This window comes from Poecilia mexicana, unplaced genomic scaffold, assembly GCF_051168715.1.
Source record: "Poecilia mexicana isolate PSO_F unplaced genomic scaffold, ASM5116871v1 scaffold_5, whole genome shotgun sequence".
Classification (NCBI taxonomy): Eukaryota; Metazoa; Chordata; class Actinopteri; order Cyprinodontiformes; family Poeciliidae; genus Poecilia; species Poecilia mexicana.
In genome coordinates, this window is record NW_028263374.1 from 5,924,012 (window position 1) to 5,984,959 (window position 60,948).

General features: G+C 42.0%; 2 protein-coding genes across 2 annotated transcripts in view; both read left to right on the forward strand.

Moving 5' to 3' along the window:
* LOC148159601 (cadherin-4-like) overlaps positions 1 to 2,031 on the forward strand; it is an 8,862-nt gene extending 6,831 nt beyond the window's left edge. The window contains exon 2 of the mRNA XM_088005407.1: positions 1,509 to 2,031. Coding sequence (XP_087861533.1) covers positions 1,509 to 1,751 — 243 coding nt within the window. The 3' untranslated portion in view covers positions 1,752 to 2,031. The remainder of the gene's footprint in view (positions 1 to 1,508) is intronic.
* A 28,943-nt stretch (positions 2,032 to 30,974) lies between these two features.
* LOC106923452 (cadherin-4-like) lies at positions 30,975 to 60,700 on the forward strand. Its single transcript, XM_014996480.2, has 9 exons — positions 30,975 to 31,861; positions 36,924 to 37,109; positions 37,186 to 37,439; positions 43,317 to 43,459; positions 51,796 to 52,032; positions 52,687 to 52,920; positions 53,013 to 53,152; positions 56,634 to 56,798; positions 59,153 to 60,700. The coding sequence occupies exons 1-9, from the start codon at positions 31,763 to 31,765 to the stop codon at positions 59,357 to 59,359; spliced, it is 1,665 nt and encodes a 554-aa protein (XP_014851966.2). The 5' UTR covers positions 30,975 to 31,762; the 3' UTR covers positions 59,360 to 60,700.
* The last annotated feature ends 248 nt before the right edge of the window (positions 60,701 to 60,948 follow it).

A 60,948-nucleotide genomic window follows, 5' to 3' on the forward strand; every position in this document is an offset into this window, starting at 1 on the left:
GGTGAGACGAAGTTTGACAGGACCATCGACTTTGGAGTGATTTGGTCTGTAGTTTTACTGCTGAACAAGATGACCTTGAAATCAAGTTAAAATGGTTAAAAGCAATTCTATCGCCCAATGATAATCTGTCTTCTGCCTTCTCCCAGTGCTAACTAGAAACAACCAATCAGAGCCAGGAGGAGGATCGTAGCGCTGTTAATCACGCTTGTGTACGCAGTTCTCATAACCATTTTCTTTCTGTTACACTTCCATCAACTTTCAGGCTTGGTAGTGTAGCCGCCATAATGGCAGATAAACAGTTTACCAAGAAACGTAAGCTGTTTCTCCATCATTTAGCGAGCATGATTGACAGCGCTAAGACCCGCCTCATGACTCTGATTGGTTGTTTTTGACCAGGGACCATTCATTTCTTCAGACGGCAACAGCATCACCAGGCAGAAGTGGTGGAAATTTTTTTTTTTTTTTCCCCACAGATTATCTGTCTCATATTACCTTGTTATCCCATGGTGACAGTTTGAACAAATGTGTAAAAAACCATTTATTTTATAAAAGTTACGCACTGCAACTTTAAGAAATTAAACCATCAATCGATGACTGAATTTTGTATTGACTTGGGCAGTCTTAGTCTTTGACGCAGGCACAACAGATGTTTGATCTGAAACATTTAAGTGTGATGAAGAAGCAGCGGCAGTCTGTTAATCACAGGGAACGCAGGCCGTTTGGTTCCAGGGCCATTACTGAGCTTCGTGTCGGGTCGGCAATCATTAACAGGAATAGGTGGGGAGTTTAAAGTACGCCGCAGCAATGGTGGAAATTAAGACACCCCACAGTAGATGATGATTGCTTTTGTCAGTGCCCCCCTGTTCTACACCCCCACACTGCCTCTTTGTGTTTCCAGCCCTCATTTACTTCCACAAGCCTCCTCTCTCTCTTCTCTCCTTCCCACCTCCTTCATCTTTTTCCGGCTCCACTTTTTGTTTGTCTGTCTCTGTCTCTTTTTTTCTTTCTTGTTTTTTTTTTTTTTTTTTTTGCTTTTTATCCTCACCCTCTTTTCCGTCTCTGTTCTCGCACTACACATTGTCAAGAAGCGGCTCATCAGACAAAGACATCCATCCAAATGGCTGGCTTTGTCAAAACAAACTGAGACAAACATTCCCCCCGAACAAAAAGAAGACGCAGCTTGAGCAGCAACACCTCTCTGATGTTTTCAGGCCTCTGGCTGTGCTAACAACAGAATAAGTGTTGTTTGTGCATCTGGAACATTTCACTATTTCCCCCCAACCCCCTTTGTGTCGTTTGCTCCCTGTGCCAAGACGCCAGCTGGATGCCACTGCATCAGTGGCACCTATGGATGTCTTGCCAGTTAAATGCAGCTGCCAATTAACAAAAGTCAAGGTTGCGTCTGTTGTTGCGCTCGGTCCAGTCCGGAGAACCCCGCGGTTGAGCCCGGAAGAGACGCTTCGCCCCGAACCCCTTACGACTCTCTCCTCTCGCTTTTTGTTTTTCAGCTGCGAGCCCACGCAGTGGACATGAATGGGAACAAGGTGGAGAACCCGATAGACCTGTACATCTACGTGATCGACATGAACGACAACAGACCCGAGTTTCAAAACCAGGTTTACAACGGCTCGGTGGCTGAAGGGTCCAAACCAGGTAAGACGGTTCAGCGGCTCTGCGAATGTGGAAAACTGTGGCTCAAACAAAGTCACGTCAGTGATAAATCAGTTTGTTTCAAGCAGCCTGAGCTGTGAACTGTCGAGTCATCGTTGTGGTCGAGCAGCAGCAGCAGCCATTTACGGTGCGGTTCGCGGTCACACAAAGGTTCTCATCGGGTTGCTAATGCCGCCAATACTTTTTGCTGCATTTCACAGTTTTGCCACAAGATGTCAGTAAATCTGAGAGCTTTCTCCTTAATGCTGCCTCTACTATAAATTCTGAATTAGACACTTGTAAAACTTCTCATTGCTGCCTTTATACAGTTTGTATGTATGTAGTGACAAACCTCCACGTATTTTATTGGGTTTAATATGATAGGCCAGCAAAAATTATTCTTAATGTGGAAGGAAAATGACACTTGTCTTTCAAAACAAAAGAAAAAAAATCTGAGAAGTAAAAAGCCACCACAAGTCGGCTCTTTGTAGATCCATCTCACTGTCTTTTGAGTCTTTTGGGGGATTTTTGCAAATACAGTCTGTAATCATTACTGCGTCGAGTTCTTCTTCATTGAATTTTGATAATGCACACATTTGATTTTTATTTGAATCATTGCATTGCAGTTCTGGCACATAGAGGAAAGGTGTTGGGATTGATCAGGAAGCCGACCGACACTTTAGCTTATTAAACTCAAACAAACTAGCTCTGTCAGCGTTTTACGTTCTTAAAGAAAAGTAAAAAATGTTCAGCTGAGGAAATTTAAATGGTCTGGTTTTAATTTCCTGAAAACACAGATTTTTTGTTTTCTTTTTTAATTATGGCAATTCATTTTCTTTGTTCATTTTTCTACCGCCTAATACGAAACAGGTTAAATTTGACCTTTTTTAGAACCAAAAAAAAAAAAAAAAAAAAATTAAATAACTTCTTGTTGTATTTTCTCTCTGGTTTCTGATTAGAAAATCCAATTATTACCAGAACATAAACGGATCTTTTTTGCTCACTAATTTTCTCTCACTCATTTTACACTCAGATTAAATTACATGCTAATTGGTAGGAGTACACATATTCACACCAAAAAGATTCCATGCACACTATTTATTCACATGTGCTGAATAAATAGTGTCGTTTTTGTACTGTAATCCATGCAAAATGCTGAGGAGCAGAACTAACCATGCAAAGCAGCTTTTAGAACAACAACAAAACAAAACGGAAAGGTTTGACAGCTTGTTGACAAAACACATTTTCACAATTAAATAAGAAATGCAATTAAAATCACACTTGAATAAATTTGTACGCTAAAGAAACCATTAAAAAATAATATAAACTCATGAGATACTTTTATATTTTATGGTCAGTGGAAACGCAGCCGGTGATCGACAATAGCTGCGTAGTTTCACAAAGTGGAATTACGGAAATACATTTGTTCATTGGAATCACATCAATTAAAAAAAAAAAACAGAAACATTTTGTAATAAAAAGTGTTTGCGCTGGGATGAGGTGGTTTTTCGGCTGCATCGAAAAAAATGTATTTTGCATCACAGAAGTCATGTGATGAACAACCGAATGCTACTACTGGTGGAAAAGACGACAAAGACAACAGGAAGTGGTAGGAGGATGATGTTTTCTAATGACTTGAATGAATTATTTATATGTGATTTTTTTGGGGGGGAGGGGGGTTTATTTATTGGAAAACCGTAATTGTGAACTTGACATTAGAAAACAGCACTTCTAATTTGAAACAAATGTTGACGTCCACATCCTTTAACTTTAGCTCATGTACCTTATGTGAAAACTGACCAATCATAATTAAAGCAACAAAGTCATTATACTGGTTAAACACCCTTTAAATTCAACGAGATACACATGAACCTTTAACTAGTCTTTTTCATTTCAACTCAAATGAAGCCTCAGTAAGATTGTCACTTCAACATGCCTCCATAAAACTTGAATATTTTATTCCAGCTGTATATTACATGCTCGTGTCGTTTTCAATCCAGTTTGAGCACAAGAAGCCAGAAAAGTCCCGAATCAATCACAGAGACGGGATCTATATGAAACCTGAGCGCATTGATGATGATTCTGCCTTTTTATTGAGTTACTGAGAACAAAGCACAGGCTCGGCGCTCCGCCGCGCCGTGGAACAGGAGGCAGCGCTGCTTTCACTCATGTGAGAACTCCGACTTGACTCTGTTTCTAATTGTCTGAGTCACACGGAGCCATAAAGCACCTTTAAATGCCAGAAAGTAATAATTTAATATTAAAACCATTAAAATTAATGCATGAAAAAAATAATCACTCCGACTAACACTTCTGTGTGGTTTCAAGCTGTTCTCTGCCGAGGATTACTAATGCAATAATCCATCTGGAGCCGACTTTATGAGTTGCTAAAAGGTTTTAATGGATTAGTTATATTTAATTAATAGCACGAATTGCAGGGAGAAAAAGTTGCTTTAATGCTTGAACTCTTGTTACTCAAGGATTCCCGCCTGTTATGGACCCCATCCACCCCCCGCCCCCACCTGCAGGACAAATGCGATCGCGTCATCCCGTCGGAAAGCCTCGCGCAAGGAATTTCTGCGACGTCAGACGAAGCCAACTTCCCGGGACGTCTGCGCCTCGGACCCCCCGGGGTTCCCGGACCCCCCGGGGTTCCCGCACGCGTCGTTGTCAGAATCCGTTATCGGAGCGTTGCGGCTCCTCCCTCAGAGTCGGGGAGCTGGGGGCTCCTGTGGTCAGCAGCGAGACTTGGGAGACGTGAGCGGAATACGCTCGAGTGTTTCTCACGTCTCGACAGGAAAAGAGCCCTTGTTCTAACAATCAGACCCCCCGGGGGAGCCCGTGTTTATCTTCGTAGCGATCAGATATTGTTCTGCTGCGAAGTTTAATCTCGGGGGGGATTTGTAAACAATATAGGAAGGCGTGTTGTGGATGTGTGAGCAATGGATGAGCAAGTGTGCGGTTGCGTGTGCTCGTCTTCTACCCAGCGGAGCGTGGGTCTATCTACAGAGCTCCTAATTAGCGGGGCCAACCAGACATCCCAAAAGCTCCCTCCTTTTGTTTTCCAATCGGAGGCTCTCTGCGTGCCTTAAGAAGCACGAGAGCAGACGACAAAAGGAGTTTTGTGTCGAGCAGAGTGAAATCGGCGGCTCTTATTAGCGAGAAACGCATCCCGCTATGAGCGGAGTAATTGCTCTTCCCTCTCATTGAGCAGCCTCTGCCATGTACTATTTGTTTGCGGAGCGCACTTTGTTAGGTGTTGTGAGTGCCGCGTCAAAAAGAGAATAGCATAAGTGAGGAGTTCAGCCCTTTTTGTCTCCCTTTTTCTTTTTTTTTTACACCGCCATTGTTCCCTGAACTGCTGAATTTTAATTAAAGAAAGGAAGAAAGAGAAAGACAATGTGTTTGCCTAATTGCCTTTTTAGCTGAAGAAAACAAGAAGTGATAGTGATTCATCTCCAGTTGAGTCTCAAGGAGGCGTACTTTTATTTTTTATTTATTTATTTATTTATTTATTTATTTCTAGGCTGTTTGATCCTTTAATATGTCCCCTGCAAGTTAAAGATTTTACTCACCATAAACGTTCCTGGTTTGTACCTGGAGTTAATTGCCTCAGATTTATGCTGGAGCTGGTTTTCATAGCCTGAGGCTCTGATTCATCCCTGCAGTTAAAGAACCCGGCCACATCTGAGACACGAGCCGAAGTACATTAATAATTTTAGATTTGACTCTTTTTTTTTTTTTTTTTTAACTCTTCCTTCCTTGACAGAGAATCGACTGCACATCTAAACCGTTGGAAAAATCTAACAAAGAAGACTGGAAGATTGTGAGACGTCCTGAGGTTTAGGGGTTCAGCTTTGTTTGCGTTAATCGAACAGGAAAGTCCGGTTCGTTTGGGGAGTTGTCGAACTCTGACGCGGACTAAAAAAACACACGATGCAGTGAACTCTGGCAGTATCAATGCTTATGTGGATGCCGAGGCCGCTCCAGAAGCAGGAAGCTAGCTATAACGCAGGGAATTCTGGGTAAATACAAAAAAAAAAAAAAAAAAAAACGCAAGAGCCTGGCGCTAGTGGGACAAATGCCTCCTGGTCTTTTATCAAAGACCAAAGATAAATCCTCAAACCACTGAAATCTGATTTTTGGTTACATTTTGTGCAGAAGGAAGGAAGGAAGCTGCACTCAGCGTCTTCTTCTGAGGTTTTTGTGTCATTTGATACAGAGCAGAGGGACGAGTGAACAGCAGCAGCTGCAACAAATGTTTCACTTTTGGCCTCCCATAGAATGGAGTCTACAAGTGTTAAAAAAAAAAACAGGGATTTATGGCTCCTCTTGATGGGTGGACAGATTATCTATTACCTCTCTCGCCATAAATCAATTAATTGCCTGATAAATTGAAACGAGATCAGTAATTTCCATTTTGATGATTAATAGTTTCTTCCTTTTCTCTGTCTTTGTACCAGAAACTGGATGATGTAAGTCTTCAGTCTGGTAAATTGGTCTCAACTAGACATTGTCTTGAAGGTCATTTCAGAGACTTCGTAATTCATTTAATTTGTTGTTGCTGTTATTTGCTTTGTTTATTTTAGATATCTAAAATGTAATCTGGGTCCAGAGTTAAATATTCATCAGAAGTTTGTTCATCTCTGACTATGTCTGTTTGCATCATAAGACCATAAAAATTTTGTGACTTGAAAATCATCTCAAAACAACAATGTTATCGTTTATCGCAAAACTTTATCGTCCTGCAAAATTTGTTATCTTGATAGTAATTTAAATATCAGCTGTAATCCTAATATTTGATTGGCTCATTGACAACTCCTCTTTCTTTATATATAAATTATGTATCTATATTTGATGCAGTTTAACTGGTATTATTAAAGATTGACAAATGGCATCAATTCATTTACTAAACTATATCGCCTTTTCTTCCTTGCTGACACATTATGAATTTAGAAGTCATGCTTTACTTCCAGTCCTGCTCACCGTTATTGGCACCCGCGAAGTTAAAGTACATAACATGGAATATTTATTGAAGGAAATATTCACAGCTTGTGTTTCATCCAAAACTGCAAATAATAAAGAATAAAAAGACAAACATTATGAGGAAAAATCAGAAAAACATGTTTACCGTGTCAACGTTTCCATTTATGTCTGAAGATGTTCACTCAGCTAAACGACGTTGTTCTCCTCCAGGTGAGAGTATCACGACTCAGTGTTTAAAATCAGCCACCTGTTTCAAACCTATATAATTCATTCTGCCAAAAAATATTAGGAAAATTTGTCATTAATTCAGTCATAAGGTGACATAAACCTTATAGAGTCAGTGTAAGCTAAAATAATGCTTTATTTATTTTTTTTATTTAAAAACTGTAAAATAGGAAATAAACACCAACTTCTTTGTTTTTTTATGTTTTTATTTATTTAACATTTTCTTAGTGGATCATGTCCTTTATTAATGGTAATTAAACAAGAAACAGGCAGCAGAGATCATGAAGTTGTCATGTAGAAGCTGAAGTGACTTAACTTTGTATGAAAGATAAACATAGTAATATAAAGTAGAATATGTGTTATGATGAGGGTTGTTTATCTGATTAAAGGTACTTTTTGAAAGAAAAGAAACCTTCAGGTAGGTGTGAACAAACCTCACATTTCTGTATCACGAGCAAAAAATATATTTAATTGGAGAAAAGCATGCAATGTGTGAAAAAAGCACAACCTGCAGTCGTTTAGGGATTATCTGTAGCGTCGATCTTACAGACCATATTTTCCTAAGTGTGTGTTTTAGCAGAAATCCAGAGTGTCTGGAAAAAATAAAACAGAAACCCAAATTCTGTTTTGAAACAACTCTGCCACGACGCAAAAGAAAAACATATTTGGTTTTGATTTATATTTAATTAATTTTATGACTTCCCTTTCTAAACTGACTATTACAAGTTAAATCATTTGGCACAAATGTTTATAGCCGACATTTATCCTTCTATTTTCACTATTTTTAGACTTTTCCCGCACACGGTCACCAAATCACAATAACAACACTGGTCAACACTGACTGCTTTAAATTACACAATTATTTTCCAAGACCCAAATTTTTACTTTTCATCTTCTAAAATAAGAGAAGAGCTGCATATAATCCTAAAGTAAAGCTGGAACCAATTAGATTTTTTTTATTTTTTTTGCTCCACATGTTTAGAAGTTTTACAACTTTCTTCCTTGTGTTTAAGATGATTAATGACATGAAAGACAACAAATAACAACGCAGCCTCTGATCCCTAAAAAGATCCACGGCATTTTTTCTTCTACTGTACATAAATGTCACTCACAGTAAACACGTTGAGCCGTGTGTGTATCGATTTCAGCATCTGAAGACCCCGGATATCAAAGGTTCAGTGCAGCATTACGACTCATTCTCACATCCAGCACCGTGAGAACGCCATCAAAGGGGAAACGTCCAGCGGATCGCGCTTATCGACATGACCAGACGTTCCACAGGCGGCGATGGGATCGCACCATCAGGACGGACCGGTTTGAAACCGCGCCACTTGGCATTTTCTGCCACCGGACCCTCACACCCCCCGCCGCTAAGCAACAAATAAACATGACTAATAAAAATCAGCTTTTCACTGCGTTTCGCTGCTAACGAGGGATAAATGAAAACTGTGTCTAAAACTAAGAGGATTAGCTTTGTGAACAAGCTGAAGAACCAGGAGTGTTGGTCTGCTGTTAATGTTAATTGGTTTCAACTACCGAACACCAACACACAGCAGGAACAAGTTCACGCACTCTGTGAAATTCAGTGCTCTGCCACACAGGGTGACCCAAACGAGTCTTTGAAATCGTGTGACGTGGCCTCAGATACGGATTTGTGTGGACTTCTCTAGAGATAACGCTGCGTTTGAGGCGCCGAGCATCTGGGCCCGTGACGTTCCGTCGCTCTTACCTCCCACTTCCAACACGAGTCTGAGAGAAGGTTGGAGCATCTCTCTCAAAAGTAAGAGCAGCAGATCAAAAACCAAGCGGCTCCCGCTTGATTCCCAAGAGGGGGTTCAGAGGGAGTGCATCTCTGCTTCTCTCTCCCGACACTTCCAGTGAGATTTAGCGGACTTTTTATCTCAGCCTGGCCTGGGGGGAAGGGTTAATTAAAGGCTGCTTTCGGCGTGGAGAGGCGAAGTGATGGGTGTAAACAGCAGACGTGGAAGCACCGGGGTGTTTTCTAAATAATTCCTGCTATTAGTCTGACTTACAGTCAAGTCAAGTCAGTTTATTTAGTGCACAGTGCAAATTCACAATAGACGTCATCTCAAGGCGCTACGCAAAACCAAGGGATTTAATTTATGAACGTCGGTTTAGTCTAATCAGATAAAAGACGAGAAAAAGATCCTGAGTATTCACAGCAATAATTACTTATAATGCAGAATTGGAAATTAACAGAGTGAGGAAAAGTAGTCCGTCATACCGAAGCCACTGTTACTGTAAGGTTTTCAACTTGGAAACTAACTTGATAACTAAATGATGTTTGTTTTAATAAACTTATAGAAACTCTAAAATCCATCTGCAAGCCTGCAGTTTGAGAGGCACGTGGGGAACAATTGAGTTTCCAACACGAGATGAAGCTTGATAATCAGAGAACTCCTGTGCAGACGCAGTGCTAACACACAACCCGAATAATTTGCTCACAAGTGGACTACGCTAGCAGGATGAACGGTCGCACTGGACTGAGGAGAAATCCCATTCAGACACAGAGATCCTAATTAGGACACTTGAGGCCTTTTAAAACCAGAGTTCCTACGCGATCTGGACGAGATAAGGATTTGGTTTCATTATTTTCAAAGTCTGGATAAGGACGCAAAATTATGTGGAGTATTGAATTTCAGACATTATTCTGTCACGTTGTTTAAGCCCACTTGTCTGTCATTGCAGATCCCTCACAGCAAAGTTTTCTACTGTAGATTTTGTGTAAATGTAGATTTGTGCTGCTTGTTGCTTCCAAAACTGAGAGGCATCCATTAGGTAACTATCTACCTAACTCCTTTTGTAGAAACACAACTTCCACAAGAGACATTTTCTAAAGGAAGACACAGAAATTTCTATTTATTTATTTATTTATTTGCTACAAAAACCATGATGTAAGCAGCATGTCAAGACCCGGTAAGCAAAAAAAAAAAACAAAACAAAAAAAACACGATTTCGCCATCCTGTCTGTTTCTTTCACAAACACAACACGAACCTCGGAGTTGTTGAGACGGAGCAGGACATGATTATTATTTCCCATGTCTGGCACTATGTGGGCTGCGCTCCGACGGGAAGAAAATCAGTGAAAACCACAGCTGCCGGTGCCGAGGCCAGAACAATACTTCATCCCGTGTTTTACAGACGGCGCGCTGCCCGGGCGATCCGGCGTGAAAAGCCAACTCCAGCTGTAGTCGGGCAAGAGGCCAACGCAGAGAGGAAAAGAGAGCCATGTTCACTCACTGCTAAAGTCAAATTCTGAATCGCAAGGTAACCTAACCTTACGATTTGGAGCGCTGAATGAAGCAGGGACGGTGGGGGCTGGAGAGCAAGCTGAACAGAGAACGTTTGAAACATCTTAAAGCGGCAGTGTTATGTAAAATCAACTTTTTATTGTAATTTTATTCCCTCATAAAAAACATACCCGGAGTCTCGCCTAGCGATAAAGCTCCTCCTCGGAGCTGCGGTTTCCGCCTCACAGACCAGCCGTCCTCCCACTCCCCCACTCGGCTCCTTCAGACTAGCCAGCGGCAATTAGCAAACACCTGGTGGGACTGAGAATCTGCTCAGCTCATATTCTCAATGCAAAGCTGGTAAAAACGTTGGTAAAGGGTTAATAGTGGAGCCATGTTGTGACGACTTCCTGAAGGCGGAGTTTCAGAAAGAGCAGGAGTTTTTAAAGAGACAGAGGCGCACATTTATTTTAAGTTATATTAGATACACGCAGCAAATTTTTTTAACAACTTGATACTTGATTGATTGGTTACTTGATTGTGCTATAAAATGACACTATGTCTGGAAAATACAGAGTACTGCTGATTTAACGGTACCTATTTTATTTGCCTGCATAGTTTTGAAACCTTAATGGAGCTGCAGTTTTGGTGTTTAGACTGAAAAGGATAAAGCAGTTTGAATCCACCGTGAAGCCAACGACAAATCAAGCCAAATCTGCTGCCACCCCTGACAAACGTGTGAATTTTTTAAATCACCGTTGGCACATTTATCAGTGCCGCTGCTCTCCATACCTTATTGTTAGACGCATTTTGCCTCTAGGTCGGAGTTTGAACCTCCTCTTTAACTCTTCATGTGGCTTCAGTAAGCAGAAACATGAATCTTTAAACATCCCAGCAACCACAGAGGGGAGACATATATTTAAAATCTGCCTGTGTTTCAAAACGTTCACGATGAACTGGACTCATTTATCGTTCGTAGAGAAGAGAAACAGACTCACGGAGTCAGAGTTCCTCCATCGTTCAACATTATAAGCTAAATGTGTTTATATCGGTGACTGAATGTACGTTAATGGTTAATGGTTGCTGTAATTAAAGGTTATATTGGATTTCTGGGGGGTGTTTTTGGTGTCTTTATAATGGTTGCCAACTTATTTTTCCATGTATGTAATTTCCAGGTAGAAGATGAATGCACGGTATTTGAAATATGATATCCATCAAAGTACAGCTACTAAGCACTCCATTGGGAAATGTGCAATGATACTGTGGCTTTTATGATTGGATATTTTGTGTAGCTCTACCGTTTAAACAGCCTGCTCATTTTATAAATTGTCAGGATAATGGCGTGTTTTTAATACAAAAGACTGTGACGTTATCTTTGAGAGAGGAGCTTGAGGTCGTGTCGACCCGGTTGACACAGGCTGAGCTGAACTTTCTTTTCAGCAGGTTGCAGAACTTCTGGAGCTTTGAGATTCAAGGTAGAGGGGAATTATGCCCAAACGTCCTTGGATTTATTGTGTACGCTGCATCTCTCTTTTTTTTTATGTTGAATAAAGGCTTCTTTTTTTTTTTAATCATTCAGCTTTTGAGTCTCATTCAGAACGGAAACTACAAACTGAAAAGCATTGATGTGTCTGGGTTTTGTTTGAAGATGCGCGCCGACACTGAACTCTGAATCACCGTTAAGCTTTTAGAGGTGCAACAATTAATCGGTCAGACCTGATTGTGGATTGGTGGGTCAAGTGCTGACAAAAAAAAAAAAACTGGATTTTTCTATTAATCAAAAGCATCGGAGCTAAAGAACTGCATCTACTTATGAAGTTCTCTTTTGAATTTCTTAACAAATCAGACAAGGTTATGGATTTTTGTTTTTAACACAGAAATGGCAATGACATAATTATTTTTTATTATTTTGATTTTTTTGGATTCAAAAACAACTGATCATGCTGCACATGTTCCCTCTCAGTAACTTTCTGCTTATTTCGGAGTAATTATGTGACTTCTTCAAGACTCTCGGAGCCTTGAAATTTCATTCCCAGACGGCAAATTGATCTTTATATTTTGAAAAAATAAATAAATAAATACATAAATGAAACATAGTGACACCATGTTGTAGGGCTGAGCAATAAATCCACAAGAATATTCCTCACATTAGACACGTGATCAGTATTAATAGAAAATAGGTCAGAATATTGAATAACTTCACTGATCCAGAACTGCACAGCATTCTGGGGGATGTAGGAAGAGGAAAGACTTCAGCCGTTCAACCTCCCCCGGCTAGCTGACCAACATGGTTAGCATCATTGCATCACTTTTTCCACCTTTTGTCATAACTCCTCAAAAATAAAAAAAACCCAAAAACATCATGGAGAGAAAACTGTGAACAGGAAGTGCCATGTCTCCAGTTTGGCAGTATTTCAAATATTTAAAACCAAAAACTGATAATAAATGATTATCAGTATGGACTGATATGAATCGCTTACGTTGTGATACGGTTTTCGGCCATCTTGTCCAGACGTGTGGTGACACAGCAAAAAAACACTGGATCCCTCAGCCTTGATCCCAATTCAACGTGCACTGTCCAGAGAACATCTGCAGGAGCACACGGCATGCATTGAAGAGGAAACGAGACCTGATGATTATTCCCTTCCTTACCGCACATTCAGAGAATACGTGTTGTTCAGCACAAATCTGCATCCTGTCGTAGAGATTTACATCACTTGCCCAGCAGGTTAGCTCTTAACGAAATTCTGAAACCGACGTAGAACGTCTCGCAGACCAAGAATATTGATCGTGTTTGTTTGTCGGCCAGCCGACCGCGTTAGACGGGCTCCGTGTTTATTTGCACGCTGAACGGGCCGCTGAGACGCAGTCACAAGTGGTCACTCAGGATTCCTCTTGGCGACGCGTTTCAGCAGCTCGTGTGAGCAGATATATTTAGAGGTGTCCACTTGCTGCCGGATCACTCAGGAAAAGTAATAATAGCCACTGAAAAGACGAGAGATCTCGTCTCCGCTCTCCTGCCTCTCAAAAGGTCTCATCAGGGTTGGATGAATTTTTATTGCACATTTGCCAGAGTATAAATTATGTTTGTTTTTGTTTTGTTTTTTTCTGTGTGTGTGTGTGTGTGTGTGTGTGTGTGTGTGTGTGTGTGTGTGTGTGTGTGTTTATTTTCTTCCTCTTGCCAAAATTAATTTTATTTTTACTGCGTAGCCCCTTCATCTGGTCCGTCTTGTTATTTTGTATTGACAACCTGTCAGAAACTTATATGCTCTAATCCACTTGATTAGGTAAAAAAAAAAAATGTTTTTGTCTAATTGAGGACCTATTCTGTGGCAATATTCTTTTCATGCCGCTGCTGAAAAATCGTGGAATTGTCCAGGTTAATTTTATATTGTACGACTGGCTTTTTCTCTGACAACATTCCCTGCCAGTGGGGATGGCAGCTAGCTGTAAATAGTCTGATGCCCCAGAGCCTTTAACAGATTCTGGGTATAATGTTGACTGTTTTTCTTCCCCTCCCTGATCCCCCCACCCCCGTTTTGAACCAGCCTCCTGTCAGGAGCCGGTTCATCCACCCTGACAGCACCTCGTTGAGATTCAGGCAGTATATGCGCATCTGCGAGCCTCTGCTGCCTGCAGTTACCCATAACATGTTTTTTTTGTGTTTTTTTTTAACCTAGACAGACCCGCAGACAGAAATGTTGATGTGTATTTTATCTAATTCTCAAACTTCAGGGAAGTTTGAGAAGAAGTCGTTCCAGATGGTGACACGTTTTCTCCCTGTCCAGAACTTACTTTGCTGTATAGCTATTATTTAAAAAAAATAAAGCCCAAAATCATTGTCGTTTAATGATCCGGGAGGGATGGATTCGCCATTGACTTTGATTTCAGTGGATTTATGGGCCGGCTTAGGTCAATGAAAGTAAACGGAAACAGCAGGATATCACAGGCTGTCTGTGGATCCTTAAAAAGTCTTAAATGCATGTATCTCAAATTTGAGCCTTACAAAGTCTTAAATTCATAAAAAACTAAATGTAGGTTTTCCTTAAATATGTTGTGATGAACCGAGCAGTAAAAGGAGAGTCAGGCACAGATTTAAATTTAAAAAGAATTGTTTTTTTTTTTTACTGAACCCAAAACAGAAACTTGGGTAAATAATGAAAACTTGGGTAAATATTGGGCTCATAAAAGAGGTCAAAGTGACAGAAATCAACTCAGACTGGTTCAAACAAGCAGAGCTCTCTAAATGAGACAAAGGGGAAACGGACTGGTCAGGCCACACAGAAGATACAAAGGGGGAAACACACAGAGCCAACATGCGAAACTCCTGTTCCTCCCTCTTAAAGCTCAGTTGTGGTTTGGACCAATATCCACCTGAAGGCCTGGAGCAGGCGGCACTGAGGAAACTCAAGACACACAAAGCTTAAATCAAGTAAAACACTGTAAACTAAAATATGCACACTCATTCCAGAATACAGGGTTTTACGATGCGTTGCATTCTAAACAAAAACCAGTTCTATCTTTAAAGAAACGAAATGTAAGCGTGGTGAGAGTGACTGTGAACTAGTGTGTGTGATTAAATGTTACAACATCACACATGTTTAATCTGAAGTCTTAAAATGTCTTCTGACAGGACCGTTTCATCTCGTTCTTCTATGTAGTTTGTTTTCTCTTTGTACTTTTCTGTCAGGCAAACATTTGATCAGCTGCTGATATAGTTTTGCTCACTAACAGGCCAGAAATATTGATACAGCGTGAGATGGATTCATGCTTTTTGTTGTTTACATCATATTACGAACTACAGAGTTCTCCAAATAGGCAGCATTTATCCAGTTCTGCCTAATGTTGATGGGACTGTGCATATTTTAGCCTCAGTTTCACTGTGCAGTACCGGTGGTCAGGGTTAGTTAGTTAAATTCTCTAACTTTCGATGTGGACGTGTGTTAAAAGCCCTATGGATCATCAGGTTCTGGAAGACCAACGTTCATGTTCACAGCCACTTAAATCCTCTTTTTTACCCCATTATAATGTTGAGTGCCATCTTTTTGCCGCATATAGATAGCTAAATGTGATGAGCTGCTGCCATTTTATTGACCGGTTTGCTAGTTTTTTTACACCTGAATAGCTGAATGTGATGAATCGGTCGGTGGGTGCGTTCCTGCCTATTGTTCAACCGCCCATCTTTTGGTCCAGAACAGAAGTCGACATGTTCCTTTTGAGAGATATGCTTCCGACAAAAAGTAAAAAATCCCAAAAGGATTATTTGCACCAGTCTCACCTCTGCCTTGTTGCAGAGGAACTCATCAGGCTCTCAGGTGTGGAAAAGCGATGTCCTCCTTATCACTTTCACCGGGATGTTTCGGGTTTTAGCCGTTCCTTCTGCCTTTCCTTACCTCTCAACCTTTACCTCGTTTCCCTCCTATTCCTTGGAACACGGTCATTCTTTTTGCTCCAAGAGAAACCTTTTATCTTCTCCCCACTGATGAGAAGCATTATCCACTCATGCTCTCGTTCCCATGCCCTCTCACTCCCTGACTTCCCCTTGCACTTCTCCTTTTAATGGTCCTTATAAACCCTCTCCATACTATGACCTTTCTTCACTTTCTTTCCCCCTCTATGCAATTTCCTCCACTTCTTTTTTCTTCTTTTTTTTTGTCTTACAACCAGTCTATCTCCCAATTCGTTCTCTCTTTCTATTTATATCCACTTTCTTCTACGTCTTCTCCGTAATTCGGGGGCAGATGTTGACTCAGACTGATTAGAATTTCGACGGCGGCGAGACTTCGCCGGCGATCAGAAGTCGCGTGGGCAAAACGGCCAACAATGTACGAACGGCGACAAATTTTCTGGTCCAGCAGTTTTGGTGGAAAAGCAATTAGGATTTGGAATTAGTGCTCAAATTGAATCGGAATTAAGCAGGCTCAGTTTACCCTTATATGCGCGGCGTTCGCCTCCTGTGGACCTGAGAGTGGCTTATTATCGCATCCCAGCATCCTCTTTGTCGAAACGAAGGGCAGCGGCACCAACATGTGGTCCGGCTCATCCCGCCTCCTCACACACACACACACACACACGCTCACGTTTCCCCACGCTAACCCACAGGTCTGGAAGAGGTTCATTATATATCGACACAGCCCCGTGTTCTGTAATTGTTTTCCTTTTTTCCCTCCTTCCCCTCGGACCTCCTTCCTTTTCGTGCTCGCTGGTCAAAGTGACAAATCCTGCTTTGAAACTTAATGAAGTTTGAAATAGAATTTGAGGCCACAATTATCCTGTCCGCACAGGCTGTCGCAGGGAATGATGGTGCCACCGAAACCCAATTACAGGAAGTGAGACCCCAGCTAAGCGCTCAGACCCGCAGGGAGCCGCGGAGTCTGTGACGAGTCCGCCGGCTGCTCTGCATCTTTTCCCGCCGGTTGATTTGAAAGGTCGTGGAGTGAGACGGGACTTGTGCGTTCCGGTGTGATTTTTTTTTTTTTTTTTTTTTTTTTTTGGTGATTGACTTTGATTGCTATTGATGTGACGCAGTCAACTTAATCAGCCCCGATGGGTTCAGCTGATTTTTGTGTGCCTTACTTCAGGGGGTGTCGAACTCATTTTTATTTTGGGCCAGATCAAAGTTGTGAATGTCCTCAAAGGGCCGTTTGTGGTGAAATATGTTGATATAATCCATTAACAAACCTCTAAAACGCGAATAAATAGTCGCCTCTGCACTCGATGAGTACTTCTTAAAGTTAAATAATACCGAACATCATTTCACGTTAATGTGATTTGGCAGAATAGATATAAAAGATTGTTGCCACTGGGGAAAAAAAATTAATTTGGCTTTACTTTTGAGAAAAATAGTCACAAATCTGACTTTTTTCCCAGAATTTTCACTTTTTTTCTCACAATTCTTACTTTTGAGTCAGAATAATTCTGGTAAATTCTCAAAAAAATAAAAATAATTCTGAGGAAAAAAATCAAAACCGCAAGAAAAAGATTCAGAACTTTTTTCCTCTGTTGTCCCAATCCTCTTCCGTTGAAAACTGTGATTGATAAAATATTATTAAAGCATACACCACTTATTTCCAAGGTTCTATTTATGTGTCCTTCTGGGCCACATCAAACATTACAGCGGGCTGCAGGTGGCCCGCGGGCCTTGAGTTTTCACACACGTGCCTTACTTAAAGATGAAATGAGTTTCAGAATTTCTAAGAAAAACGCAGAAATTCTAAAATTAACGTATAACGTACAACTTTCTTCCTTCTCCTTTGGTCACTTTTAAAACACATTGCAAACGTAGAAACAGCCCATTGGACTTTTTCCGTGTTTTTAAGTGCAGCTGCAAACATTAACACTAATTGGCAGAATTTACGGGAACATGTCGTCATTTTAACGCTGAAAATCTGTTAATAACAATCCCAAAAGTACAACTCATATTTGTAATCAGTGTTCTAAAACTATAAATATGCATTTACATTCAGAACTTACCTAATTATGCATTAGACTTTATCTACCTAAGGGGAGGCATTAATCAGAGACGCAGACAGGAGGCCCACGCGAACTCCGGAGGAACGCTCCGGTCCTCAACACAGCTGCTGTTGTTGTGAAAGCAAATCTAAAGCTGCTGTTGAAAGAAAGCCAAAAGTAACTTTGTTTGTAGTCTTGCAGTAAAAGAAGACGCTGTAGTCAGATGAGGACACTGTTTTGGCCTGGAGTCGTGCACAACAGCCTGAATGCCTCATCGTTAGAGACGCGTTCACAGCGAAGGCATCAAGCTGTGGGGATGAAGGTTTTCTTCAGCAGGGACAGAGAAGTGGGTTAAAGTTGATGAGAAGATGGATGAAGTCAAATTACAAACATTTGAATAAATAGCCATTCACTCATGAAGTAAAGCATTGTTCAAACACTGTATCATTTTCCTCCCTTTTCACATTTACCCACCATTTTCTAGGTCTGCAACATAAAATCCCAGTAAAAATCCAACGTAGGTTGTAATTCTGAATATTTCTGAAGCTAAAGGTGTTTTTCTTATATGTGTGTGTGTGTGTGTGTGTGGGGGGGGGGGCTGTGTGCGTGTGTGTGTGTGTGTTGTTGTTTTTTATCATTTCTTTTTACTTTCCGGCCTTCCTTTTGTATTTAATCTGCCTCTCCACTTCCCTCTCCTCCTCCTGTGAACTGACACTCCTTTCCCTCTCAGCAGCAGCAGCAGCCTGTAAATGGCCGCCTGATGGAAAGTGACATTTTCACAGAACCCTGTGAGAGAGGCGAGGTGATCTCTCCTCTTTCCAGCACAAAGTGCTCCTAATTGCCTGGTTGCATTTGCGAGCCCAGCTGACAAACTCGTGCAAATCAATAATTCTGCTCTGGGACTCGGACCCCTCCTCCCCCCGCTTCACCCTGCTACATACTAAGATGACACAAACAAGCACACGCATGCATGCAAATGCTTAGACGTGTCTGGAAATGCATTTAGATGTACATAGATCCAGTCGGCACACGCAGAGAAACGGTGGCAAACATTCTCTGTGTCTCTCTGCCGCCTGCCTTAAATGACAGAGTTTATCTGTGATGCTAAGACAAATGGGGAGAGAGTATCAAAGCATTAGCGCAGTGCTGCCGAGGGCTGAAATAATGGATGGGGGGGAAAACGCTGGGAGACCCAGTGCTGCTCATTTCTTAAATGGCCTCTGCAGAGGTGGAAACTTTCCGCTCCTAGCTTGAAATGTACAGAGGACAAATAAGCAGCGCAGCTTAAAACAGGAGCTTATTTAATAGGCTTTGTGTTTGCGCTCTGTTCTGGAACCAGCTCCGTCTCTCTTAAAAAGTCACTATCCGGAACGGAAAATGTCACAGCAATTTGGGAACTCTGATGGACCCGTTTCAAGACGCTCGAAACGAGTCACCTCTTTTGATATTTTCGACAAATTCATTAATAATAGTAACGAGCTTACAAAGCCGCGTTTTGTTTAGTTTGAAATGCAGGCGTGCAAAAACGAGCGAGAGGAACATTGCGCTTTTTTTTTTTCTAATTGCAGTTTTTATCTGGCAAGCGTGAAGCGGCCGGGGTGAAGAGCGATACCGCCAATTTCTTTTTGGGCAACTCTTTGACTGGCCTAACTCCGTCTTCAGACATTTCATTTTGTCCTGTTACGTCCACAGAACTTCAGGGGGATTTTTATGTGTGACCAATACAAAGTTGAACACTGAAAAAGACGTCAAACAAAAGAGGCCCGAGAATGGACTCTTGAGGAACCCCACACTTCATGTCTTTCTGCGCCCCGAGGTCAAATTTGCTCATGACAATGTAACAAAACAACCTCAAGCCTTATAAATATGTTACGAATTTGTAACATATTTAGCACAGACACTGAGTATTACCCAGGCAGAAGTGACTTTTACCGATGCAGGGCTGAAGTCCGACTTGTTGCCAACAAAACAAAGACTGAGGCAGGCGCTCTCCTCCGATTTATTTGCACCTTTATTTAACCAGGAAGACCCTCTGAGACCAGCGAAGGATTCGCCATCATGATGGCGGAAACGCGACTCAAGGTTGTGGCGTGAATATTAAAAACAAACCCACTCGAACAAACTGATTTCTAAACCAAAACGGCTTCAAGAGTTCATTAAGCTTGGACTACTTTACATAAACGAGTAGACAAAAATAAATCTATTTGTGTAAAGCTGATGGAGCCACACCACAGGAAGTGGCTCTACAAAGTATTAATTCAGCTGGTTGAACACAAACGCTGCCCACGGTTTAACGACTCTAACTTTCTCTTTACGCTTTTAATTAGGTTTAACAATTGTGCGCTGCTTTATGTCGGTCTATTACCAAAAAAAAGTCCTGAGAAGTGCATCTGTAAGGGGCTGCGGTCCGTTACGCGCCGCCTCCCGTGTCTCACTCGCCTCTCTTTTCCCCTCCAGGCTCGTCTGTGATGCAAGTGACAGCCACGGATTCGGACGACTCCACCACGGCCAACGGCATGGTGCGCTACCGGATCCTCTCGCAGACCCCCCACAGTCCCATCCCCAACATGTTTACCATCAACAGCGAAACGGGAGACATCGTTACCGTGGCCGCCGGACTGGACAGGGAGGTCAGTAATCACTGTGGTGTGGTGTTTTTTTTTTTTGCTGTCCTAATTAGTTTGTTGCTTCACCGGCCAAAAACATCAAACTTTTCCAAAAGTTCACAGAAACTGTTAGTTCCCACAGTTTTTATACTGGTCAAATGTGCTGCTATGACATATACATGTAATGAGCCTAGAGTTCCTTTTATTTTATTTTTTTTTAAAGATTTATTTAACTCCTACATTTAAGTTTAGCTGAAAACTATCGATAAGGAAAACAAATAAAGCCATTAACGGCATTCCCTCTGTTAACAGCGGATATTTTATTGAGTTCTTATCTCCAAACAAAAATGAGCCGAGGAATATTTAATGTCGGCCTCGGTGCGGAGCGGGGGAGCCGAGATAATGGCCACGTAAATCCAGCACCTCTCTGCTTGCGGGGTCGCGAGAGGGTTCGTTTTATCGTTCTCCTTTGTCTCATCCGCGACTCATGTGCTGCTTTCTGTAGTCGCTCACCAACCCACACGCCGCCGCCGAGCTCGTCGTCCCCGCTCCATCTTCCACCGTGGGCTGCTAATGAGGGAGGTCACAGAGGTCAACTTTTGTTTATCCCAAAGCCGGGTCCGGTTGCCTCTTCGTCCTCTCTCTCTCTCTCTCTCTCTCTCTCTCTCTCTCTGTTTCTCCACACTCTGTGGAAGAACCTGGGTGGATTTTCTGTGGCTTTAGGTCGTGGGAATGAAAACTGGAGGGTGTTAAATTCATGCGCTGTCCAGTACCAGGATTGTCCCGTCCTTGTAACTTACTTGGCTGATTTTAGTGGACACGTAAACGCAGAGTGTCATAACGTTTATTTTCTAAAAACTCCCGTTTGTATCTCTTCATGTTAAAACCTGGCCCGGGAACTCCTTTTTTTTTTATTTCGTTGTTGTTGTTGATGGAATAATTATTATCTGCAGTGGGGAAAAAAGAAAAAACAAAGTCGGTTTTATAACAAGATAAACAATACATCAATCCCTCTCCCCTATCTAAATTTTTATACGGAGCTGGCATGGCTTTACAGAATGGCACATTTGTGCGACAATATAAATGAATCTAGTGAGCGCCTGCCAGGGCTTTGTCCCTGTTTCCAGCCTGGCTCGGGCCGAAGCCCAAGCAAAGCTGATGTGAGCGAGGAAAAAGCTCATTAATCTGGACACATCGAGCCGCGGCGCCGTACCCACCTGCCTGTGATCCTCACTCTAAAACTGGGACACACCTGGGAGTTCATCCACCTGCTGTGAAGGTCGTCGACATGAGCGAACGCTCCCCGCTCACGTGCTCTTTAAGTGCACCGAGCCGGAAGCGGGGCCGGGGGGCTGATGGTGGGGGGAGGGGAGGTCTCTGAGCAGCTAAAGTAGCGTGTGTCATGCAAAGACATGAACATTCCCCACTCACTGCGTTGACAGGGAACACATGGTTAACGCCTGTGTAGTACATATATTTATATTCTGTATCCTGTCACACTCCTGCTAATCCTGCAGTGCCACGCTGGCGTCTAATTAGCATATTCATGGGCTAACTAAGAGGAGAAGCAGGTTCTCTCTCGCGTTGAGGAGGAAATCAGGGGGTAGATGAAGGGTAAGATTGGTGTCACTTACCTCTGACTTTGAAATATACCAATTATTCTTCCTTGCTCTGCACGTCGCATCCTTCACACCTCACGGGGAACAAGCTAACCAAACAACGCGTGTCGATTAATTCCTGCGAGTGGAGCTGTTGTCAGTCAGTTGCTATGACAACGAGTCTGTTTTATAATTCAGTTTTTTATTGTTTTTTTCTGCGTTATTTTGCCTTTGCTGTGACGCACAGCACTAAATTAATAATACCTACATTTTATTTTGTTGATGGAACTTTTCCATCACAGCAGCGTAGTTATGGGTGACAAATAAAAGAGTAAATCCACTATAACCAAGTCAATTTATTCAGATTTTGTCATCTTACAAGCTCAATTTTTTTTATGCTTTCATTTTGTCAATTTAAGGTTTATCGATGAGAAGTAATACATTTGAAAATATGATTAAATGAAGTTATTGTGTGCAATTTAGTGATAAAATCACATTTCTTTATGTGTCTGATGTGCTAAAGAAGCTTGTTACAAATGGGCTTTTTAAGAGCAGTGTTTGTGTTTGTGGGGTAATAATTGCTGTGCCATGCAGTCAGAACAATAGAGTTACCTAAAAAATAATCTGTAAATAGTTCTTATCATCACTTTTCTTGTTATCACAATAGCATCTCAAATTATCATGATAAAACTTTCAGTCCTCACCTACCAGGCCCATCGTTTGTTGTGCTTGAGAGTTGAGCTGAGATGGGGGGAAAAAATCAAATCAGCGTTTTAGATTTGGTCAATTTTATTTGTGTTTTTTTTTTTTTGTTTTTCTCCTCCTTCCTAACTCTGCACTAAAAGCAAATTTACTTGTTAGCCTGGAACATAAATGACAGTCTTCAAATGAAGTACAACTCTGATGCAGCAGGTAGCAGAGTCCAGCATGTCAAAGAGCCACAGCTGGCATGGACTCTCTCCCATTGTGGCCCTTTTCCATGCCAGCAGTTCGTCTGGCAGGCAGGGCTGTTGTCTTTCATTACCCCCGGCTGTCTCAATCTCTCATGAGCCCTGGCTTGGAACATGTCTGGTGGTTGTCGGTGGGGTGGGTAGTGGGGAGGGGATCATGCTGTCCCCCCAGGGCAGGTGCCAGCTCCACACTGGACCGCCTCACCGACGATTAGGACATCTTCTGAGCAGCCTCAAGGACGCGAGCGACCTGCAGCCTGGCTCCACTAGGATGTGCAGAGCCCAACCAGGGGATACAGGCAAGAGAACCTGCATCCTAAATGGGCCCGGGGCTGCACTGTCTCTGAGATGCTGAGTTATGTTAATTTGCCTTGTTTAGCCGGAGCTCCAGAGGCCAGACGGCAAAAAATCATCAGAGGATTACAAGCCGGTTGCTGAATGAAAAGTATTGATGCATGTAGGTGGATGTTGACTGCTTGTAAGCGAGCATTTAATCAAGAAAATATCCACTCAATATCCACTTTATTATGCGCGCCGTGTGCGCCGAGTTAGCATTGAGCTGCGCCGCGGATCGCCTTCAGAAGAAGCCAAGCTGCTTAATTTATGCTCCTCTGTTAAATAAATCGATGCCAGTGCTCTCGCTAAAATTTCTTGCTTTTTGAGCACCGCTTTGTTTTATCGTACCGCTCTGAAATTTATTGCTTTACAATACAAGTTGGAAATTTGGTGGTTATGATGTGCATAAACTCTTGCTCTGTTGTGGTAGAGCAATCCCACAGTGAGATTTTTTTTGTTTTGTTTTAATCAAATATAAAATCTGCATCAAAAAGTGGCATCTTGGTAACAATGCTAACTGGGCCATTGTGCATGTCGTATTCCAAAATAAGTTTCTTGCATCCTAATTCATATGTCCTTACAAACAGAATTTGTTTTAACAATGAGCATGTTGACACAGATTTAAGAGAGAGAGAAAAAAGCCAAATGACTTATTAACATCTCTGCTGTTTGACCACAGAGGGTTAACCAAAAACAAATCAAGCTAAAATGAGATTAGCAATAACAGTCAGGAATTTAAATCACTGTCTCTATCGGTTTTGTGGAGGCTTTGTTATCTAGGAAATAACTTGTTAGAACGAAATGAATCTCTTTCATGCCTTTCACGTTGAGGTTTCTTTAATATTTCTCTGGCTAAAACTAAATAAATGGGAAGAAATTGTCTCCTTGCTGCAGGCTATTGGTAAAAATATGCTAATATATGTTTAGCTGGTGCCATTTTATACCTGAATGGATTATATTTAAGTGCTTTCAAAGAGCTTGAAACTTGTGAAAAAAAAAGAACTAACTAAAGACTTTTAAAAAGTCCAAAACTACTTTAATAGATACGAAATGATTTTGTTAATTTATATATACGTTCCTCAAAGCTTTGAGGTAATGTTTAGATAAATCCCGGCAGACTTTGCGATAACTTTGTATCTGCTTTGAGTCTGTCTGGTTTATCTAGCGAACAAATGCATAAAATAAGGAGGAGGTTATTTTCTAATGGCATTATAAAAACAGAAGCAAACTCCTTATGCTGTCTAAAAACACCTTTAGTTACAAACCGATGGACCGAGACGCTCCCCTAAACTAGCACTAACTTATGCTAGCTTCTTAATGGCTAATGTTACAGTTTTTAGCCAAGCCGGTTTCTAATATCAAGTAAAACGATTAACACCGTTCACTGACATTAGTATTGAGCACCATCATCCTTTGTTAGGTAGTAATATTTTGGTTCAAACTAAGTATGTCGTTTTCTTAATTCTGAATTAAAAAGAATTTTTAAAAATGTCTAGCATTTTTGTTATCATAATTAAAGAATTAGGATAACATTAATATACAACGGCATAAAATATTGCCTGTAAGTACTGTCTTAATGACCACGTATCTGGTCAAAGAGAAAACAGTGAATGTAACTATAGCACCAGTTTGTGCTAACGTTTTAGCAAAACGGCTAATGTCATTTAAAGTGAACACAAACTTTCTCTAGTGTAAAATAATTGCACCTTTTTTTTTACATTAGCATTATTGTACAACACTATAATCTCAGGAACCTGTTTGAAATACTGTCATGATTTAGTTTTTACCATCTTTCTGTGTATTATCAGACTCTTCAGCTTTATTAGGAATCCTTAATTATGCTCTGAACTCAGTTTTTCACCTTCCTGTTTTTTTGTGACCGTTTCAACACAGGATTGTCTCCTTTGTGTCTGGTTTTGGTGAGGAGTCATGACCCGCTGCAGTGCAAGCGTTTATTTGCACGCTCGCTTCGGCTATTTTCATCTGTTGTTGTTAGCAACAGTCCGTTCAATACTGGATGTTAATCCTGGCCTGTGCATTGTGTTGTAATGCACAGGTGAACAGTCAATTAAACCTCCTCGCTCTGTATTCTTTCTTTCTTTCTATTTTTTTTCCCCCAACGGTGAATCACAGCTTCTTTTATCCGCTGCGTGAGCCGTTTGCGTAGATGTGGAGGCGTATCTAATCAAGTGGACTCAGGTTTACCTTCATATCTGAGTCAGTGTCTCTACAAAAGAGATGGAGAGCCTTCAGAGAGCAGCGCGCTGCCTTCAGCGCGTCTCCACGCTGCACGTTTTATTCAAGCCATCATTGCTTGTGTCCTTAACCCAGCATGGCGGACGTCTCCATGCAGGGACGACAACGGGACAGACACACTTCCCTGGATTTACAGTTCTTCCTCATTTTTTTTTTTTTGCTGCTTAGAAGGGAACGATGAATGTGTTTTTATTTTTTACTTTTGTTTTTTTTTATTTTATTAAAGAATTATGTGTGCATATTTATTAACTCTCACTACTCTGATACCCCTAAATGAAATCCAGCAAAAGCAAGTTTCAGACTAGTTATAGGGAAGTTTAAAGCCGGATCAGATCTAAACAATCTCCTAAGTTTTTACCGTCTCTATGACTACCATTTAATCTATCCACTGAAAATGCAAAGATATCTACACAAACTGACAGGGCGACATGATGACACTTGTCTTCAGCTGGGACAGGGAAGCTCAAAGTTTTAATGGGAAGATATGTGGAGCTAATATCTGTTAGCACCAGCCAACTTCCTTACTCCGGTTTCGGAAGAAAACCTCTTGGAAACGGTTTGAATCTTTCACTTTCAGCAGGACAAATATCCCAACCCTGTAAGATCCATGTTCAAATAACTTTATCCTCAATTCCTTTGTTTTTACCTCCATGCAATATTTTAATTAACCGCGTAGAAGAGAACCAAATATTGTAGGTCCTGAAAAGGGTCTTAAATGTTTCCTAACTTTATTTGCCGAGTGCTTTAGGTGGGTCTGTCCAAATCAGTTTTTGAATAAAAAGCTTACTGGATGCTTTAGACCCGACTTACTGCGACATAACAAAAGTGAAAAGCATGACTAATAAAATAAAAGTATTTAAACAGGTTTAAATTTGTCATTGGAAGTGTTATCCCTGTGGTTAACATAGACTAAGAGTTGCAGTGTGCTGGTTTAGATCGAAGCCTGTTCATGTGTTAGAATGGCCCTGTCAAAGTCCAGAGCTTAATCCAATTCAGAATCTGAGGGAAGACTTAAAAATGTGCTCTTCACAGTTTGGTTGAGTTTAAGTTATTTGACAAAGATTGATATAAAATCCTATTAAAATAAATAGAAGTTTGTGGTTCTAACATTTCAGAATTTTTGTAAGGCAAAATATTTTGAAGTCTTACTGTGTAAAGTAAAAAGAAACACACAAAAAAAACAAGTGCACCTTTTTTCAGAAAAATCTTCACGCCCAGGCTTGTTTTATGGTTATTAAAATGTGATTAAATGGGTTTAAATTGTGAACACTGCTTTAAGCGATCACAGCGAGGCTGGGGGCGACGGGGTCAGCGACTCACTGGAGTGGACAGAGGGAAGGGAAGGAGCCGGGACTGTTTGACACAGATTACTAGTGACAAGCCAATGAGCGTGGTCGGTGGGCGCCCAGCAAGCCAGATCACAACTCAGCCGAGTCGAGACAGCAGCAAGCCTCACTCATCTGGCCTCCACTCCCCGAGTGGTTCTGTACAGAACCGCACGACGTTGAGATAATTCACTCACCTGTCCACGTCTTGCTGCCACGGAGCCACACTTCACCAGCTCACATCAGCATTAAATCAGGAGTATGTAACTTTTAGAAAGCTCCTCTCCTCTGCCTTCTCCTGGTGCCAACTGTAGAAATACGCTGATTGGTCAGAAGCAACCAATCAGAGCCAGAAGGAGGAGGGACTGAGCGCTGTCAGTCAAGCAAAGCTACGCTGCAGCTGGTTCATTTACAGCTGGCTAAATGTTCTGGCTAGTTAGCATAGCCACCGATGACGGCGGATAAACGGTTTTCTTCATTAGCACATTTAGCAATGCTTACATGAGCATGATTGACAACGCTAAGACCTTCCTCCAGGCTCTGATTGGTTGATTTTGACCAAGGGTGCATTTCTTCATGGGCAAAAGGAGATGAAGTAAATTTATTTATTTATTTTTATCTCATAACAAACTGTCACGACATTGCGCCAGTTTTATAAAATTTGTAAAAGACATTTTTTTGTTGTTGTTTTTCATAAAAGTTGCACACTGTAGCTTTAAGTCCCGCTCTGTTTTGGTTAACACAGTCTCATCTTTCGTTTGCGTATTAAGACCGCCCCACTCGTTCCACCTCACCTGACAGCTGCTCTGTTGGGCAATTTGAGGAGTCAACGTTGGAAACTTTAAGCCATTTCCCAGTATTTGTGTTCCGTCTGCTGGACAGCGGGCTGCCTAATTTGGGCCGTGCGATGGAAAAAAAAAAAAGAAAAAAAAAGCAATGGAGGCCTTTATGGTCGGCAGATGTGCGGATGTTTCTCCGGTCTCCGATGGCTCCATGCTCGTGCAGATTGAGTTTGGTGTGGCCTGTCGGCCTGTTTGGTTGCGAGACAAGCAGCTGCATCTTCTGCCAGTGCTGGACTTTAATCTGAGGGGGAGATTTTTTTTTTTTTTTTCCTTTTCAGCACTTCTGCTGTTCTCATTAGAGGGTTCCTGCTTGGACAGGAGAGTGCTCCCGCGGCGCACGCGCTCGCTGCACATAAACACACGCCGGCCGAGTGCTTTTACATGTCTGAGTCCCACCTGTTCCCACTCACCGCAGGGTTAATGGATGCATATGTGTGCAATCGGAGGGCCGTAAACTTGTAACTACTCTCAGATGGGTGATATAACCCTGCAGGATGGCACGGACCCCCCCGTCGTCCAACCCCCCACCGAGCGTTAGCACCACCTACCGGCTCAGCTTCTCTTCCCCTGACCTGAGGAATGTGACGCATCCGTCAAAAAGCTCCAGCCTGTTAGCTTCTCATAACCATCTGCTGCTATTTCAAGACCGATGCATGCGACTGGATCTCAATGAGTCTGCAGTGAGACGCATTCAGTCAGAGGGGGGGGATGTCTGTTTACCGAGGCCCTGGATGAGGCGAGATGGTATTGATATTTCATTATGAATCTAATAAAGGGCAGCCAGTATTGAGTTTTCATTAATAGCGCTGGTTTGGTGCAAATTAACACGTCGGCGCACTTCATAACGACTCGGAGAGACGCGGAACGGCCACGGCCGAACGCGGGATTTGACCGGACTTATCTCCCAATCAGCCGCTTCCTTCTAGTCTTAAAAAGAAAGAGGGAGAGAGGAAAAGAGAGAGGCTGAGAAATGACATGATCAGCCAAGATGTGATAAAAATAAAAATAAAAAAACATGGGAGGAGATCGAAAGAAGCTCAGAATGTGTTACCAAAGAGCACGATAAACCAGAGGGAGAAGAAAGAAGGGGAAAAGAAAAAGACTAAACATGGGAAGCGTTATCTCCCGAATGTGTGGCTCACCACGCCTCTGTTCAGCCTCGTTCCTGTTCCTTTAAGAAATCACAAGTGCCACTGGACTTCGAGTCATTAGAGAGCGCAGATGAATGTGCTGAAGCCAGCGCCGCAACAAACAGACGTTTAGACCGTCGCTGTAAGATTCATTGTGGATGTTTGAACAAGGGAGGCAGGTCCCACAGAGTGAATGGTTGGGCCGTCCTCGATTTCCATTCTCTCTCTCTCTTTCTCTTCTCTGGCAGAATGAAGCCATATGGATTTATAGGAATAAAAAGAACCCACAAAGCAGGGAGGCTTATATACAGCCAGGGTGGAAGCACACACACACACACACACACACACACACACACACACTGACTGAGAGGGTGGTTGGATCTGAGTACAGCGTGAACTTTCAGTACCACGGACAGAGCCAGTCTGCAGGGACGCTCTGCCTTTATGTTGTCTCTTCCTTTTGATTCAGCCACATTTAAACAGAGTTCAGCATGTCGTGTTTCTTCATGCTGGGGCTCCGCCGTGCTGCCGCTGAACGCCCCGGCGTACGGTCTACCGTTAGCTAATTCTGGCATCAACACAGATTATGTATAATGCTGCCTATCACAACCCCATCTTCAGGCACGCTGCAGTTCTCATTTGGAACAATAGATGTCACTATAAAGGACAAAACGCCTCGACTGAAAGAGTTGCGGCAGAAGAAGAAAATAGAACGTCAAATTGTTCTTATTAGAATTAATTATTTCTTATTAGAATGAACAATAGCTTTGTTGTTTCTATATGAATATGAACTTGTTTTCTTTGCATTATTTGAGGTCTGAGAGCACTATATCTTTGTCATTATTTTGACCGTTTCTCATTTTCTGCAAATAAATAAAGTTTTGCTTGGAATTTCAGAGACATGTCAGTAGTTCATAGAAGAAAAGAACAAAGTTCATTTTACTCAAACATAAACCTATAAAGAGTAAAATCAGAGAAACTGGTCAGTTTAAGGGCTCTCTTTTTTTTTCTTTTTTTTTTCCAGAGCTGTATTTGGTAGCATCTCTGTATTATAAATTGAAGGAACAAAACAAAGAGCAAAAACAGCAAAGCTCTGAAATGATTAACTTTGTTACTACTTGACTAATTAATAGTTAATGGCCATGTTGAGTTTACTGGACTCCACAAAAGCCCCAGTGGAAAGGCCTTCGGTTTTTTTCTAAGATTCAGCCTTAAGGGAAAAGAGATAGACTGACCAACCCAAACACATTCCTCAGGGTTTCTTCCTCTTCCTCTTCCTCGATTTGAAGTCTCATTTCAGTCGTCACCAAATTATTCAACTTTCTTAACTTCTCGGTTCGAGAAATGTGATCAATTTTGATACGTTCAACCAGCGGCTGGAACGCTTACGTGAGGCCGGTCAAACCCTGAAGTCTTGTTCTCCCTCACTCTGATGATGGGGAGACGCTGTCTGCGCGGAGGAGAGCTGTTCTGTGTACGGCTGTAATGATGTTTTTGAGAATGACCTGAGGGCAACAGCTACAGCAGGTGAAAGATCACGTCTGAGACGATGTCTGTGTTCACCACAGTTGTTAAAGTCAGCTGTGCAGAAGGAAGACTTTGCCCTTCTGCTGCTGCTATGAGTACTGCTAATTTGTGACGCCAGAAGAAGAGGCTGCAGTCCTGTTGGGTCGTTCTGGTATCCGGTCATCTGTTCATTGACTTTAACTGTCTGCTGATGCTGGTTCTGGTGGTTGGCTGTGTGGGGGCTTAGCTGCCTTTCTCCAGGTACATCCTGACCCGTCACATGAACCGGCCGTGCGCGTCTTTGTTTTTGTAACTTTCTGCAAAATCAATTCCAAAAGCGATTGTTGACGCAACTCATATCAGTTACTGGCACAATAAACTCTGTAATTACATAAAGTCACGCTGCTCAGTAGAGACGCACCAATCCACTTTTTTCACTTGCGATGCTCATACAGATACCCGATGTTTAGTATCGGCTGATACCAAATTTACTTTAAAACTTTGTTGTTGTTGTTGCTTTGTTTTTTTTTATGGAGATAGAAATGTATTGAATTACAAATGTATTTGATAACTCTGCACCAGTGCAGCACACTTAAATACACCAATATCTTCACAAGCTTGATCAAAAGTATAAAATGAACACAACTTCAATTTGTTCAGTCAGTGCAGTTAGGAATGTAAGATAAAATAAATAAATAATAAGGAAACTGAAACTGATAACAAAGAACTGCAACAGACCTTCGTTCAAATGGTTCAGAAAGTGCAACTAGGAATTTAAAAAACTAATCTAAAATAAATAATCGAGTACAGATTCTCTGTAGTGACATCTTCTGCTTCAAATGAGAACTGCAGTGAGTTTAACGTGACACATGGTTGACATCGATACCTGAAGGAAAGAATCCATTTATGAAAAGCAGGATGTGAAAAACTGGCTGTTATACAAACATTCACTTCTTGAAAGGGATTTAGCTGTTGTTTCCTTTTCCTTTTTTTTTTAATTATTATAAATTATGTCATGCGCTGTCATCTCTATCAATAGATGCCAGAAACGGCTGACGTGAGTCTGACATTACCCTGCGTCCCTCAGTGCGGCTCTGCTCTATCACCGCTGCTCCTCCTCACAGTCACTGGACTAAATAAAGCCCTTTCACCTCCTTCCATTAGCCAAAGCTTTTCCTGTGCATCTTAAAGTGGCGGCACCTTCATTAGAGTGAGTGATGACCCGGGTCTGCTCCCGCAGCAGAACGCCGAGACTTTTCGACAGTAACGAATGGGCCTGTTAACCAGCTCATTGTTGCCTCTCTTAAACTTTGTGTGTCTGTTTGTCTTTGTTTATTGTGCCATTTACTGTGAGGAATCAAGCGGGCGAGGTCGCTCCATTTACACAGTTGTTCCAGTGAGCAGCCGGTTCATGAACGAAAGGATTATCTCGCGTGCCAATTCCAGGCCGGGAGTCGCGCTGGATCCGCAGATCAACAGTTCATTTGTCTTTTGGAGATCAGCGTCTCGTGGACGATTTTTACTTTTTCCCCTTTTTGTACCCCGCTGTCTGTTTGTTTGTTGCCGGATCAGCCGATTGTTGAGCACGATCTCTCCGTTTCTGTCCACAGAAAGTGTCGCAGTACACCATTATCGTCCAGGCCACGGACATGGAGGGCAACCTGAACTTTGGGCTCTCCAACACGGCCACGGCGCTCATATCCATCACCGACATCAACGACAACCCGCCAGAACTGACAGTCAGGACGGTAAGTCAAAATATGTGAGAAAAGATTGACTTTTAGAATGTTTTTTTTTTTTTTTTGCCTTGCTTTTGTTTTCACTATTCAACAATTATTCTGTTTGTTTGGCCTAAACGCTGCCTCGGGCCTTCTGGGTTCTCAGCAGGTCACCGGATGGATTCTGACGCTTTTTTCTCGACAGAAACTTTTCCATCTAGTGATTGTTATGCTAGCTTGAAGAGCAAAGCAGCTGGATAAATTTAACAGCTGGTACAGAAAGACGAGCAAAGAACATGACATTTCAACAAATTATTTTAACTGACAGTGTGTGATCAAGAAAACGGATTTAGGACGGCACACGACGTCCGCTGTGAATGGAAAATTAAAAAAAGATTAAATTTCCACCAAAAAACTGAGCTTGAAGTCAGAAATTTGCTAGCAAAGAGATTAATCTCAGAATTTTTCAGGAAAAAAACTTTGACATTCCTGAGTTTAAAATGTCTAAAATGATCCACTAATGGAAATTTTTTTTCTTTCTTGGTTTGTAAGTAAAAAGGGGGAAAAATAATCCACTTTTGAGACTCCGAAGTTTCCAAGTTTTTCTCTTAAGAATTTCTGAGACTAATCTCAGAATTTCTGAATATTTTGCAGGCGGAAATTAACTTCTTTTTTTTTCATTTAAGTAAAATTCGTGATTTAAAAAAATTATTACATTTCTTTATTTTTGCATTTTTTTGTCTCATATTTCCTCCAACTGGAAATAATTTCTATAAAACCGATGCTGCCGAATCATTTCTTGTCATATATACTTTTTTTAAATTTGTCAAATTAATTCATAATTCACAACCTTCTGTTTCACCAGATATGAAATGACAGAGCAGCAGTTTTACCTTATCCACTCCTCAAAACCGGAAAGACAAAAGTACACGTGTCATTCTACAGATGTGTGTTGATCTTCAGATCGGCTCTCCGTGGCAACCGTTTGGTTATGAGAATCTCGTACACACATTGTACCAGAGGTGGAAACAGACTCGGTGGGTGTCGTGTCTACAGTTGCCTCCAAACTCTTAAATTCTGTATGCAGATATATTTTGTGTTCTCGGCATAAAAACAGCAAACTTAGCTGTTTCTGGGAGAGGCCAATTAAATGTGGGAATGCACTGAAAAACCTGGATGGGTGATGTGGAAAAGCAGGCTGAGAACAAATACTTGCAACTCAGGAACACTGCAACACGCAACATATGGGGGGAAACTAAAAGGTGCTGATGAAGTTGGGCTTTTTTCCTCCGTCCGTCCTTCCGCCTGCTTGCTCAGCCTCTGCCCTGTTTGTCTGCAGGCGTCTGGCCTCCGTCCGTCCCCGACACGTCTGCTTTTCCTCCAGCAGCGCAGCACCTTGCAGCTGCTTCGAGAATTACTAGAAGACGGCGATTGGTTCTGATGACGAAGCAGCATTCAGAGGCCAGGCTTTCTCGGAGCACAAATGTTTGCGTGGAGGCTTTTGAACGGGAGCATCTGTCGCTTTCCCTCTTTATTTTATTTTTTTTCTCCCCGCTCTTTGTTACTTTCCAGGTGATGAAGTAGAATTAAATGCTGACAGGTCCGTTAGAGCTACTGTACTCTTGTGGGCGCCCATCGTGAGCTGGATGTCAGAGATTTCAAACAGAAGCACCGCAGTGCTTACTGCAAAGCGAGCGAGTGTGTGTGTGTGTGTGTGCGTGTGTGTGTGTGTGTGTGTGTGTGTGTGTGTGTGTGTGTGTGTGTTTGCGTGTGTGTGTGTGTGTGTCAGGGTCAGACACTCGGATCCCCGCCTGCATTTTGCCGGCATGTTGTGTACCAGTACAGCTAAAGGCTAGTGGAAGGAAAGGGATGTGTGATTTTTTTTTTTTTTTTTTTTTTTTTAATGCAGGGTAACTAACCACAGGCCTTCACCTGACTATTGAACAGAGCTCATCTACTTGTAGTTTCGGTGTAAATCCAGCTTTCCTGTGAAAGTCTCAGAGGTTTGTTGGAGAATAATACCGAACAAATGGCATTTCAGAAACAAGGAACGCAGTCGACGGTTCAGGGATGAATTTGAGGAGATGGGTAAGAATAGATCAGAGCGGAGTACTTCCATTATCCGTCCCGCCGTGTGGAAATTAAATGAATCAGCAGCAGAGTGGCGGGAAAATGGAAAGCGCACAAACACCCGTGAAAAGCCTCAAATGCAAAAAAGCAAACTACAAACTGTAAATAATAATCATTGTCAAGGTTTAAGAACGGACTAAAGCGCAGGGCCGTGTACGAAAATGTGCAGTAGAATCTACAGGTCACGAAACGCGTTGGCCGAGTAATGAAAGAATCCAGAAACGAACAGTAAAAAAAAAAAAAACAAGAAGAGTTTAAACGCTGAGTCAGAGTTGGATAAATGACGAGAGCACCAGAGCAACTAATCGGAGGTGATAAGGAACAGCTGCGACTGAACACAAGTGGGGAAACCTGAGGGAGAGAGACTGATTAACGCGAAAGGAGCCGAACAAAGAGCCGGAGAAACTGGAGTCCAAATGGAAAACACAAATGTTTATGGAAGAGAACAAAATCCCACAGAACAGAACAGACTGCAACAACAAACTGAGAAACTAAACGCAGGGGAGTAAATTCATGAGGCAGCGCCCTTCTGACAACGATGAACATGGAAATGATTTTTAGAACTTAAAATAAAACAAGGAAAATAAACAATAAGAAAAGCTACACTGTTCTGATTCTAAGTAACTCACATATCCAATAGGATAAAGAAAAACAAAAAAAAACTAGTTTGTGCTTTTGTGCAAAAAGAAGTATTTTCTTTTTCTTTTTCTTTTTCTTTTGGGGGAGAGAAAGTATATGCATGTTATTTAGGCAAAATTCCTGGACTGCTTGTAAACCAAGCTAATATATTACTTCTAATTTGACAAAAAAAAAAAAAAAAAGAAAGATAAAGGCAAACAGCATTGGTCTGAAAGTGCTGTTATTACTTGTTTGTCGTGTTATGAATGGTGATGATCACAATGTTTTTTAGCCAATCTGATCTAATCAAACGCACAAAACGAAGCACAAGGGTTGAAAATGTGAAAATCCAATAAAATCTAAAAAAAAAAAAACAAGTTATCAAAAAACTGCTGAAAATGAGGAATCTGAACGAGATGCTACTGGACTTTTCCAGCCCAATCTCCAACTTTTCATTCATCAGTAAGATTATTGATCTAACTGCTCTGACAGCTAAACGCTGTCCTAACTACGACCAAACGCGTCTCTCAGTCCGGTTTCAGTGCTCACCTCAGTACCGAGACCTGCCCTTTCAGAGACACATAATGACAATAATAAAGTCAGGCTTCTGTCACCTGAAGAACATTTCCCATCGCCACGGCGATCCAAACGTTTCTGGCTTCATCAACACCCAAAGTTCACAGAGAGGGTCAAAGGTTCTGGTGAGGTGAAATGAAATGAGGACTCCAGCAACATTTGAAGCTTTGGGGAACATCTTTAGCGGCAGACCGTGGCGTTTTGGCTGGCAGGCTTCATCATGGTCGTTGCAAATCATCAAAAAGCTGCCAGATAAGATTCACAGCAGCAATTTAAAACTGAATTTAAATTTTTAAAACAGACTGTAAACGATGAATTGAATGTTTCCTCACTGATTTATTTGAAAATAAAAACCACTGACTGAGGATGAAATATTGTCACCTTCCTATAATAATGGCCTAAGTCATATTTTTATTTGTCAAAAGTATGTATTTCTAATTTTTACATAAATCATCTGTTTGTAAAAAAAAAAAAAAAAAGGGTGGGGATTTTATGTATTTATTTATTGCCAAAATCACTTTAGGTAAAAAATTTCTTAGGTCATTATTTTAGAAAGGTGACAATATTACAGACAGCAAAACTATTACATGTAAGGTATGTACATATTCAGTGCTAATCTGAAATACATTGTCAAAATAAAAAGTTTAAGTTTTTTATGAAGCAAACAGTGCAGCAGGGTTTTTTTCCCCCTAATTTTCTTCTCTCCCTACATTAAAAATTGCCACCATCTTTTAGCAGGCACTCTTTAAAAGAACGCATTTTGTGTTTGCATCTACCTTACTAAAATGCGGGCCATGTGTGTGTCAGCCCCAAAGTGTTTGAAGTTTGAGAACCTGAGTGGTTGTGCACAAGTTTAGCCATCCCCGAATGCCTTTGTGAATTTGTCCTTCTGTCTCTAATAAAACCTGGCGTTGTCTGATGTCTGTCCTCAAAAGGCCGATCTTCTGCACGTTTTCCGAATCAAACAGTTCGGTTTGTGAAGGCTGAGCCGAAGGACTAAATTAACCAGGAGAATGGGAGGCGAGTTAAATCAGAAGAGGAGGAGAGGAAAAGAAGTCATGTTCCAACATGGCTTTAGTCACTAATTCTAAATAAAATCAGTTCAAATGTCCAATGGGAAAAACTCGATTGAGAGTTTAGACTTCACGCGTCTCCCTTTGAGTGCCCGTCCCTTCACATCTAGATAAATGCTTCCCACTGTGCTGTAAATTCCTCTTCGGGCTCTCCAGCTGTCACAGAGCTTCCTCCACAAGCCAGTTTATAGGAGAGTTGTCTAAGATTGCAATATAATGAAGATCATTAGCCAGAGATTATTCCTACTGATGTCTTAATCACAGCACTTATCTAATTACTTATTAAGACCTGGATTTGCTTCATGCACAAAATCCAAATTAAATGGGTAAACACTTAATTGAAAAATCCATTTGTTCAATTAAAGAGTTGCATCTGAGCAGATATGGTGCAGAATAAAGCGCCGCATTAGCATAATGGAAGATATCATTTTGTATTATCCACATTTGGACAAATGCGCCGGGTTTTCCTCTTTTTTTCCCTCTTGTTTTCTAATATCCGATTTGTGCTGCGACCGCTTCGGGTCCGTGCTTCTGTGGGCAGCAATTATGCAAAATCCTCTAAAGATGAATGACAGCGCAAGCGAATGCGTCAAAAGTCAATAAGTCAGATTATTAGCAAACAGTCAAACTTCTATGCCGACATCATCTTAATGTTTTTCTTTCCTGCCCGTCCATTCCCTTCCTCCTCTGTGCAGTTTTCCGGTGAAGTGCCAGAGAACAAGGTGAACGTCGTGGTAACCAACCTGACGGTGGTGGACCGGGATCAGCCCCACAGCCCCAACTGGAACGCGGTCTATCGAATCGTCAGCGGCGATCCGTCGGGACACTTCACCATCCGCACAAATCCCATCACGAACGAGGGGATGCTCACGGTGGTCAAGGTAAAACCAAAGCTGCATGCAGTCCCGATTTGTCCCGTCGCCATCGACCGTCTCACACCATGCCGTCACTTTGCAGCCAGTGGATTTCGAGATGAACCGCGCCTTCATGCTGACGGTGGTGGTGTCCAATCAGGCCCACCTGGCGAGCGGCATCCAGTCCTCGCTTCAGTCCACGGCGGGGGTCACCATCTCTGTCCAGGATGTGAACGAGCCGCCCGTCTTCCCCGTCAACCCTAAGACGATCCGTTTCGAGGAGGGCGTGCCGGCGGGGACCACGCTCACGGTGTTCGCAGCTCAGGACCCCGACCACTTCATCCACCAGATCGTCAGGTACGGGTCGGAAAAATAAAAATAAAAATCTTTGCACGTTTTGAATTTCCGGTTTTGATCTCTCCGCGGACATTCGAAACACTTTTTTTCCAGCCGTCTTGCAGTGAGCGGCAACTTCTTTTAGAAGCATATGACATGTCAAAGACAGAAAGAAAACAAAACAAGGTGACATGTTAAATTGTCTTTTTTCCTTCTATTTTACCAGGATAAAAATAACCAATTGAGATTAAAAACCTCATTTTCAATCGAATCCTCCTGACCAAGAAGCAGCAACACAAAAAGTTACACAGCTAAAAGAAAATGACAGGCTATGTCGCTGAATCGGCCTCAAGAACTTTTAGTTTGGATGTTAAAGCACTAATTCAGTCAATCTCAAAGTTTCTTGCAGTAAGTTCCAAAAAGATGGAACAGAGTGGACTTACCCAATTCTGTCCGAGCAAAAGAGGCAGAAACAAGTGCCAAGTTGTGTGAAAAAAAAAACAAACAAAAAAAACTATGAGGGTAAATATTTCTCTCTGCAACTGTAGCAGAAATGTAGGTCAGCTTGAGTCCAAGTAAAGCCTTGTATAAAACTATTTCACCAATGGGAGCTGCTTCAGGCTGATAGTGCAGATCACATTGTTGGCATCCTGTATTTGCTGTTGAGACTAGCAATATCTTCGCAAAGAAACTTTACTGTAATACCATCAGCCTTCCTGTTTTCTGTTGAAGTCTTGCTTTCGCTCACTCTCCTGCAGCCTGAATCAACTGCATATGTCTCCATGTCAGAGCTCCACAATGCCAGGAAAACATGTAATTGTTCAATTTTGGTTGAACATTACATTAGTTGTGTTTGACCCAGATGTCTTGGTCACTCCAAGACAGCCGACAGGTACATTTTTGTTATCGTTGCCGACTTCTCTTGTCCATTATGACGTGGATCACTGCCTTTCTCAGTCAGGTTGACCTGATCTCAGAGGGGTTTTATCTGGTGAAATGAAGGTCTAATAATAAAATAAATCATTTCCAGAATGAATTGAAAAGCATTCAAAGACCAAACAGAAATCCGGTCCTTAAAAAGGGGTCCATATTGAGCCAGACCATGTCACTAGAACAAAGAAAAGTCTCTCAAACTGGAAGCGAGTGCACCTCTTTGTAAGCACTAGTGTAGAAGCTAATGTCCTGACTGCGATCACGGCCGTCCGTGACAGCCGTTTGAAACGTACATTTCTGGCCGCTGGGGGAAATCCACGTCCACTATTGGCTTTTCTATTAAAGCACTCGCTCAAGCAAGGCGCCGGGATCGGCCTGAAGCGTGGAATTCATTTGTAGTTAAACATTTCCAATATTTTGTGCACTTCCCATATCGCGGCGCACAAAATATTGAGCTTCGCAGGCGTTTACTCAGCACTGAAAGCTTTCTTCACAGCTTACGCCTCTGAAGCGACATTTTCCGCTGGTCTCTCCTACCCACGTCCCGGTTATCTCCCCCTCCCGTTCGGTTGCCAAGCAGCCGGTGTGAAGAGGTCGCTCTGCAACGAGCTGGACAGGGGAGGCCCGAAACGCCCGCATTTCCTCCTCATCGATCCGTGCCGTCGCAGCCGGGACGACACGCGGCAGGGACGGTGCCATCCCAGCATCGACCCCTCTGCGGCGGAAACTCCCACGTGCCCCGCCGAAGTCCGGCTTCGCCCTTCCACTCCGCTGCCGGCACCAGATGGATTTTTCTTAATGTCAGGGAGGCAGCCGTGTCCGCGGCGAAACCTGGCGGAAATGTTACCGAATTGACAAAAGAGAGGTGAAAGAAAGAGGCGTACTCATGCGTGAGAATATCCTCCGTCTACTCCTTTATGCAAACGGCCTGAGCTCATTTGCCCTTTGAAAGAAGTCACTTTTCATACGCTGCACTCTCTATCCTCCCTCTACTCCCTCCCCGTTGACCCCCGTCATTTTCCTTTCTGTCGGTCGGTGTGTCTCTCATTGATGTGAGCTCAGAGCTGCTTTTTCCTCCTCTGGAGTTTTTCCAGCAGTCGCTCAGCTCACGGCGGCACGGTCTCTACTCCCGTATTCCCTTTCAGCAGCCTCGCTGAACCCCTGTGCACAAAAGACACAGAAATGCACAAACACCGGCTGCTAGATGCACACCGTCGACATGCAGGCGAGTACCCGCAGAGCATGACTGAAAGCCCTGCGTCGAGGATGGGAGAGGAGCCAGCTTTGGCTGTTTTATGCTTTTCTGAATTTCTTGTCTTTTTGTTCACTCTCTCTCTCTTGCTCTCTCTCTCTGGAGGAAAGAGAAAACAAGATTATGTGAAGCCAAGACTGTTTGCCAGCTGATTTTACTGTTTGATGGGATTTAAGAGACGGCGAGGATGAGTAAATGTGGGTTTGCGTGCGTGTCGTTATGTGTTCCTTATAAGTGTTGATTATTAGCCTCTCCAAAGTGAGGACACTTGATTGGGATGTGAGATCATGATGAAGATTATTCGGATGGTAGAGATCTGAGCTAGAAGCTGGCAGGCCGTTGGACAAGCGGTCCATTTCAGAAATATTTATACCCCTTTATTTTTTTTTTCACAACTTAGCTACCATGATTTATCAGGGTTATAGGCAGGCCTGTCACAATAACAAATTTCTCTGGACGATAAATTGACCCAGACATTACTGTGATAAATGATAAAATTATTCTAATGTACTGATGAAATCTTGATGATGACATATTATCAAGTTCAGCCTTACAAATTTTAAAAGTTTGAATTAATATGAGTTACAACAACATTTAATTTCCCATTGGCATCAATAAAGTATTTTTGAATTGACTTGAATTGAATTAAAAAGTCCAACAAACTTTAATTTTGTAAAGAACACTTGAACACTGGAATTGGAAGACATTTTAAATATTGGACACAAAAGACGACAAGAACCAAAAACTATAAATAAAACGGGAATGAAAACCACTTACAACCAAAAGTATGAATAAAATGGATTGTGGAGTCTCTGTAAACAGAATTGTACTTCGAAAAAGTATTAATCATCAGATTAAAAATGATCAAGTTATTTTTGGTTCATCATGAGATAAATTAATCAACTACGTGTTGCGACAAGCTAAATTATAGGTAATAAATCCAAACAAAGCATTTCATAACTGAAGTGGAAGAGAAATATTGCATGTTTTTTTTATTATATTTGCACTTGCAATTTGTCATTACAGTTGAAAAGGTATCCCTCATAGCATGATGCAACAACCACCATGTCTTATCATGGAAAACAGGATTTTACTGATTTAGTGTGTGAGTTATGGGGGAGAGCTGGACATGATGCACATCACACTTTTCAGACTTTTATTTCGGGAAACATTCGGAAAACTTTTCGTCGTTTTCCTTCCACTTCGCGCTTATGCTGTGCTTTGTGTTGGTTGATCACAGTAAAATCCACAGTCACAAAAGAAAAGATTAAAGTGTGTGTGTTAAAAAATAAAAAATAAAGATCCCAAGATCTTGCTTCCTATGATTGAGATTCTTTCTAAGCAGTACAGTAAATCCAAGTACTTCCTATATGTTTCTATTGTTAGTTCATCTAGGATATTTAAAAGTGGACAGAATCTTTCACTGTGAAGATCTCCGGGAACCACAGCGGAAGATTAGGGTTGAACTTTCTGTAAAATTAACAACAAAGTCCTCGGAAATGCAGTACGACATTTAGTTGTGCCGGCTGCAAATAAGTGCAGCGGGGGGGTGACACCTTGCTGGCAGAGGGAGGAGACGAGCGTGCCAGGAGCCGCTGCACAAAGAGCAAAACCCTCACCTGCTGGGCAACAGCGCGACAAGTTCTTAGAAGGATAATTATTTCTCTCTTCGTGTGTTTATGTACAGTTAGAAGTGCATGTACTGTTTCTTACCGTCTGACAGTTTAATTTGCTAAACGCCAGAATAATAAGAGATTTCGAGACGTTTTTATTGCTTTCCTCAGATTCTGAAGTTCAGGTGCACTAAGACTTCTACGCTTTTAAACAATTTGGGAATGGAAAAAAAGAGGATGTCATGGCTGTGAAAGCTTTTAATTGGTTAATTCACAGCATTTTAGTGATGTAAGACAACGACTGGCTTGAATGACTGCTCACTTGTGTGACATCATGGCGAGAGTGAAAGAAAATTGTGGCTCTCCGGAAGTTTGTTCATACTTTTTTCAGTTTTTCAGTTCTTGAATGGGCCAGGTTCATCTGCTCAAACAATTACACACAAGCACAAACATGATGGGAATGTCCAGCCGTCATGAGTCCAGGAAGGGGAATGGTTCTGTGTCCTGGAGATTCACTGATTTTATTCAACATGTGCCTTTTAACCCCAGAACATAAACAAGAAGGGCCTGATGGAAAAACGCAGGCTCCAGCTAGCAGGACAGAGGACACAAGTCCTCTGCTGGCGCGGGCCGAAAGGCCGCTCTGCAAGGAAGAAGCCAAGTTATAGTTTGCAAATTCACACGGACACAAAGATGTTAATATCTTGTGGTTCTGGTGAAGCTGATTTTGAGGGTTTTATCTGAGAACAACATACCTATGGGGCGGCATCGTAATGCTGCAGGCAGTAATTCTGCAAAACTTGTGCACTTCTATAAATAGATGGTGTCATAAAAAAATAACTCTAGAAACTTTGAAACATCTGAAGACATCAGCCAAGCTTGGGTCAAAATGGGTCAAATGGACAATGACTCTGATGATACCTCAGAATGAGTTGCAACATGACTTAAACGCCACAAAGTTAATGTTTCGCATTGGCCTTCACTAATCTCAAATCATAACACTCAGTAAGAAACCGAGCAGGGAAAGGGGTGTGTGTGTGTGTGTGTGTGTGCGTGTGTGTGTGTGTGTGTGTGTGTGTGTGTGTGTGTGTGTGTGTGTGAGCAAAGCAGCCCACCAACCTGACTCGGTTACACTCGTTCTGCCCAGAGGAATGAGACACACTCAAGTGAACCGTATGGAAGGACACCAAAAATTCACCCAAGTTGTATGAAGCCCTGTTAAGAAACTTTGAAAAGACAGTTAAAAAAAAAAAAAACTTCTAAAATTCACTTAGTTATGATCTTTTTTTTTATTTGCATCTGTGATGAATATAGTAATCTCAGCTGACCTAAAACAGAAGCGTTTTAGTCTGATTTAATGTCAGACAGAAGATGTACAGGGTTCTGGTTTCAGCTCCGTTTGCTCAGGAAACAACGGGGCTTCAGCTGGAGGTGATGTTGGTTTACTGACTGGCTAACTGCTGTCAGCCACCGATTCTCTCTCCTTTTAATTAAGCTCTTCCTTTTTCATGCCCGTCATGTTCCACTGCCCATGTTTACAGATAAACTCCACTGTGATCTCTGTCTCACCCCGTTTTCTTTTCCTTCCTCCGTTCTCTGAACCCCGTCTCTTGTCGTTATGGCCACACTCTGACCCTCTGGCGAGAGTCGTGATTAACCGTTTCTCGTTAGGCCCCGCTCCCGGTCAGCTGTTGGCGGTTATTATCCGCGTTAATGAGATTTGTAAATGCGGCGACGACGGCCGCCGTGCGGGCACACAGAGCCGGGCTGGCGTTTACGAGCCTTTCCACAAATGGACGCAGGACTTTTCTTCGCTCCCGATGCTAATGAGCTGCCGCGTTCACAAGTTTGACGAACATATGTTCCGCTCTCCTTGCCGCCGCCGCGTTTCAAAGGCGCTCGGCTGCCGCGGCTTGTTATGGTAATGAGCATTCAACCTGATAATAGCCACTTTGGATCTACAAATAAAATAAAAAGCTTTAGAGTTGCTTTTTATTGTAGCAACGACGAGCTGCAAAAAGTCATGATGTAGAATATATATGCCTGTTGTTTTAAATGGGATTGAAGTGTTGTTTCTGTTCCGTCTGTCTGTCGGCACAGGTACTCGAAGCTCTCCGACCCGGCTAACTGGCTGAAGATCAACAGAACCAACGGTCAGATTACCACCATGGCCTTGCTGGACAGGGAGTCCATGTACGTCAAAAACAACATGTACGAAGCCACGTTCTTGGCGTACGACAATGGTAAGTCTGGTAAGTCAGGATGAGTGTGTTTAACCAACAGTACCCAAAAATTCATTACCGGTGCCTTGGGAAAGTCGTCATCCATCTTGAACTCATTCACATTTTGTCATATTATGGCAAGTACCAATTAATTTAAGGGGATTTTATCTGGTAGACCATCACAGCATAGTGCAGAATTGTAAAGTTGAAGAAAAATAATACTGTGGTACATATTTTTGTATTCAGTCGTCTATACTTTTAAAAATCAGTCGGTCCATTTACCTTCATAAGTCACCTACTTCATAAAGACAGTCTGCCTTCATGTGATTCATTTTAGTCATTAACACAGCTGTTCTTTTTGAACAGATGGCAGGACTATTTACCCATAAGTTGCACCCCGAACAAGTTTATTCCATGTTTCTAAAAAGGCAGCTCAGCCAGCTGCAGAAAACACACACACCATGGTGTGTTTGTTGTCATCGACGCTGTGTCCACATGAGGTGATGCTCAAAGCATCCTGATTTATTTTAGTTGTAGTGGCTGGGTGTCTCTTTCAGCAATGTTCAAACTGAAAATGTGAAGAAATTACATCTTCACAAAGAAAATAGAAGGTGTGTGGAGTGAGTGGGTGAAAAGTGGGGCCCACCCAAGACACTTTTCATTTCAAGAACCCCTCCGGCTATTCCATCGTTTCCCATCTTACCTGCTGTGCTGGTGTATTGAAAAATCTGTTATTTAGTTATAGATGCAAATAAATGGAAGGGATTTTGTGAAAACGTGTCTCCTTTTCTAGGTAGGGTTTTTTTTTTTTTTTTGCACATTTGATGTGTTCCCATTCTGAATAGTGCGTGTACGTTGGAATCAATGGTGTGAAGATAAGCACGGTGTTAGGCTGCATATGGACTGGGTATGTTACTTTCTTTTTCTTTTCCTTTCTCTTTTTTTTTTTTTTTTGGTCATATTTTTGCCATCTGTGAATGAGATTTTAATTCTTCTTCAACGGATCAGACCATTGTTAGCCAAAACCCACAGTCCCTACAGTCATGTTGGTGCCAGTATCATCGTATAGGGAAGCTTTTCTTTTTTTTCTGAAAAGGCCCAGAGAAAATTCACATCTCAAATTTGCACGTCGAAAGATTTTAAAGTGGATTTGGATCCGACGGAAACACTAGCAGCTCTAATGTAATTGCACTTTAAGTTGGTTATGTGAACAGCGACGCACGGCACACTTTGCAAAAATCCACATATCCGGTTCCTTCCATTTTATGCTGACACAAAATCCCAATAAATTACATTAAACGTGGCAACAAAACTAACATTTCTAAAGGGTTTGTATGGCTTTGCAAGGTGTGTCAGTCAGTCTGTGACTTTGTGTGTGTCACTGGAAAATGACAGTCTGACACACATTTGTTATATTCCCATGAAGTTCGGCGAAGCAGTTTTTTAAAAACGACTCCCGTAGGCATGTTTCTGTTTTCCTGCAGTGCCATCATGAGGCTGCCATTAGAGCTGTTTCCCCCCCAGGACATTTCATGCAGCATTGATGGACTTCCATGACACTTGGCACTCATCAAGATGAGCCGTTACAACTTTGCTGAGCCTTTAACATTTTATAGGGTCAAAATGCTACTTTTAGCTCAAAGCCCTCCCGCGGAGCCATACCGAGGTGCTTGGATGCTGTAGGATCTTGCTTGTTTCCTTTGATAAAGATATCAAAGAGGTTTATTTTCTGCTTTTCTTGTTCAGAATCAAAGGACTAAGTGGATCAGAGTTTAATCAAATAACCCATTTTCTCACTATTTAGGCAGGATCGTTTAGAAATTTTCCAAGGATTAAGATGGAAGGTGGATTTGTGGGGAAATTACACCGGATCTGCGTCTCTCCGTCGCTTGTGCGGGCTGGGAAGCAGCCTTCAAATCATGTCAAGACAGTTTAATTTAGAAAAAAAAAAAGCCAAACATCCCAGATTTGCCCCAGGGGAGGTTTAAAATGTGTGCAGTACACGGAGCACGCTTTTTTTTTTTTTCCGCACACCTTGAATTTAGCTAAAGAAATAAATACCCAGATTACATTTAATAAAAAGCTGTGGAATAAAACCTTGGGATGAGAAACGCTCTGAATAGGACGCGGCATGGAATATGCATGAAGACAGACGGTTTGTTTCATAAATATGAAGAGGTACAGATGAAAAAGCATTTGCAGCTTTTCAAAAAGCTTTACATGCACCCTTGCATAGCAATATTAATATTAATCCTTGACTTTTAATCATTTGTATGAATCGTCCTTTTTCATGGCTGAATGATCACAGACCAAACAACTCGGTGAATTTTAAAAACATTGTTCGCACAAACCAGAGCAATATGTTGGCCGTTTTCCTTAATCTAGGCCAGATTTTACTAGTCGAGCAAAAAACTACACCTATAAGGCGCAAATGTAGAGACTGTTGGTCAAAAGCCCTAAATGTCACCTGAATGAATACAAGCAGTAAAATAGACATAGACTCTGCAAGGTTCTACGATGAGCCATACTTCATTTCATCGTGACCAGACAGCTCAGTCTTTTTCAAGGTTTCCACGTACGCTGCACAACCTGGCTGTGGAGTTGGATTTCATAGTCGAGCATTTTGATTTCCTACATTTGTCGTGACAAAGTCCTTCGTTTCCCACAATCCGATCGGATGCTAGCGACCGAAGGTTTCAGTTCACGAGGTTCTTCTTTAGCGCCTTTTCTGTCCATGTTGATGTAAAACTCACTTCACCGTGGATAGTGACGTCAGGGGTGGACAGAATATTATCACAGTCTGACAAACTGGTACAAGCTAGTTTTGTTGATCCAGTAGCTTGGTTAGCTAACTTGTGGTTGGCGGCATTGAAGACGAGCCCGTTAGCATGCTAATTGTACTTTTTCCTTAGTTTCAACATCCAGGCTTTTTCTTTCCACTCTGATTCTCACAGTATTTCCAAGCAGACAACTTTTTAAAAAGTATAACACCCTGTTTGTACGTGACCATGCCAGGACAGTAAGACAGAAAAGTTTTGTTGCATTCTGGCCCCTCTTAGACAGCAACAGCATTTAGCCGGACCTAAACTCCGAGGTTTGACAAACGGGCTCCAGAGTGAAACTTTTTTAGAAACCCGATGGGAATCTTGTCCGTGATGTAGACTGAAAACATTTGGAAATGTTGACTCAATCAAGTCATCTTGTGCGTACGCCCTCAGGCGCAGATCAACAACAACAACAACGTTGGCAGACCTCCATGTTCTGTCTGGGCTGCTGCAGCTGGTCAGATTAACTGAGGTGTTAGAACAAATTCTGCTCGTTGTGGAACATTTATGCCATTTGCAAAGAGAGATATATTACATGAGCCAGATCAAATTTAAACTATGTATCAGTAAAGTTTCACTGCATCACTGAAGTTGTATTTTGTCACAAAGCCAACGTGACGGTCGCCAATACTGCTGCCATTTGCATTTGGAAGACGGCACTATAAACTCAGAACACACAAAGGAACCCGCCCTAATAATCAGGCTGTCCTTATGTGGCAAAATATAACGCATTAATCTGAGAGACAGCGGGATCATTAGCGGACGGCCGAAGCAGCTGTTTGGGTACAGAAGAGAGGAAAAATAAGAAAATCTGTGCAGAGTTGTGTGAGGAAAAAAGGCCTGGGTGAGAAACACTGGTGGAAGATCACAGAGAAAAAAAAATCTCTTCACAACATGTGCAGAACTCGCCACGGGAGACGGACATGTCATTATCCAGGCTCACAGATACAGAGGGCTCTTTTGTGTGTCGACAATAGAAAAGTGCAACTGAACTTTGCCCCACCCCGGAAAAAATTTTTTAAAAAGAAGCCTTAAGATGATTCAGAAAGAATACATCATCTGTAAAACATATCTGGGCAATTGTCACTTCTGTAACATTTTCTAGTAATGTGGCTGAATAGAGAAGGATGAGTTTGTAGGTGAAAAACATGAAGAAGAAACACAAGTACAGATAAAAAAAATTAGAACATTGTCTTAGATTTTTTGTAGAAGACAGACTCATATTGTATATATTAATCTTACATGGAGTTAAATTTTGGATTTTGGATCCGAAAGCCTTTTAACCACTTTATGTTCAGCAATAAAATTCCCAGTAACACACTGAAGCTGGCGGTTGTGTTAACCCGACATAATGTGGAAAAGGTCAAACGGGGAAGACGTGTTCAAGCACTTTTTGGTCAAAATAATAAAAGAAAACCCATTAGCTGCCGGTCAGCGTCCTCAGCATCCACCTCAGCCACTGCAGCTCCGTATGAAGACAAATGACTGAAGCTCGGCAAACAGAGTAACTCGCTCTGTGTTGAAGTAGGAGGCACCCAGGTGTTTTTTTTTCTCCTCCGGTGAGAAATGAGGGATTCGACGCCCCGAAGCACGCCAGGCGCAGCTTAAAGTTGTTGACTGTCTATTGATTCTGGAGACCGGTGTCAACAAGGGGATATATTCCACTTTGATTGAAATTCTCTTCACTTATTCTACTCAAGCGAAGCGTGAGCGGCAACAAAGCACCCGGCCAATCTTAACCGACAAGACAGTCGATGGGCCTCGGGGCGCCGGGCAGCGGACCTTTGCTTGTAAGTTGATGCACCAGGCTGCGGCGTGCAGCGGAGAGGAGTTCATAGGAAAAACACTGATGAGCTGCTGGAGCACGCTGTGTGCTGCGCCTCATTGGGAATTTACATCGGCTTGCTGACAGACTGCTTGGAGGTAGCTGTCAACAAAAAAGGAGCCGAGGCCACAATAAATCACTGTTTGTTCAACAGTGCAGTGTGCCCACAGTGCATTGCAAAAGCAGTAAGACGCAATTCACTTTTTCCCACATTTTGTCGTGCAGCAACCTAAAATATGTCTTATCCTGTTTTGTTTTGGAGGGGGGGAAGGTTTGTACTAAGCCAATACAAACCAACCCGTGATTATTGCGATATGAACTCAAAAGGACACATTAATTTTCAAATTGTTTGCGTTTGGGTTCAGCTCGTGTGAGTTTATACTTTTATAGCTGGGGCGTCAAACTCGTTTTCATTTTGGGACACATTAAGATCATTGTCTCGAAATATTTGCCAGAAATACTGCAAAATGTGACTTTTTTATTACTCGCAAATAAGTGTAGAAGTAAAACATACCGCCACCTGCAGGTGGGAGTTGGCATCACTTAAAACCATTGTTTTTGAAAATTTTTCTGGAAAATTTTCAGTAGACTCTGTTAGGCACAAGCATAAGAAAACAACGTGATTTGTTGGTTTTGCGTTAATTTTCACGATTGCAGTAAAACTGGAAGTATTGACTGATGTAATTTGTCAGTAAACAGCTTGGAATCACTTTCATTTGATTAACTTAATATCTAAACACACAACTGTTATCTTGATCTTTATCTATTTATGCATACCTCTGAAGTGTTTAGGGGCCACATAAAAAGCTATGGCGGCCCAGATTTGGCCCCCGGGCCTTGTGTTTGACACGTGCTTTATAGGACCACCTTTCCTCTAAAACCCACCTGCTTCCAGTTGCTTTTGAACCAAAATCACTGGAACATCGACCAACATATTGGATGTGCATTGGTGATTTTGACGGTGCCACTCGACAAAATGTAACGTTTGTTCCTGGTTTCTCAATCAGTGACTGAATGTTGTGTTCGTGACTTTTTATCTTTGTGTTTTTATGATGTAAAGCACTTTGAAGTGCCTTGTTGCTCAGATATGCCACACAAATAAACCTGCTTGATCAACTGATTTTCTTCTACATGGCATATGGTTCAGGAGTGTTCTCATTAATTTCTTCCTATCTTTCAAAAGTTTGGATCCAGAGTGAAATGTAGACAATATGTCCATATTTTATATTTTCTCCTGGAAGTGTTTTTTGTTTTTGTTTTTTTTAAGAGCTAGGATTGTGTAGCATCACGTCTTCGGGAGCAGAAGTCGAGGAGAGAAGTTGTAGAATTAAAAGGAAAATGTTGTTCATTCATGTTTAATCGATAGGACTTCTGGTGCTTAGCGATTTGTGGCTCCTTCATTATTTACACGGAGAAGTCCTGGATATTTTCAGCACCGCTGGTACGGCTTGAATGCAGACAGGCCGGTGCGGCGGGAAGACAGCTGGCATAAGTGCAAGTGCAGCTTGACGTCGTCTCGCTTAAAAATGCAAAGAGTCTATGAAAAAGACATAAACATGGGTTTCGGCGTTTGTTGCTCGTGAGCTACTGTATTTATTTTTCAGTAGTAATGGTGCCATTACAGGTTATAAAAGCTGCACTTGTGTGCTAATGCACCACCATACAGTGTAAACACAGATGCCGGTTTTGAGGCGATAACATGCCGGATGGTTCTGTTCCTCCTGGGCCTGGAGGGGCGCAGCCTCCCGGACATCCAGACAGGATTTCTCATCTGGATCGATGGGACAAGATTGTTCTACTTTGCCTCAGACCGTCTTACCTCAGCCTGGGTTCAGAGCAGACAGGCCGGTCTCTATCCCTCTTACCTGCTTGTGTCCTCTTTTAGGCTGCAGAGTGGAGATTTAATCTGTTGTATGTGGACTCATGGATACAACCAGCTAAAGACGGGAAAATGTTCGGCACATATTCAGTCCCTTACTTGGGACATTCATCAGGAAAATATATTTTATATATGTTCATGTTTTTAATGAAGTTCCAGTGCTATTTTTTAAAAGGATGGAATGAAAATACCCTTATAAAATTCAAATTTAAATTGTAAATATAGGCTGGTATATACATATACCACACTAATATTTGTTTAAAATACCCTTAGCATGTTGCCCCTCTCTGCTTATTTTTTTTTTTTATTTATGTATGTATTTATTTTTTGATAGTGGTTACCCTACCAATAGCATGACCATTGCCTTCATACACAATCATCTCCCTAGGTCTGCGTCTAGGTTTTCTACCATTGAGTTAGATTTCTCCGGTTGAATCACAACCAAGCCAATCAGGGAACAGAAATCCATTGCAAAGCCACTATGGATTTGTGTTTGTGGTCGTTGTCTTGTTGGGACGACCAGTCATGTTAAAAGTTTCAGGTGTCTTGCTGTTAAGATGAAGCTAAAGAATTAGATTCTCAAATTCAACCAGCCAGCATAATGCCATAGTAGCTTGTTGATAGGCTCATAGATACACAAGTATCTTTGAACCTGTATGTATAATTTTTCTCCTGGACTTTGTAAAGGGCGATGAGAACGGGTTGAGGTTAGGATTCGGTTTCTGAGATTTCCACTGCTTATTGAGTCTCATCTCAGTAAATCTCTGCTTGGCAAAATGTTGTTATACATGGATACAACTCACTTACCTAACTCCACTGCTGAGCACGTAAATTCACGTTCCTTCCAAATGTGGCAGTATTTAAAATGAAAAAAATAATCTTTACACTGGTAGAAAATGTATTGCCCAGAAGCACTGGCGAAGAAATAATCAACCAATCCGAAATGTCTGTACTTTCACGCTAAGTTTGCTTACACTGTAGTTATTTTTATTGCAGGTTCAGCAGCTCTTGACAATTTTTTGCCCCGACTTCAACAAATTAGTTGGAGTCAAGCTCTGTTGCCGACCCCTGACTTACACCAAGGTGGCTATGGTTGGCTATCAACAAATTTTTTCAGCCCCTGTGTAAAATATTTACTTTCACAGTAGAGTTCAGCCTGATTTTGATGCTTTGAAGTTTTACTGATAGGAAAGAAGCCAGAGGCTTTCATTCCTGTATCATGTTCAGCAGAACCAACTTTAAACAGCAGCAAACAATATTTCTTATTCAGTTCAAGAGCACTTTTTCCTGTTAGCAGCCAAGAAAACTACCCCCCAAAAAAGAAAGAGAATAAATTGGTCCTGCTTTGACCTGGCATTGAGAACCATACCTGAAGTGGTTATAATGACGAGCTTGTTTTGAAAGGTTAGTGTTTGACTCATTTCTCAGGGGGGATATGCAAAGAGCACATAACAGAAATCTTTATGAGAGTCTCACCTCAGACAGTTCAAACTTTTCAGGGCAATTATAAAGGCAAAGAAAGGGAACATCTGCTGGCTGTGTCCACTCATTTGTTTCGTGTGTTTGGATTTCATGCATCCTCCCTGCACTTCCACCCCCTTAGCAGACACAACACATCATCTTCCTCGTTGTTTCCTTCCTTGTGTGTTTTCTCAGTTCCACTAAGGACTCGGCTGCAACTATGCATCTGAAAAGGAAGCAGTCCTTGCTGCTGCTGCTTCTTCTTCTTCTTCTTCTTCCCCAGTGTCATGTCATTCCATCTGAACTCTTCAGTCTCTCTTTTTTTTTTTAAAGGTGTCGTCTCTTCCATCTTTCCTCCCTCCCACAGGTTCGCCGCAGGCCAGCGGGACCGGGACGCTCCAGATCTACCTGATTGACGTCAACGACAACGCTCCCGTGCTGATACCCAAGGAGGCGCAAATCTGCGAGCGAGCCCGGCCCAACTCCAGAATAAACATCACGGCTTCGGACGCCGACGCCGAGCCCAACGTCGGGCCGTTCGTCTTTGAGCTGCCTTCGTTTCCCGCCAGCATCCGGCGAAACTGGACCATCTCCAGACTGAGCGGTAATTAAACGCCGCACGCTGCGTTTAAGACGAGATCGTGGTGAAAGTGGACCCCTTGGGACATAAAGCAGGCGAGAGAGAGAGAGTGCAAGATGGACAACCTCCGCCCTCAGTAAATTACAAACCGTACTCCTGACGTGGCGCAAAAAAAAAATTCTGGCTGTATTAATCTTCAGGATCGGGGGCGGTGGCGGCTGTAGGCAGTGAGAGGGAAGGTCCGAGTTTAACAAAACGTCTCGGAAAGCTCGCAGTGAGGAACACGGGTGCCATCCAGCCCTGACGTACGATCTATCGTTTGTGACAAATGAGATCCATTCGTCTCGCGGTCCCCCGAGCAGCCGATCTGTCACCTAATCCAACAGGATGGATGCATCACAGCAGCTGTCTTGAGGACAAATCTGATCACATACCTGGATCCGACTCCCACAGAGGCTCTTGTCTGAGGCTGAGTGATAGATGCTGAAGGTTACACACTGTAGTTTTAGATGTTTCTGCCTTTTCTGCCTTCAGCCATACACGTCAAAGTGATTGCTTGTGCTGAAGCGGCTGATGCCGTGCACTCACGCGTGTGATGTAAACAAAGGTTTGTTTACGTTTTAAAAGATGTCTTATTCCGTCTTCCCTCTTCCCACTTTCCTTGTCCGACTTCGGCAGGCGACTACGCTCAGCTCAGGCTGAGGATTCCTTACCTGGAGGCAGGCGTCTACGTGATCCCGGTCATAGTGTCTGACTCGGGGAACCCGCCTCTGTCCAACCGTTCCATGATCAGGATCAAAGTGTGTCCCTGCGACAACAACGGGGACTGCAGTGCCACAGGGGCGGTGGCAGCTGCTGGCCTCGGCACCGGAGCCATCATCGCTATCCTCATCTGCATCATCATACTGCTGAGTGAGTGCTACTCTCTAGAATGGCTGCTACTGACATGAATTTGAGATTTGATTATTGTCGTTTGTTTTTTTGTTTTTTTTTCCCTTCGGAAGGTATGGTTCTGCTGTTCGTGGTGTGGATGAAGCGCAGAGAGAAGGAGCGGCAAGCGAAGCCCCTGCTGATCGACCCAGAGGACGACGTCAGAGACAACATCCTGAAGTATGACGAAGAGGGAGGCGGAGAGGAAGACCAGGTACGACAGATTACTACAGATATACACAAACCAGGTATAGCGATACACAACGCTGACAAGTGAAGAGAATAACACTGATGATCCCCTCATCATGGTACCTGTTTAGATCAGGGCTATGATGTGTGGAGATTTTTAGGCCTGCTTCATGTCGTCAGGCGGGTTTTATTTAACTGATTCCTTGATTCTACAGGTTGGGCAATAAATCAGGACTGGATGTCTCTACCATTTATCACAAACTGCATTTCCATTTACCATAAAATCGCGCAAATTGGAATCACAAAATAGATTCTTTTAATCGAATCGTTCCCATTTTGGAAAAAACTCGATGAGGTGGTTTTTTAGCTGTCGAAGTTGGTGTGTTTTGCAAAACTTGAAGGAATGGAAACACTTGTCATGTGATCAACAACCGGATGTTACTGCTGCCAGAACACGACGAAGATGACGACAGGAAGTGGTGGGATTATGATGTTTGTGTGAACAAGCTTATTCACTTTCGCGAAATCGTGTTTGGCCCACCTTTGTAACAAAAAGACAGCAACAGTTAAATTGTGATCTAACTGTAATTATTGACCTTTTGCAACACCTAATGTCACCGAGGCGCCGTGGCAGTGAGGAATGGGAGTATTGAGTGGCACAACTACAATTATTTTCCCAAGTTGTTTTTGCTGATGTAGGCACGGCTTCTACTTGTTCATGTGCGTGGAAGTAGCACAGCCATTTGGGGCTCATAGTCAGTGGTGTTTACAAGAGCTGGAGGTAGCCAGCTTAGAAACCGACCCACAGCATCTTCCTCCTGACGTGTTTGTTGATTTGATCAAATCGCCAACTTTGCCTGAATTCACGCGATGTGATTTATACCACTGTGACATAAACGGTGTTTCCGATTACACCGGAGCACAGTGTACAAAAGTCTAGATGTTTAACAGTTGTTACATGGTAGGAGGATACATGATGGTGTGGCATTTTCTCCCTGGGTGCTTATGATTAGAAGTGTGCCTTCTCCATACAGGAATGTTTGATTTCATTTTGGCTGATCTTACTTATGAAGTAAATGACTGTTAATGCTTTTTAAAAAGTGTGTGCATCTTTGTCTGTTTGTGCAGCACCCTATGAATGTTATTGTTACATTCCTAAAATAAGGGGCCATGTCAATTTTTGCCTAAATGATCTTTTGGCAAAAAATTATTTTGGCCATTATTTTAGGCAGATGACAATATTAAAATCGTACTTTTTTAAAGCCAAAATATGTTTTTTCAGCAAACACCTAATTCGCGCTTTGAAGCCAAGGAGTATTTGCTGCTTTTAACTACATAGACTTAAAGAAAAGCCTGTTTATTACTCAGCAGGAGGTTATTAAATATATCCAGGGAAAACTTGCTTAGTTCATTTATCTGGAAGAAAAAAAAAAACTAAGTTTAAATTCTTCCACTAAAATGAACTGCTGTCATCAACGCACTCATTTCAACACATTCATGCACTGCGTTAACCTCCCGCAGATAAAGCACAGATTGAGCTCATATTAACAATGTCTCACTTTTATTGAGTTTCGCAGAAAGCTGTTGGAAAAGGTCAACACGCATGAACACGCTTGTGCTTTTTTTCCCGCCTCGGTCGACTGCCGGAAACGACGCGAAGAGCCGACAAAAACTGCATATGATAAATCTGACATAGTGCAATGAGCCGTTTGAAACCATTTTTGCGGGATTTATGACCTTAATGACTATCACAAAGCAGCTTTTCACACATTTCACAAAGCATCTCTGCTCTCATCTCTTGGAACGATACAAAACCTTCAAACTTTTTACAAAAGCTTCTACATCTGCGCAGGGATAATTATAGCGCCGTTCTGTCTGTTTAAGGGTTTTGATCATGATCCGTATTGGCAGTATTCCTGGTACCTCAGCATGAACCAGCAGCCATTTGGGTTCTGAAAAGAAAAGGCACTGACAAGCTTAAGATTCCTGCTGATTTCTTCAGGCAGAATAAACACCATGCGGTTTTTTTTTTTTTTGGTTCTTTTTCTTCACACAAACCTCATCTTATTCATTCTGATTTGTTGTGCAGGTTAAGAAAGTTTTACGTAAATTAAAAAATCCAGTATCGTTATTTTCAAGCTCACCACAGAGGAAATAAAATAAAAGTGAAAGAAAACAACATAAAGGCGAAACATAGATAAGGTCTGCTTTTTTTTTGTCTGTAAAGCCTTTTGTTAGGTACGATGCGAAATACAAAGTTCAAACAAATATCTAAAACGTGTGTCATACTTTTGTTGATTGACAACCATGTCTTTCCAGGCATTTTTATGCTATGCTGAAAATGCCTGTCCTCTACAGCCTGGCTATTTTCTACGTAATTAAAGTCCCTGAACCCCAGAGAGCCGAATGCAGAGCAGACAGTTAAATAAATAAATGTTGTTTTGATTCTCACTTATGTCCAACACCTACACACACCGATATGTGGAGAGTAAAAAAACACGAGCAACAGATGGTTGTGGTCCTCATAGGCCTCTTTGCACTGACGTGCCTGGATGAAGATTTAATGGGTATATTTATGAATCATATGTAAAATAACAGTAAAGAGATAAACAACCTGTTCTGTTTCTTTTGAGTTAAATAGTGGGGGGAAAGAAAGTTTTAAAAGAGCAAACGACGGGAGGACAAGAAAACTAAAAGATTGGAAGGATTTCCAACCAGAAGAGTGGATCTTAATGTAAACTCTACAGCGGTTGATTTTAGGCCAAATCAAGATCATTAAAAAATGTATTGATTTAAAAAAACAGTCATGAACAAATTATTAAAAATATTAATATAAATCTGTGTCTGTACTCAATAAGTACCTTTTAAAGATAAATCATTATATATATCTTTTCACATTCATTTCAATCTCCAGGAATTCACGATTGTTTTTGTGACTTTCTTTTTATAATCAAAATCATAGATTTTGTGTTCAAACTATCGAGATATGTACACAAAAATGCTAGCGAAATTTCCGCTTACGTATGACTTTCGTTACCATGGCGATCACAGATGATTGCTGGTGGCTGAGGCAGCAGTGTAGCAGAAGCAACACTGCCATCTGCAGGTGGGAGTTGGTCACTTAAACTCAATGTTTTTGACAATTTTTTGGAAAATTTGCCATAAACTGACAACAAAATGCGCATTAGTGCAACAAAATGTGGGGGATCTGATGATTTTACATGAAGTTCCACAATCTCGGAATCACAAAACACAAGAGGGACTGATTTAATTGGTTGATAAAATAATATTTAAACACTGTTATTTTGAAGATTCAGTGTATGTCACCTCCTGTGCCCCCTTGAGTCCAGAGGGCCAAACAAAAAGCATGGACGGCCAGATTTGAGTTTGACACTGAATATGTACTCTTCACGAAGAATTCTTTGATTGTTGTATCTTTGTGATTTTTTCCAATCCTCCTCACCGATTTTAATCTCAATTTTTCTCTCTCTGGTCGTTTCATCCAGGACTACGACCTGAGCCAGCTGCAGCAGCCAGAGTCTCTGGACCACATCATCAGCAAGCCAACGGGGGTGCGCCGGGTCGATGAGAGGCCTGTGATTGCTGAGTCGCAGTACCCCGTCAGACCCAGCATGCCCCACCCGGGGGACATAGGAGACTTCATAAACGACGTAAGTTTTTAGGTTGACACCTTCTGTCAACGTCTTCTGGGATCCATGACTTAAAAATGTATCGTACATCCATGTTTTTATGGTGGGCACCTGTTTTTATACTTAAGACTAATTATGCCGTCATAACGGTTTATGGCTAACATAAAGCGATTTTCCTTCTGTTGTGAGAGTTGAGTTTCTGCCAGCAGCGTTCCTGGTGGAGGCGTTTGTTCTGCCTCTCAATCAGCTTTCAGCCGATGATGGATCATTAGAAGCCTTCCCGGTGGGTGAGCCAGAGAAGAGGAGTTTACCACATTCTTTAAAGTCAACTGCACCCCTGAATCTACTTTCCCAGCTGGAAAACCAGCTCCTGAAAACCCTCATTTTTGTATTTCACAGGGAAAACTCTTGTAGGAGAAAAGGTTCTCAGTCCAGGATTCTGGATTGTTTGGTCTGTTTTTAAGGGCTGGACAGGTGCAGAAAAAGACAAAAATCAGACAAGAAAAGAAAAGATTTGTATCTTCAGAGTTCTCCTTTATTCCTTCCCTCTCTTTGGTTTTAGCAGGTTGAATGTTTTGAAGAAAATCTTGCACACATCCAAAGTGATGTCTCGTATTTAAACTTTAAAACTGGGCTTAAAAGGACTGAGTAGTTTGGAAATTCGAGTTTGAAAAAGTAAGTAATTTGGACATGAAGAATATATGGCTTCCCTTGGGGTTGAATATCCTTAATGCATTTGAAGGATAAGCACTTTTTAAAAAAAAAAAAAAAAAAAAAAAACCTCCAAAGTGGCAAAAAGCATTTTGCCTTCTCAGTGTGTCTTTTGAAAGCACCTATGCAGCCAGGAGGGTACTTGTGCTACATCACGCTGGCGTGGTGGGTCCTGGGAATGAGATAGTAATGACGAGTAGTTTGAGTCACTGGCCAGCAGCAGGATCTAAGCATGAACAAGACCCAGAAATAATTTCCAGCCAAAGAGTAAGAAGGTGGGAAATGTATGTACCTTAAATTTTGAGTAGCCAACAATCGGGATTACAGCACTGTTTTTTTCTCGATAATCTTTTTTTACGAAGAGCAAGACGCTTTTGCCGTTTTAAAGTAGTCATAGATGCGTGGGATTTCTCTGTCTCCACTTCTGACTTATGAGGTGCTGGAAGGAGTAATACCTTGGTGGGGTATTGACGGAAATCCTTTGGAAATGATGTTCTGGTTTTTTAAACATTGGTATAAATGCGTTTGCATGGGTTAACAGCATACATCCAGCAACAACATCAGATGTTCTTGTTCTCTTGGAATGGTAGTTGTAGATCATAAAATTAAGTCTTCTTCAGCCGTCAGTGCAGGAAGCTCCTTATTTTGGGGAAATTGGAGTCTGGGATTTTACAGAAGAGCTTTGGATTCGGCATGTTCAAATGACAACTTTTTACGAACTGTGCGCTGAAAAAATAACAAAAGCAAACCGTCATCCTCCTACTTCCTGTTGTCTTTTTTGTCGTTTCTGCCAGTAGTAACATCCGGCTGTGGGCATGTGACTTGTGTTTCCATTGTAGTTTTGTGAAACACATCTATTTTGATTCAGACGGAAAACAGCCCCATCATTGCTAAGATGTTTGTAAACTTTTTATGGAAAAACTAGTTTTTTCGAAATTGCCATGGTTCCATTAAGCTAATTTATTTTCATAATTTCAATTTGTGCAATTATAAGGCTAATGGAAACTCAAACAGAGAAACTACCACACTTTTCTACACACAGCCTCCTCTGTGAACAACAGCATTACAACTCCCATCCAGGAGTTTTTAGCCATTTGCCATTCTTGTCTGGCAAATGGAGCTAAAAAGAAGTTACTTATTGAAGAACCATATAAATGTACATAATTCTCTCTAATGTTTTTGTTCCTCAAAAATTAGTCATGTCTCATGTGGATACAAAAAAATGGATAGCGGAAGTGGACTAGCTCAAGAGAAAAATCAACATTGTCATAGAACTGTATTTCTGCATGAAACGGCAACAAACTTCTACCCAAAAAGTTCCACCAGGGCCTGGTGTTGAGTTCGGCCAACCAAGGCCTGGGTTTGTAAATTACTCTGTGGCTAGAAAACAAGTAAAAAACATCAGTTTCTTGTTTTTATCATGCAACATTGTTTACTGTGCTATCCTTGACTAAATAATTGTAAATTGAATTGAATTAATGGAAACATCACAATTGAAAAATTGCATTTTGCTCCTCTAGAAAGACCAACTCTCAAGTTTTTTGCCATTCCAGAAAGGCTCCTAATGATTTAGTTTTGTTTTCACAGCAAAACTAAGCACAAATTGCTTATGCGAGCTCTGGCCTCACATAAGCAGTTTCCTTCTTCTCTCTTTACGGCTTCAGGGTCTGAGGGCCGCCGACAACGACCCCACCGCCCCACCGTACGACTCCCTGCTGGTGTTCGACTATGAGGGTAGCGGTTCGACCGCCGGCTCCGTCAGCTCGCTCAACTCCACCAGCTCAGGAGACCAGGACTACGACTACCTCAACGACTGGGGTCCTCGTTTCAAGAAGCTGGCAGACCTCTACGGGGGAGGAGAGGACGACTGAGAGCGGGGCGCGGGCGGTGGTGGTGGGGGGCTGTGGCAGGGGTCTGGAGAGGCAGGAACGGTCGAGAGAGGATGTAAAGCACCCGACAACACGAAGAGACCTGAGAGGAACGGACTCTTTTCCACGGGCTGCAGTAGTCGGCCGAGCCCGCAGACGTGAACTCCGCTGCAATGCAACTGTATTCTGGCTTTATGGTTTTTAGTGCCGAGTTTGTAGTGTGACATTTTCAGTTTTTCTCCTTTTTTTTTTCTCCATTCTCTCGCCACGCTGGACCTGGATTCCTCCGGGGACGAATCAAGGCGGGCCGCGAGACACATGAGTAGTGAATTTTGTGCTTTGATTGATTGTTGAAAACAAAACTATCTCCGGCTTTAGTCTCACACTGAAGAGAATGTTTTTATTTGGGAGGGAAAGAGGGGGAAGGGGGCGCTCACCGACTCTCTCTTTAACTCTTTGCCAACTTGAATTTCCTTAGAACAGAAGCACTGTCATTTTATAAAGTGCCTTTTGTGGTGTGTTTTTGTATCAGACTCCTGCTATCTCAGGATTGGTTGCTGTTTGTGCAGTACAACGGGGGCGACGCGCTCCGTCGTTCCCCCCGTCATCCTCAGACCAGCCCTGCCCGTCTCGTTTTTTTTTTTGTCCTCGCCCAATCGCAGACATGCAAACAGCCCCAGCAGCCTGTCCCAGGAGAGGGAGGACGCAATCCAGGGCGGACTACCGGACCCCATAACCCGTCGAGTTAAAGAGTTGTCGAGGGAGGGTTGGACCACCCTCTTCTCCAAGAACCTGCTCAGTCCACTAGCATCCTCCCCTAACCCCCCAAAAACCCTTGTCAACCCAGCGTCAACATTTTTTTATACATGTTGGGGGTTTTATAATTTATTGGAGAATGCTTGCCTTTCTTCTGTGGACTCATGAGGTTTTAAGGAGCCTTTGTGTTGAGACGCTTGCCTGCCCCTTGTATGGTTTTGTGTTGCTAACTCCACGGTGTAAAGCTTAACGTAGGCATGATTCGATTAGTCGGGAAAAACGTTGATCGAGGGGAACTCAAATGACTCGGAACAAAGACGCCTGAAGAAGATTCTTTTGGTCGCCTTGAACATTCCTGTTTATTCTTTTGTTTGTTTGTTTTTTGTTTAGGCCGACAAAGCTATTAAAAGGTGCATGGGTTTTTTTTTGTTGTTTTTTTTTTGGTTTGGTTTGGTTTTTTATTTTCTTTAGATGTTTTACTCAAAGCACTTGTTACTCTGTGGTGAGAATGTGAAAATAGTCAGCAGAAACTATATGAATATACTCTGTATAAAGACACTGAGAAAATAAAAAAAAAACTGTAAAATACGTATTTTTCAAGTATCAATGACGTATAGCAGGGAAAATAAGTATTGACACTGGTCGGCGTTTCGTCAGGAGATAGATGCATAATGGGCCTATCACATTGTAATTCATTCCAGACGTTGGTAGTTATCCACGTAAACTAAAAACATGCAAAGAAATCAAAACTAATTTCAGTTTTTACACAGAAACTCTGCTCTTTATCAATCCAAATGTTTGTGTTAGCTGATTTAGTCCTAATTGATCAAAAGGGG

Coding starts and splice junctions, on each gene's coding strand:
- LOC106923452 (XM_014996480.2), top strand. CDS start 31,763: ATGGAGGGCAACCTGAACTTTGGGCTCTCCAACACGGCCACGGCGCTC. Junction 37,110..37,185: donor GGATGCTCACGGTGGTCAAG/GTAAAACCAAAG, acceptor GTCACTTTGCAG/CCAGTGGATTTCGAGATGAA. Junction 52,921..53,012: donor CTGCATCATCATACTGCTGA/GTGAGTGCTACT, acceptor TCCCTTCGGAAG/GTATGGTTCTGCTGTTCGTG.